At 37.0% G+C, this 72,089-nt stretch overlaps 3 protein-coding genes and 1 pseudogene across 7 annotated transcripts; 3 read left to right on the forward strand and 1 right to left on the reverse strand.

Moving 5' to 3' along the window:
* The first annotated feature begins 2,610 nt into the window (after positions 1-2,610).
* LOC113318877 (tRNA (guanine(37)-N1)-methyltransferase 1-like) lies at positions 2,611-9,262 on the forward strand. 5 transcript variants are annotated; one of them, XM_026567157.1, is made up of 10 exons: positions 2,611-3,535; positions 4,170-4,268; positions 4,433-4,552; positions 4,683-4,849; positions 5,297-5,367; positions 5,846-5,988; positions 6,294-6,405; positions 7,127-7,239; positions 7,318-7,457; positions 8,978-9,262. In XM_026567157.1, exons 1-9 carry the CDS (start codon positions 2,702-2,704, stop codon positions 7,450-7,452), a joined length of 1,794 nt encoding a protein of 597 aa, XP_026422942.1. In that variant the 5' UTR covers positions 2,611-2,701; the 3' UTR covers positions 7,453-7,457; positions 8,978-9,262. The 5 variants fall into 5 exon arrangements, with proteins under 5 accessions (XP_026422942.1, XP_026422941.1, XP_026422943.1 ...); XM_026567156.1 differs by lacking the exon at positions 8,978-9,262 and adding an exon at positions 8,564-8,844; XM_026567158.1 differs by lacking the exon at positions 8,978-9,262 and adding an exon at positions 7,535-7,992.
* A 206-nt stretch (positions 9,263-9,468) lies between these two features.
* LOC113317417 lies at positions 9,469-11,921 on the reverse strand (annotated as a pseudogene).
* Positions 11,922-23,152: 11,231 nt separating this feature from the next.
* On the forward strand, positions 23,153-35,092 carry LOC113315708. The gene is made up of 5 exons (XM_026563964.1): positions 23,153-23,986; positions 24,075-24,249; positions 24,493-24,589; positions 34,063-34,822; positions 34,946-35,092. Exons 1-5 carry the CDS (start codon positions 23,153-23,155, stop codon positions 35,090-35,092), a joined length of 2,013 nt encoding a protein of 670 aa, XP_026419749.1.
* Positions 35,093-35,116: 24 nt separating this feature from the next.
* On the forward strand, positions 35,117-36,649 carry LOC113315709 (ATP-dependent DNA helicase pfh1-like). Its single transcript, XM_026563965.1, has 2 exons — positions 35,117-35,274; positions 35,629-36,649. The coding sequence occupies exons 1-2, from the start codon at positions 35,117-35,119 to the stop codon at positions 36,647-36,649; spliced, it is 1,179 nt and encodes a 392-aa protein (XP_026419750.1).
* Positions 36,650-72,089: the final 35,440 nt, after the last annotated feature.

Below are 72,089 nucleotides of genomic sequence, written 5' to 3' on the forward strand. Positions count from 1 at the left end.
TAACTTGATTACTCCTTATTACTTGAATCTTTCTTTGCAATGTTCATCATAATGCTAAAGTCATACATGTCTCAGTAGATAAAATGGTAGATAACATGAGTAAATAGGATAGTCAGTCCTCACGTACCTTTGTTGATGAAATTTCTGCCGACGTCGTTGTTCTTCAGTCTTCAAGATCGATTGGTGAATTCTGATACTCAACTACCATGCTATATTCAGAGTCCAAGACTGACTCTGGTAGACTTTAAATCAAAATTAGTTTTGATCATTTAAATTTGACAACAAGCTTGGCATACCAAAACTTGTGATCAGTTTGACCGAGTGATGCTCTAACATTATCCCCTTACCTCCACATTCTCCGCCATCAAGCTCTGTCATCTTTACATTGATAAACTAACTAGAATTTTCCTTGTTTCAAGGTATTAAGATTTATAAAAATGGCCCAGACATTACTCATTTGTTGATGATTGTTTGCTCTTTTCTAAGGCTACTACTCTTGATTTCCAAAATATGAACGATTATCTCCATAAATATTTCATAGCCTCTGGACTAAAAATAAATTTCGATAAATTGGCATTTTATTTACCAAGGAAATTCGTACTCATGTGTTAAACCAATTATATTTTTTGTTTTTGAACATTCACACTCTTGACTTAGGTGGAAAGTATTTGGGTACCCCTATTTCTTTCCAGAAATCCAAAATCCAAATTCATATGGGTATTTTGCAATCTATTTATGCTAGGATTATCTCCTGGTATCATAAACTCATCTCTCAAGCTGTTAGGACATCCCTTGTCAAACATTTTGGTCAGGCTATCCCTATATGCCAGATGGTTTCCTTCCTTATTCCTAAAGCTCTTTGCAGGCAGATGGATTCCATTTATGTAAATTTCGATGGGGGAGACGTTAAATCCTAAAGATATGAAGTTTCATTTGTCTGGGTGGGATGTTCTATGTTCCCTCAAGTGTTAAGGAGGACTGGGTTTTAGTAAAGCTGAACTGAATAACCTTGTTATGCTTGCTATGAATGCCTGGAAACTGGTGGATGGCCCTTATTGTCTTATAAGTTATGTTTTTAAGGCTATATATTTCCCTAACTCTGACTTATTAAATGCTAAGTGCCCCTTTACCCGCTCTTGGACATGGGATATCTTTTCACCATTAAGAAGCTCATAGATAGTTGACGATGGTCAATTTATTGATCCTTGGTGTGATAATTGGATTCTCTTTTTAAGTTCTGCTAAACTCCATCCCGATGTTCCTCAAAATCCCAGTTTAAAAGTTTTTTACATTATTAACCAGGATTCTAGATCCTAGAACTTAACTAGATTAAATACTCACTTTGATAATGCTTATGTTGAGAAGATTGTCTCTATTCCCGTAAGCCAACCAAGCATTCCTGATAGGTGATACAAGGGCTTGAAAACTTTTAAAGAATGACAAATTTAGTTCTAAATATACATATTTGGGTCTCAGAGGTCCTAGATTTTCTCTAAATAACAATCTTTGGAAGTGCACTTGGAATATTAAAATTCATCACTACCAACTCTTTATATAAAAGATTTTAGGAATGTAATTTATACTAGAACTATCTTCAGGTTAGAATGCCCATGGACTCTGTAATTTGCCCTAGATGTATGATTTCTGATAAATCTGTTATGCATTCTTTGGTTATGTGCCCTTTTGCTAGTTCCATTTGAAATTCATCTCTCCTTTTATTGCCTACTTATTCCTTCTCTGCTTTATCTTATCATGATTGGCTTGTTAACATTGTTTCTACTTTATCTAACGAGAAAAGAAAAACCAATGTGTTGTTGTTGCTAGAGCCAGAGCAGTGCTTGTCCTCAAAATCCTTATTCTTCAACCTAGACCTTCCTGAATGTCATTAGTTATGTAAAATGGATGCCTCTTCCTCCTCCAGGTTGGGTAAAATGTAACACATATGATGCTTTTGATGACATTTTTTTGGCTAATGGTGCAGGGTATGTAATGATGGATTCCTCCAATAAGACTTCTTTTTGTGCTACTACTACTTTGAAGTTGATTCTCCCGAAGAAGCAAAAACCTATGCAATATGGGCCGTTTTGAAGAAGGTAGTGGAGTTACAACTTACTTATGCCATTGTGGAATGTGATGCTAAGGATCTGGTTTACCAATCTTTAATTAGCACGAAAGTTTGATGACAACCAATAGGCGAATGTTCTTCTCAAAAAAATTTACTCTTTTAGTTCCAGTCTTGTGGCTTGTAAGTTTGCTTTCGTTCCTAGAATTTGTAATGTCGTTGCCCACACCTTAACTCGATAGGCTAAGATAAATGCTTTATTTATGTTCTTATCTAGACTTCCAATATGGTTTCTGCCTACTGTCGAGGCAGACTGTTATAGTCTGTTTGGATAGCACATCAGAAGTCAATCTGGGTGTCGAATTTTAAAATGACTTCTAGAAATCGAAAATGTAACTTTTTGTGAAGCAAAATTGTTTTGCTTATGACTTCTACTTCTGGAGAAGCAGAAGGCAGATTTGTATCCAAACTCACCATTGGCCTTTTCTATTGCCTTCGTCTATAAAGAAAAAACAAACAAAAAACTGTTTCCACAGTCGCATCAAGACCTATGGTTAACTAGTCCGCTGTTCGCATGGCTAACCACACCAAAGAAATTTTTGGCGGGGATTTTCTCTGAACTAGTGTGGTCTTATCCCCATGGCTACGAAATTAGTTCTTCAATCTCATCCTCTTCCTGTTTTCCTTTTTTCTGCAAATCATTTCCTTCGAAAGCAATCACCACATAACTTATCACTTTTCACTTCATTCTCCACAGTTTCTTCTACTCAAACCCTAACCCTAACTCATAATATCATATATGGCCCATCTCTTCACAAAGGTACAAATCCATCTCAATATTCTGTTCAGGTTATCGACGAAGATGAAAGAGAAGTAATCAATAAGGAGAGTTTCTCCCGTGTTTTTGAGCTGTCCGCCCTTAGAGTTCCTGCAGAAGAATGTTTTCCCCTAGAAAATCGATTGAGAGGACATTTATTGAATTGGCCTCGCGTTTGTAACATTGCTAGGGTTCCTGGAGATGAAATGGAGGATGAATTCAAGAAGATATTACCAGAGAAAAATGACACGGGCGAAGATGAGGAAGAGAAAAAGAGATTAGATTCATTAGATCGCCGTTTATATGGTAAAGCTGATGATGATGGTGAGGAATTGAGTCCAGTTTTGTATAGAGATAACATCATGAAGTCGTTCAATTCTCGTGGTTATGTCAATTTCAGGAATGTTGCCAAGATTTCAAGACCAAAGAAGAACACTAATAAGAGGAGAAATGAGGGAGAAGGTTCTGACAGGGAGAAGAGAATTGGTAAGAATGATTTTGCAGTGGTAGAAGTTGTTGGAAATGAGAATGACGATTTTAGTGGATTGCTTGGTGAGGATTTTAAAGGGGGAAGATGGAGAGGCTCAACAAGATTGCTGCTGTTGGATGAAAACCTTGCTAATAAAAATGTCGAAGAGCTCCCTGAAGCCATCAAGGTGGCTTTTTCAACACTTTGATTATTTGTGAGTTGATTCCATTGTTTTGTCTCTAATATGCATTCTTGTATGGTTTTAGTATGTTTCCCCGTTAAACTAAAAATTTTAGGATTAACAAGAACTGCAATGACGTAAGGTATAACGTCAATAAATCCAGTTGATTGCATGACTCGGGCCAAAGAGTAAACCTTTTATTGTTGTACTAGTCATGTTACTCATGCTGCAATGAGGGACAGAGTGATGCTATAATTCTGACCTTACCTCGTAGTCTGATTTACCTGTCTCTGGTGTTTGGTGTTTACCATACACAGTGAAAAACTAATACATGCCCCTAAACATGCAGCTTTCCACTTCACAAAGTTTGTGTATAGACCACAAATAGTCTAACCAGCTGTTCTCATAAAGCATAGCCTAACATCTAAGCATGGAAGAATGAGAAGTATCAGAAATGGGAAGATGGGCAAAAGATATGTAGGATCCAACTCCAACATAATGTATCAAAAAAAACTCACAACTCATGGAGAGGAAATTTTCCATAACGTGGAGTCTTGTTTTTCTTTTTTCTTTCCTCCAGTTATATGTGTTCCCATACTTACTGTCATGCTGTAACTTAACAATCTAATATGTGCTTTAGGCCATGATAACAGGAGAACTCGCACAGAGCAGGAAAACAATACCCGAGCTTGTACAGTGCAAGCTGACATTGTTTTATAATTATTGGCAAATGAACGAGGTATTCGACATTCTGCTAATTACACCCTATTTTTTTGGGTATGCTTTCTTTCTAGGTTTTCCTTACTAGTACAAGTACTTAATTGTATCTCATTTGACCTTTTTAGTTTTTACGCTTTTGCTGTTCTCGAAGTTTGACTAACTTTTGAATGATTCTCCTTGCAGATATTAGAGGCCTTGCTTCCTAAGGGTGCAATTGTTCCTTCAGCTTTCGAGACAATTGGACATATTGCTCACCTGAACTTGAGAGATGAGCACCTTCCTTACAAGAAACTTATTGCGCAGGTTTCAGTCTACGACTATATTTTTTTTGTTTGGGGGCACAATATGGCTATGTTAACTTGCTCTATTGGTGTTTTACAAGGTTCTTTTATAACCCTTCTTATAAGTAATAACAAATGCTAACCTGTTTCAGGTAGTGTTGGATAAAAATAAGCCAAAAATACGAACAGTTGTTAATAAGGTTGAAAGCATTCAAAACGAGTACAGAACAATGCAGCTCGAAGTTCTCGCTAGAAATAATTCCCTTGTAGCTACTGTCACGGAGAATGGAATTCGTTTTCACGTAGATTTAGCAGCAGTGTAAGTCCTTCTATACCTAAAGTTGATAGAAAATCCATATGTAACTCATTTAACTAACATTAAGCAACCACATGCTGGGTGCATCTCATGTAATGCGCGTCTATATATCACGTGTTGATGTTTATAGGTGTACTTTCATATTACATCATTACTATTAACATTATCATTATCCGAGTTTCTTTACTTCAAAATCTGCATATGACTTATGTTGTTAAAAACATTTTGGTCTTCGATGAAGAGGAATGTATATATGTATATCAATCTTCTCTGTATCCAATGGTAATTGGTTTGTCGAGTGTATACCCGTAGTATTTTTCTGAATCCTGAAACCAACCTCAGTAGAAAAACTGAAGAACAGAAGAAGTGATTGTAATATTGTCTTCTGGTTGTATATCGTACCCTCCTCTTGTATAATACTAGCAAGGAATTCATGTTTCTTTTAAGCAGATATTGGAATTCAAAGCTAGCCACTGAAAGGCAAAGGCTGATTAACCGCTTTACTAGCAGTGATATTGTTTGTATGTTCTTTTCTCTTTAAATTTTGTTGCTCATTATTGTTCTACCTTTTTTGTGCTAAGTTTCAGTTTGGTGTTTACCCTCTTAGCTAAACTAATCTGTGGCGTTCTTAGTTATATGGACCACCACTGGTATCTTTCTCATCTTGGCATGTATACCACAATTTCTGTTTTTGTAATGATACACTCCTAACATTTTCAGCATATTATTTTATTCCTCACTTAAACACATCTATCAAATATGCGAACTTCAATCTTAATGTAGGATCTACCCTATCCTGATTTGTCTTCGAAGTTGATCAATTAGGAAATACTACCTCCGTTTCTGGAAAAGTGTTACTTTCACTTTTTCATTTTAGCCTAAAAATAGGCCAAATTGAAAAAGTGAAAGTAACACTTTTCCAGAAACGAGGGAGTATTTCTTTTCGTTGACATTGAGTAGCTAGCCTGACAAACGAGTTATTCTCTTAACAATGGACAGGTGATGTTTTCTCTGGTGTTGGTCCAATAGCTTTAGCTGCGGCAAAGAAAGTAAAACATGTCTATGCTAATGATTTAAACCCTGCTGCTGTGGAATATCTGGAAAGAAATTGTGTTCTCAACAAACTTGAGAGAAAGATTAAGGTACCGGCATGATCACAACTTAAATCAAGTCCAGTGAGTTATTTGTTTTGTCGGCATTAGCAATACAGTATTCATATTTTATCAAATTCTCGAGACATTTCAGGCATGGAATTAAAAAATTCAATGCGAATATTTTCTTGCATATATGTCTGTTCTATCGTTTATTCGTTTGTATCGTTTCCTGCTTGTGCTGGTGCCTAGGCAGTCCTGCACAAACACACAAAATCAGATACACTAGACTACATTACATGGAGTTGATTTTTCAGTCTTAACAGAAGTGTAACTAATATTTTAATAAATCTCAGGTTTCTAACATGGACGGTAGGAGGTTCATCGTTGCAATGTTTAACAGCCATAAAGCAAAATCCATCACACAAGTAGTTATGAATTTGCCGAATGATGCAGTGGAGTATCTTGGTCAGTTGGTTTCAAGACCTATCATGCTTCTACATTTATTCATTATAAAGTCTGTTTGGTTAAGGCAGTGTTTTGTAGTTGATTTTATGTATACTTGGTCCCGTTATCTTATATTGATGAAACTGACTAGTGACAAGTTGGCAACAGCAACTTTGTCTTGTAGCTTCCCTTTTACCAACTAACCTACTGTAATATAGGTCCTCGGCCACTTTTCCTCGTACACTTCCAGTTCAAGAATTTTGATGCGTTAGCACCAACACTATCATAAGCGTTCATCTCCTAGCTCTACCATGGTAGTACAGGTCCCCTTATATAAGATATATTTTGGCAGTGCTTGTAGATATCAATGCCTGCCTCGAGTATAAATATCCTGAACGGTCAGCTGTATATTCTCATGATGTCTGAGGAGCAGACAGGGCGCTGGACGGCGTAGAACGAGAGGTCGTATTATATTTCTGTTTTTGCTGAAATAGAGTGGTCGAGCAGAGCCAGAATATGTTTGATAGAGTGTATATGTTGCTTGAATCCCTATCTATTAAATCCTTAAAAACTATAGGTTTCTGTCTCAAGCATGGGTGGCTAGGAGGTCCTCATTTGATCCTTGTGGCATCAAGATGTCATCATGAGTTGGGACAAATTCGGCTCCGAAAGTTTAAAGGATCCTTATTGTTCTCTCTCCTGCTCATGTGTTTTGGTGAAAAACTCTCTTTTTTGCCTGCAGATGTATTTAGGGGCATATTCATAGAGCGACCTAAGGAGATGATTTCACCAATGCCCATGATCCATGTTTATGGATTCTCCAATGCATCAGATCCTGAGTTTGACTTTCACCAGGTCTATATTATATTAACATACTGCTTCAGTTTCCACCCTGCCAAGTGCGTACAACTTGTAAATTTTTTATTATTGCAGAGGATTAGGATCTCGCTGAAGGAGGTTGCAGTTGAGGTAGAAATACATAGGGTCCGGCATGTTGCACCTGGGAAATGGATGTTGTGTGCTTCATTTGTTCTCCCAGAGATTGTAGCATTTGCAAGTCTAAGTTAATACAGGTAAGACATGCTACTTTGGTGTGTTAATTCACTGTAAAATGCGAATGTATGAATTGATAATATTAAGGTTTTTCTAGGTTTATGAAGGTCTGGAGATACCTTTTCCACACATGAATACTTTGATGTTCTGCTTAGTGAGTCCATTGAGCTGTTTCTTTGACAATGTGAGAACACATAGAAATAGCTTATCTCCAGCACTTGATGTCGATATATCAATTGTTTAACTAACTTGATCAGGTTGGCTCTTAAATTGAAGTAATGACATGATAATACCCAATGGTAGATTAAGGAGTAATCACCTCAACTTTTATTTTCGGGATTTTTTTATATATATCATTAGACAACTTTTATATCATGATATAATTTCTAGAGCTTGTTCTAACATCATAGGGACCACATACACAGAGAAGTTCAGATCTTGTAAAACATCTCATACTTTTCTAGTGTTGGTCTTTATGCTTCTAGCTTAGGCCATGTTCTATGAGGGATTAGGAACTCCCTTAAAATAATCCATGTCGAGTTTAAAGATCTACATTAAGTGATTAGCGAATTTCAAGAAAAATGTAATTATTTTCGAGAACAACATGTATTTTTGTTTTTTTATTTAAAGAAAACTATTTTACAAATTAATGATGATATATAATCGAGAAACCAAACCCTGATAGGGAAATGGTTTAAAATCTCTAGATTTGGGGTGGGGAACTAAGGGTTTTGGGATATTCCTTACCCCATAAGATCTGATTTTTCCCTTAATTAAGGATGCGGCCATAAAGAGTAAAATGTGTTTGAATCATTCAACTGATATCTGTCTAGGACATCTTTATATGATGAATTCAGAGGATTCGCTATGTGATTACACAGACTTGGACCCACATTTCCTTGTTCTCGATATACTTGTAGACAAAGGTTTCATTTGATATCTCAGGACATACCCTTTTCATGCAAGTTATAAATTATATCAAATGCTCCAATATGGATACTTTGCACAAGTTGCGTTTGGAGTTTTTTTCTTCACTTTGTTGCTAAGCATAGTACAGTAAAACAGTAAAAGTTAAGTTATTCTGATTGCTTTGCCCTGCACTAACTCCAAGTGTTCATAATTCTAGGTGACATACAAGGAGTGTGACTCGGTTAATGCATAAAACAAAGTACTTAGTTGAGTTATTTCAGTTCTCAAATGAAGATTTGGTGCTGATAGATTCGTTACGGAAGGGTAGATAACTCGGTCTGTAAGATCTTAATCCATTTCACTTTGTGGAGGCTGAAAATTTGTTGGAAGATATTGACGTTATTACCAGACTTGCCAAATCTGTGTGGACCATCAAAATAATCTGTCTGGTCACCAACTAGGCAAAGATATAGTAATACGGATAGCATATATATACAGGCAAGCAATTATAGCAATTCTGCTAATATGCACCAATACTATTGATGATAGCACTGACTCTTTCCATGCTATTAATATATTAGAGGGAGAGAACTTTATTCACTAAAGTGTTTTTTTTCTTCTTTTCTTTCAGGATTGAACATTACTACACCCCACAAACAAAATTGGAGAGTGAAACAAAATGGACAATTGTACCTCTCGAGGAGTCTCAACTCTCAACTTTAGAAATTGTGTTCTTCTTCCTTACAAATTCATATTTGCCATTCTATAGTACAATATAAAATCTTTAAGGTAATATAATTTGAAGAAAACCTAAACATTGTAGTACAATATAATTTAAGGTCATCTTGTTTGCAGACTCCATGTGAATTAGTTCGAGCCAGTTTAATCTTATTAGGATCTGCAACAATTGAATAAACTGTATTTTCTTTTTCAACTTGAAATATCTGTATATAGTCGCTGCTTGTGCTTTTATCTGATGCAGGTACTTCACTTTTGATGCAATCAGAATTTGGATATTGCGTTCTCTCTACTTCAGAGTTTAGAAGAATTTGTATATTGCAATTCCCCGTGTCTCTGAGAAATGAAAGCAAACAAAAGTAAACAAAAAGAAAGAAAAGTGAATTTGGTAAACGCACTAGTACTCTGTAGATTTTACTCCTTAAACATTACAAGTACTTCATCATCCATCAATTTTGTGAATTTGCTTGCTCAGAAACAGAGATGTCTTAAGAAAAAGTTTTCCCCTTCATACAACCACCGGAAAGGGAAATATTGTACAAGATAAAGAACAAGAATAGATCAACAACAACCTCGAATAAAGTTAACAAGGAGAGGAAAACACTGTTACAACCAAGTATCATGTTTTCATTGCGGGTCTAACCAGCCCTAAGCCAGAACCACTACCCAAATGCTTAAAATCAGTAGCTTGCAAATTATCATCATGTCCAGCAAACCCAGTTCCTCCTCTCCCTAGTCGCACCAGATTCTTTTCCTTGCATCCCTTGTTACAAGACAAACAGACTTTGTCAACAGCCATAAACCTATCTGCACACTTGCTGCAAAACACATGCCCACATGTGTTGAGGGCCACAAGTGTCAATGTATTAGTTAGCGTAACTTTGCAACTAGGGCAGACGTATGTGTTATCCAGCGCATGGGATTTCTTTTCCTTATTTTTCTCTTCAGTAAAATGGACAGGAAAAAGGGTTTTCAACTTAAGCTTCTCTTTGCCTTCCGGACACACAGTACAGGTGGAGGGTGCATCCACTTTAACAGGAGCTTCGGGTGTTGCAGAGGGTAGCCAAAAGGCTTTCATGTCACGGAGAGCTTCTTCTTCATATGATGTCACTTTTACACTATTTGCCCCATGGAAGCCATTCTTGTCTCGATTCAAATTTTTGTCACTCTACTGAGGAACTGCGCCGTGATTTTGTTGATCAAAAGCATCAATCTCCCTTGCTTTCTGCAGCTGCATCTTCTCCTTGTCCTCTTCTTTCTCTTGCTTCTGTTGAGTTGCATGGGCAGCCAGCTTCCTACCAAATGCATAGCATGTAACGGTCAGGTTTACAGTCAACTGAATGTATATCTATGAAAAAAAAACAAATATAAATAAACTACTGCATGGAACAGTTCTCACTGAAGAAACATATCATTTTGTTATAAAGAATTAAAGAACCATGGACAATAAGTGTGAGTTGCCAGAACTTCATGCTATCAGATATTTGTATAATAACTAATATTTAAATCAATTTCATAAATTGCCATGAAAAAGAAATGGCGAGTTAAAATGTGGATACGAGGTTTTATTCATCCTGCAATATTCCTAATCCCTGTTACTATCAAAGTGCTCTTTAAGTACAAGAATGGCTTTCACATTAGTGCACACACACTTTGCTATAAAAAATACAAGAGTTCCAACTTCTTTTTCTAAAATGTATCTAAAATCTGGAGTCTAATTACTATAATCCCACTTGAGCAAAAGAGGAACTTGCAGCAGGAGTCTGGTAACATAGAGAATGAGAACGGATTCACAAAAAGCTACACACATGACACTGTATAATATGGTCAGGCAAACTGAAACAACTAAGCTTTTTCCTCCCTCTTAATCCATAATTATTTTAATCAGTGCTGATAAAATCACCAGAACGTCCTATTGAAACTTTAGTCAGCTAAAGGTCCATATCACATCTATCTCCAATTAACTTATTCTGTAAACATATAATTATTTGATTCACATTTGCAACAATTATCTGAGTTACAAGATTCCTGAAAACCACAAACCACTGAAAACCACAAACCAGACCAGTTAATTGGTATGCAGATAACTCAAGTATGTTACACATGCATGCTTTAAATACCTATAAGCCCCTCAATAATTTTCCTACAGATGAACAAAACTAAATACTCATGGAAACTCAAAGCTCTTAACACACTGCTATGAGTACGTGTATTAACCTTAAAATACCCATCTATCACATTAAAAATCTTCCTTATGGTTAATCTCATCACTCCCCACATAATTTACAGATTCATACAAACAAAAAACCCTTCAATTCACTAAAATTTCACTAAATCCCCACTGTTTTTCCGATTAAATATAGCAAAATTTTCCAAATGTAAGCAAACAACCAAAATCATAAAACCCCTCAAATCTATTATTATCTATAAGCAATCAACCCTAAATAATTCAGTGATATTCCAGATGGGAGAAAGATGAAGACTAACCTTTGAATGTCTTTCTTTTGAGACAATAAGCACTCGAGAATACAGTCTTTGCAAAATACATGACCTTTTTGGCAACAAAGAGGATCAATGAAAGGCTTCAAGCAAAGGCAACAAGAATCAAAGGGCTTGATTGAATCCTTTCCAAGTCTTTCTCTCTGGGTTCCATATCCGAGCTTTTTCTTCTCATCATATGTGAAGAAAGCAAGATCATTGTTGTTCTTCGAATGTCGCTGAGGCATGGCTACTCAAAATTCACAAACCCTAGCTTGCGAATCGAATTTAGTCTTATCTGCACCAAATAGATGGTCGGTGAACTTCTATTTTCGGTTATACCCTCGGCCTCGACAGGTAGAAGAAGAGGTTGTCTATTCAAAACAAGAACGATTTTTTGGGGAGCATGTTTTTTTTTTTTAGGACCATCATTTTATGCTGGGTAAAGACATTAGAAATAAATTTAGGTCACCCCTTATTTGGATATTTATATTAATATCTAAATTACCCTCCTGATTAATTTTGGGTGATGATTAGTTAGTGTTAATAATAGTTAGTGTAATGATTAGTGAGATGATTAAGTTAAAGATAATTAGTGAGATTAAAAAATCAGATGGTTTTTTTTAAAGAAGTAGAATTATTGAGAGAGTAAAGTTAGAGAAGATGAAGAAGGAAAACATGAAAAACGATGGGTTTTACCAACCACAATTGGAGGAAGGGTATTTGGGTACCCAGGTATGCTTCAAACTTAGATAATGTTGGTTGAATTGCTCCAAACTTTCAAAAAAAATGAAAATTTTTATGTAGATTTGAGTCGGTTCGGTTACCATATGTCAAGAACATGTAACCGAACACACCTGAAAGTGTAGTTCGGTTACGTTTTCCAAACACGCAGGTTACCGAACTCGCTCGTTAATGGAGGTTTTGGTGTTACAGTGTAATGTTCGGTTACCTAGGATAAAATGGTAGGTAACCGAACTTTGAACTTAACAATTTATTTGGGTACATCTTGTGTGTTCGGTTAGTTCGCAAACTTCAACGCAACCAAGTTCCCAACCGAACTGCAGGTTAAAAGTAACCTAGTGTTAGAAGTTCGGTTGAAGTTTGCGAATCAACCGAACTGGGCTTATATATGCATATATGCAATTAGGCAAACGTTCGGTTACTACGAAAGTTCGGTGATATCCTTATTTTGCGAAGGAACCGAACTTATGGACTTTTGTTGTTCTAATACAAGGAGTTCGGTTAAAAGTATTTTTTACGAATCAACCGAACTCTATTGGCTAAGTTCGGTTACTTTGTAGTTTTAAAATTTTTTGCGAAAAAAACCGAACTCTATTGGCTAAGTTCGGTTAATTTGGAACTCAAGATAGTGGCCACAACAACACAGTTCGGTTAGACTGGATTTGTTTTTTTTTTCGGTTCTAAGGGTGGAGTTCGGTTACTTTGTAGTTTTAATTTTTTTTGCGAAACAACCGAACAAAGAGTTCGGTGACTTAGTTTTAAATCCAATAGCACCGAACTGTTCTTCGTCTTCATTTTCAAGAAGTTCGGTTAGTAAAACCCTATTTTTGGAAAATCGGCCTAACCGAACATGGCTCTGTAACTCCTACTAAAACCCTATTTTGATGATTTCTATTCGATTGAAGCAATCAAAATTAAATTAAAGTGAAGGGTTTGTTGGAAAATACCTCAGGAGTTGTCCCATGGCATAATCAGGCTGCGACTGGCGTCTTTTATACTCGATAAAATTATCATGTAACAGAACTTAATTGTGATTGCATTGATGTTGTTACATTTCTTAAATAGGCGGTGGTGGTGGTGGTGGTAATCGGTGGTTGGCGGTGGTGATAACCGGAGGTGGTGGTGGTGGTAATCGGCGGTGGTGGGCGGTGGTGGTGTTAATCGGTGGTTGTGATAATCGTAGGTGGTGGTGGTGGTGGTGGTAATCGGCGGTGGTGGGCGGTGATGGTGGGAGGAGGTGGTGGTTATTAGGTTGGTTTTAAATTAAATTAGGTTAAGGGTAGGTTAGTCATCTCAACGTTTTAGGAGACCCCTTATCACTATAGGGAAGGTGGCCTAATAAAACCATGGTCCCCAAAAAATCGTTCTAAAACAAACACTCGAACCGGGAACATAGGTTTGGGCCTGAAATCCGAAGTTGAGTTTGGGCCTGAAATCTAACATATCATAGTGAGTCAGTGAGCCTAGAGGTGAGCATGGTTTGGATAAGATCAGTTTTAGCTTCATCCGCATCTGATCCAATACGATAGTGTGCATTCACATCCAATTCACCATCCAATAAATTTACATCGATGGATGTGGACGGCTCAATAGATTTCGTTTAAAAATAATATTTGAAATAGAAAGAGAAAAAACAAACAAAAATGACTTGAAATCCGCGTAAAACCAACTCAACAACAACATATACATATAACAAATGCCGTGGGAAACACCCAAAGAAAACAAATCTTAACAACAAGCGTCGGTTTGTCATATAAAAAAAAATTGATGTCTAAAAAGACCATAAAGCCTATATACATTATCATATTTTTAAATGAGTCGGTAGAACCTCTATACAAGAATATTCTTGGCAACACGAAAACATATTCTTATATATAGAGAGATACATCTTAAAAATATCAACAAAGAAAGGAATACATGCCTAGGTAATATAAATACTAATAATATCCGAGGGAGGATCCATGAACAATCTTATATGTACACTATCCGTACAAGATGGAACCAATTAGTTTTTAGAGTCCAAATGAAAATGAATTTGAACCTAATATTTTGATGAAATGTTCCTATTATTAAACTCTAGATTTCTACAAAAAATGAGCACAATTCGATATGGATAACACCACCATCTACCACTTTGAAAATCAAACGTTAAAAGTTAATAGTCGAATCTAAAATTGGTAGATGGTAAGGTTTGGTAAGTTAACAGTCGAAACTAAAATTAGTTTTACCATCAAAATATTAAGTTCAAATTCATTGTCATTTGGACTCTGAAGAAAAATTGATTCAATCTTGTATGGTCATACACTATTTTCACAAATATGTTTGGCATTGCTACAACTCTCATAAACACTTTTAAGACAACTTTGTTTGCTAATTCACTTTGTGTTCGAGGTTAATGGTTTAATTCTTGAGTGTTAATGAACACCACTTATGCTTGTAAGTTTAAAAGGCATACTTTCTAATACGAACTATCATTGTACGTGGGTCCAGACTCCAGAACCCTATGCCACAATGTATATTCTTTTGGGTAATTTCAAGGCGACTTCACATGCTTACATGAATTCCTAACAAAAATTTCATCCACAACTGTGAAAGTGTTTGCTTTATCTTAAGTTATCTTAGCCTGAGTTCAAAGCTACGTAAAGCCTTGAAAATCTATGAATAGAGAGACTCATGCAACATGATTTCTCAATACCCGACAGTTCTGTATCCTGGTTGCTTGCTAAAAGTCGTTCTCTATGACCTAGGTTCTTCTTGAACTGTTTTTTAGGTTACGACTTAAAGACTTCACTTAGGGATTCGCAAAGCTCGATCAGGTTATCTTTTACCTGATAGTTCATATATACGAATCTTGTTCTTATTGATTTTCGAGGTTCTTGCAATCTCAGACCAGCAACTAGATAGATAGAAATTACAAAGTTCTCTTCGTCTCATACTTTGTGATTTCTCAAAATAGATATCTAAACTCTCACTTGATTTGTTTGGATTGTTCTTGAGAGGTAGTTAATAATCCAGGCTTCTCAGCTAACTGGGTGTAAGTGTTCCGGATTCGTGAGGTTTGTTGGAATTTGTCTACTGCAAACATATTTCCAAACCTTGATTAAAAAATCAAAGGCGAATGAAATAAGCTTATCTGTTAAAGACAGATTGGTATCAAAAGTCTTCACATTGGCTGAAGAAACTCTTAGGATGGAAAGGATGTCAGCTAAGGGAATCAATTGCGTAGATTCTTGCAAGGTTTAAGAGACGTAAGGAGCAAGACTGCAGCTGAACTTCTTGGAGGGTGAATTTGGTCTCAACTACATTCCAGTCCGAAGTCTGATAGTAGGCGAGTGTCCGTAGCGGCTTAATACAGTTTGGTGTTCAAATCTGAATGAGGTCCCGGGGTTTTTCTGCAGTTGCAGTGTTCCTCGTTAACAAAACTTATGGCTACTTGCGTGTTTTCTTTTTCCACATGATATTGTTTTATATTTATAATAGGAATAACACAAGTAGTACGTAGTCAATATAGATATTTAAGTCCTTATTAACTATGATCAATAATGAGACTTGTTTGTCATAATTCAGACCCTCTTGATTTGGATACGACTAGATTGATCTTGGATATCGATTTGTGAGATCGTCCAAGAACTCTTCGAAAAGGAGAGGGTACCAAGTACACCACCAACTTTTTTATCCGGAAATTTGTATGGACAAAACCTAATGCAATTGTAAGTAGACCAACTTAATATGATCCTTGACGATATGCATATAGAGTTTATATCTCCATCTCTTCTCAATCATAAATTCTAGACAATTGAGTACGCGAACCTAATTGTTAAGAAGAGTACTTAAAAGATCTCAAAAAATCAATATACAAGGTCAATCTAGTCGTATCCAATATATTCAGATTCGAATTCTTCTAAGTACGAAACTTGTTATATATCTTTCAAGATACGAATTCTATAAGGAACGAGTCTCGTAACTGATCTTAATTATACAGACGTATCTATTAGAATTGAGTACGTACTACTTATGTAAATCGTATTATAAAGATAACCAATATAATGCGGAAAACGAAAAACACAAGACAACCAGATGTTTTGCTAACGAGGAAAACGCAACTGCAGAAAAACCCTGGGACCTCGTCCATATTTGAACACCAAACTGTATTAAGACGCTACAGACACTAGCATACTGTCAGACTTCGGACTGGAATGTGGTTGAGATCGAATCCACCCTCCAAGGATTCAATTATAGTCGTGTTCATTAGGTCTCTTGAATCTCGCAAGGATCTATGCAATCGATTCCTTTAGCTGACGTCCTTTACAACATAAGAGTTGCTTTAACCGAAGTGAAGATTTTCTATACCAATCTGCCTCTAGCAGATAAACCTATTTGATTTCCCTTTAGATCAAAGATCAAGGCTTGGAAATCTGTTTGCAATAGACAAAGCTAGCAAACCTCACAAATCCGGAATATTTACACCAAGTTAACTGAGAAGCCTAGATTTTTAACCACCTCTCAAGAAAACTCGTGAACTAATCAATTAAGAATAGTTTCAGATATATATATCTTGAGGAATCACAAAGTCTGAGACAAATAAAACTTTGTGATTTCTATCTAGCTTGCCTGAAAGAGTGTCAATACCCAAAAATCGCTCCTAGGTAAAACAATGTACTGTCAAAGTACTTTGTTTAGGTTCGAAAATCAAAAACATACAAAACGAGCCTAAACCAAGAAGCTGGCCGTTCACGTTTTGCGTGGGTTACAAAGAGAGAAAATTGGTTGATCTTAGGGGAGGGAAAGCAAAGAAAGTTGAGGAAATCAATGGTGATTGAATTGGGTGTGAGGTTATTGAACTATGGAAGAAGAAGAGCTTGGGAATGATAAGCTTGTTATGTCTTCTGAATAAACAAAGTTGTTTATTTATAGTTGTAAGGAACACTCACTATTTCCTCGTAAGTAATGGAGATTTTGGAGTGATGGAGAAATGGGAATAGTGAAGACAATGGTATGGTTACACCATAAGTTTCTGGTAACCCGTAAACCACAACTTTATTACTTAGCCACTTCCTTTAACTGCTTACCACTACTTGTAACTTCCTTATCATGGGATGTTTCCATGCCGAACGTTGCTATAAACCACCAGACAAATACCCATAAATAATTCCCCCATTTAACATGTTTTGATTTCTCGTATGAATTAGTAGAGTTATATATTTATTTCTAGTCTTGTCTAGATTGTCACGATACTTGACTGAGTAATAGCCTAAGCTAGCCAGTCGGCGTAGCTTGAAGAGACAACTCGATCCAAGGGTATGTGTGACCAACGAGTTTTCCATAAGATGGCATTGTAAATAACTAACTATAATAATACACCAAGATACGCAAGCTAATGACTAGTCTTAGGCGCGACCTAGTCGACAGCTAACCGAGTCGGCATGTACATGGGTGCTTATGAAGTTTTTGGATATGTTGGTTCATGATCGTGGCCACGAACTTTGGTGGGACGAATCATGACCATGGACATAGCTTGGTCGGGAAACTAGGTAATCGTGGCCATGAACATAGTAGGCCGAGAAATAAGAGGGCCATGACTAGCTAGGCTAGGCTAGGCTAGGCCGGCTAGCAAGGAAACTATGGCTAGTTAGGGGCTTGGCCAACTACCAAGGAGGCCATGGTTGAGAGGTAAGGTGCCCAGCTAGGCTGGTAGCCGCGGGCCAGGCCGAACCGAGAGACAGATAGGCCGTAGTTGGGAGTTAAGGAGGTCGTGGCCTGGCTAGCTAGGAGGCAAGGAGGCCGTAGCCATATAGCTAGTGTAGGTCGAGACATGGCTAGGCCAGAAGGAAAAGAGGCCATGGAAATGGATAAACTAGGCCTGAAGTCAAGGAGGTCGTGGCCATATGGCTAAGCCAAAGACATGTCCAGGCCAACAGATAAGATAGTTGTGGCCAATGGCCAAGCTAGGGGGAAAAGAGGCCGTTGTCGTGATTAGGTCAGGCTAAGCCGGCTAACAAGGATACAGTGGCCATGGTTAGCCAGGCTAATAGACAAGCCAGTCCTGAAGACAGGGAGGCGTGGCCAGGATAGGTCAGGCCTGAAGACAAGGAGGCCTTGGCTTGGTTATCTAGTTGGCTATCTAGGAAGTTGGTGGCCACGGCCTGGATAGCAAGTTGGATAGCTAGGAAGTTGGTGGCCACGCCTGGCTAGCTAGTTGGATAGCTAAGAAGTTGGTGGCCGTGGCTAGGTTATGTGAGACCCAACCAGATTAGCCTGGCTATGGAGTGCGTCCATGTTGACATTAGCACTTCGTTTGTAGCATACATAACATATTCGAGGAATTCAGTCGTGGAAGTTCTACGACTCGAAGTAATATCCCAAATATTATGCTCTGGTAATTCAGAATAGCGTAGTAGCTTATTATGAATATTCATAATTGCAGCATCAGTGTAGACTGATCAGTGCATGACAATTCATATGGACGTGCATAAAATAATGAGAGTTCAGCTGGGTGAAGCTCTAAAATCTTGCAGGCATATTGAAGGCTAGTATGGCCATTAACAAGATACGCATTCTCAATTCTCTTGCGAAATATGATGTAGAAGTACGAATCTATAATTCTGATGCCGGGTCAGGAATTTATACATATTTATAAACATACATATATATATATATATATATATAATACCGAGAGTTCAGCTGGGTGGAGCTCTAGTATATATATAATTATAAATATGTCTCTAGTGTAGGATCAAAGGAGATTTTAAAAGTTTTGCCCTTGTCAAAAAACCCACCATCTGCAAAGAGATTACGAAAACCTTGTGTAGTTACCTAAAATATGAGAGAGGTTAGAAGTGGGATTCTAGGTTTCTGAAAGTGAGGTACGGGAGGTTGAGCACGAACAGTCTTCGCCTAAACCATGCACAGTGGCCGTTCAAAGGCTGCTTCAGTCATAGGGAAGAGATTTAGGGATGGTCTTAGGGAGGGAAGCAGATGAACAGAGAGATCAGAGAATTCTAGGTTTTGAAGAAGAATTGCTCTGAGAGGTTATGAGAAAGATCGTCCGTAGCTTGGAAAAATAGAGGACCTATTTATAGCTGAATTATCTAATCTCAGGTCTGTGAAGATAAGGATTGCTTTCCGTGCTGTGCGGAGCAATTCTCCCGTCTCTTCAGGAATAGGGATAAACTAGGTTGAGTTTATCTCATTATTCCATCGCCTTTACTCTCTTCTGCGGTGTGAAATAAGCCGGGTATTCCTCACACGTGTCATAGACCGCCAGACCAAAACCCTAATTGATATCCCCCCATTTGTGTGAAGCTGAGTCATCCTTTGTGATGATGTGTTGAGAGAGAAATATTCTCTTTAGCCGAGTTGGCCAAGATAGAGAGATATTCTCTGATTTGTGAGAATGACTAGGATGAGTCACGTGAAAAGGCATAGCGTGCAGAGTGTGAGAGGAGATGAGGCTGATCTCCCTCTCTCCATGGACGGTCACATATGTCATGTGAAGACCGTATTATTATTTGTGGGTCCCTTTGTTGAGTATGCGGAGCTCAAGAGAGCTTATCCATTTTTTTTTGATAGACATGTATAGTTTAGGCTCAATTTACTAGACGTGAGTGTGTTTGAGAGGCTGAGAAATAGGCTTGAGCACTAGGTAAGGCGTGTGCCTATCATGTGAATCTCCGAGGAGAGATTTGAATCTCTCCGACTATCACTTATTGAGCTGAAAAATGACTGTGGCGTGCTCAAAACAAATCAAGACTAGAGAAAATGACTGAACAACAAAAACAAGCGTTCAATGAAAGATGATGTCAAAATCGGAAGATAAGAATTGATGAGGCCAGTACAAGCTGTAAGTTTATTGATTCAATAATGCTCATCACATAACCATAAACACGGATTTTACAACATAAGCTTATTATAGATAGCTTTTTTACATCTTACTAATACCACTGATTGCATTCCCTTTACCTGCCTTTTGGCTCAGATGGTTTTTGATTGAAAATCAAATTCAAATCTCCATTTACTATATATATATTGTTTCATGAACATGATAAGATGTGAATCAGTGCCATACTAGCAATGTCCTATTTCATAAAGATTCTTGAAACACAGTAAGGTGCAATGTTAGGTTTCTCATCTAGATGTGACAATTGATTGAGATTGATATGAATCACCTCTACCTAGCACACACCTTCATTTCAGAGTATCTCAAGCCTTTCGTTCATCGATTTTCTTAAGCCATTTAACTTACATTATGTTGTTTTCTTTATGGGATGCAAGTTGTGTAAGGTTCGTATGTTCGTTTATACCGCCCTAACTTAGTACCATGACATGCACAGTAGATCCACCAAATAAGAATGAGCCTACGAAAACAACAAAGTTGAATTTGTCTGGACCAGACCTATATTCACTGCAAAATGCGTCAAACTGTAGCCTTTTCCTTGCAGCAACACGATTGCCCAGCTACGCACACTAGATATACACTGGCCTGTTTGGCTCAAGTTTCAGAATTTTTATGCTTATTATAGATAGCTTTTTTACATGTGCAGCAAGTGTTCAATTTTCTAACTCAGCTGAAGGATTCATTCCTCGCCGAACCCCAAGGTTTATTGGATGTGGAAACACAGCCGAATCTTTGGATCAAGGTAATGTTGCAGTTTTCAGATTTAGTTGCCAAATTTAGTTGGCTTAAAACCTTATTACATAACCATACGCAGGGATTTTACAACATAAGCTTATTATATATAAATTTTTTACATGTGCAGCAAGTGTCTAACTCAGCTGGAGTATTCATTCCTCGCCGAAGCCCAAGATTCATTGGACGCGGAAACACAGGAGAATCGTTGGATCAAGGTAATGCTGTAGTTAGCAGATTTGGTTGCTGAACTTAGTTGGCTGAAACCCTCCTGCATCGGATAGTAGTGGATTAATCTACTAAAGGCCAGTGAAACATAGGCATAGTCGTCTTACAAAACAGAATAAATACAAAAAGTGTTTTAGTTTGGTTGATGCATTCAATATCTCTAGGTACGGTGAAGGGGTTGGGCTATGACGTAAATAGGCCTCCTACCAAATGAATAACCCTCCAGATACACTTAAAATCAGGTATGGAGTGTGAATACACTAGGGAAAGCATACATCTGGATCGAGTAATTTCTAATTAAAAATAAGAAAAAAGAGATAATTTTTGGTACTAATAATGTAAATGTCTTGGTAAAATACTTGCATCAGAATAAAAATAGAGAATGCGGCTTTAAAAATATCTATGCATCCATCAAATATATATTAGTTGACAATGAATCTTCCATCGTTTGCAAGACACAATGTGGTTTAGTTCCACGGGATATAAACATCTCCAGTTTAGTTCTATGGGATCATCGTGGTTTCTTTGCACAACAATGTTACTCCTGCGACCCTGTCTATTCCTTTTCATAGTGTAAATATTGAGATGGATACATATCTACTTATTGGCTTGATTTAAAGTTATGCTTTAGTGAGCAGATTCACTAGATGGTCCCTGTCCCAACGTTGGTCAGCTTTGAATGGATGTCCCATTATTTCTTTCATTTCCCGTCTTTAACACTTTTCAAAGAATATACATTTGTTAATTACTCTCAATCCTTATATCTGATCAGATTTACATATATTGTTATGGAACTCTGTAGTTCAGAGACGAAACATATCTGAAGAACAAGAGAGGAAGCGTGTTCGAGAAAGAACCCGTCGGCTAAATATGACGGAAGACCAGAGGTCGATTGAATGAGAAAGGAACCGTGTTCGGCAAAGTGCCCGTCGGCAGAATATGACGGAGGGACATAGGTTGATTGAAAGGGAGTGTGATCGTAATCGATACTTAGCCGCCAAAGACAAGCTGAACCTTCCTTCATCAGGAGCAAGCAACACTTCACCAAACTTATTTGAACATGTTATGCACGAACATGTGCAGGAAGAAGTTGAGAGACTTATTGGTCGCATCTCAACAGTAGGAATGAATACCAGCGAAGGGTATATGGAGTTTGGGCCTGAACACAGAGGTAAGTTGTATGTACTTGAGTTTTTCTATTCTACCGGACATACAATTCAATAACTGCTCAAGTCATGCATAATTTCCTATCTGTGTAGCTCCCATACATACAACATTTGACGATATGCTCGAATTTCATGAGCAAATCAACAATACAAGAGACGATCTGGATGAGAGTCACCAAGAGGATATGCAAGAAGGTATATTTTTGACAAACTTTAAAACTCAAATATTTTTGCAGGGAATTATGAGTGTTACATGGTTTAGAAAACATAGTGCCGGTGGAGGTGGTATGTAGGGATTTGTTTTAGAATTCTTAGTAGTAATTCTTACTGCACGGTCTTATGATTATTGTAGCTCAACTGGAGAATCCTCAATCTAATCATCGAAACGGCAATGGAAGACATTCTGTAAGGTCGAGAGGTAAGACTTTACAGTTCTTAACAATTCCATATTCTTACTGCATGGTGTTAAACTGACGGTTCAATTAAATTAGTGTATATTGTTCAATTGAATCCAGTAATAGACTTAGGAATCTTCTGAGAGACTATGGGAACATGCCTACGACGAAGTATCCATTCTGGAATTAGCATTTATTGAATTGAATAAGATAGTTTATGTTTATTGTCTTTTTGATCTTTAAGTTAACCTATTATTAAATTTTTGTTTGGATCAGGCAACTAAATCGCCTATTATTCTTTTCTCTGCATGTATAGTGAACAACAGGAGAAGAAGGGGGACAAGTTTATCTAATATAGGATTTCATAACTGTTCAAGGGGATTCGTCGACTTACATTCACTTCCAGGCCTGCAGTTGAATAACACTAGCTCATGTATTGTGGAGCTAAGCTGTTTCCTCATGAGACTAATCAGTTCTGTTGTTTGAATGGAAAAGTCAGTCTACCGAATCTGCCGGTACCTCCAGAACTTATGTTGTTGTATAATGTACAATCAGAACTTGGATTTCATTTTAGGCATAATATTCGTGCATACAACCATGTTTTCTCCTTCACATCGATTGGGGTACGTATCGACCATAACACAGCTAATCTTAGAAAGGGAGTGTATACATATCGTGCTCAAGGTACCATGTATCACAAGATTGGGAGTCTCATACCCGAACCAAGTGATAGACCAAGGTTCCTTCAAATGTACATATACGATACTGAACATGAATTAGAGAACCGAATAAAAGAGCAACAGTTTGCTGCCAAGAATGACAAGGGAAAGGATCAGGATCAGGAGTCAACATCAATTGAAGAACCGCTTAACAGGGAAGTGCTTGCCATCTTGAAAGGAATGTTGGACAGATACAACCCGTATGTCCGTGTTATTTGTCAGATTGCACAAGGTAATGAATTGCATAATGTTCGTCTACATATAAAAGAGCAACCAACGTATCACCGTCAATATAACATGCCAACATCACCGCAAGTACCTGCTATCTTAGTTGGCGGAGAAGAACCGAGTGAAGTGCTTCCCAGGGACATCATCGTTGAAACAAATTCCGGGCAACTTCTGAATGTACCCGATATGACATGTTTCTACGATCCACTTCAATACCCATTGCTACTTCATTATGGGAGTTTTGGTTGGGATTTGACAATTTTCTCCAACAACACTAGAAGGATCAGTTGTCGAGCATATTATGCATATATGCTACAGGTAACGTTAATTTACTTTGAATTAGTAAATTCTCTGACCTAAGATTCTTTGACTGCATCTTACTAACTAATTGACCTGATGCCATTAGATTCGAGAAAATGATGACTCGATTCTGTTATGTGCTAGGAAACTGCTACAGCAATACGTGGTCGATAACTACGTGAAGATCTCAACAATGAAGTTGAAATGGGTTCGAGATAACCAAAGGACATTCCGAGATGATTGGTACTCTGGCGCTCTTGACGCCGCAGATGCAAATACGGGTAACAATAATTCAAAGGCTATGATTATATAAGTTAGACTGCAATAACCGAGTTCGCATTACAGAAGTCATCATGTGAAAATGTCATTTCTATGATTATATAGTTGAAGTTTTGAATTACCGAAACTGTCATTTCTATTGTGGATTAAAATTCCTTCGATTTCTGTTCCATAAGCAACTTATTTACAACTTCTCCTACATCATTAGACTATCCCTTTCTCTAATTCATGTGGTTTTGAATTAGACTATCCCTTTATCTTTCAGATTTCTCTAAATTTTGGTGGTTATTTGCAGGTGATATTGGACAGCGGGTTATTCTGCCTTCAAGATATGCATCAAAGGTATTATGACGCCATGGCATTGGTTCAAAAGTACGGAAAGCTAGATTTTTTTATAACCATGACATGTAATCCTAAGTGGGAGGAAATCCAGAAGAATTTAAAACCTGGGCAACATGCACATGACAGGCCAGATTTGACAGTGATGAAAAAGCGGGGGTCTAACAATACCACCTAATATTTAGCTTAGCAATCTGTATGGACTAACTCCGAAATACTTTGCTAGAGAATCAACTAGACAGTCAGACTCAATCTAGATAAAAGTATCTCAAGGAGTTAATATCTCTCTCTTGATTTGATTTTTACTCAAGCTAAAAACAATAGCGAGTCTTTATCAAATACAAGGAATACTTGGACGGTACCAAAGATCAATGTCCAAGGATCGATCAATATCAATCAACAACCAAAGGTTGGATTTCCAATTGATGATCACGAACGCACAACCTGTATTATTTCAATTATATAAAATATAATGCGGAAAAGAAATAACACAGACACTAGAAATTTTGTTAACGAGGAAACCGCAAATGCAGAAAAACCCCGGGACCTAGTCCAGATTGAATACACACTGTATTAAGCCGCTACAGACACTAGCCTACTCCAAGCTAACTTCACACTGGACTATAGTTGAACCCCAATCAGTCTCCCACCGATCCAAGGTACTGTTGTACTCCTACGCCTCTGATCCCAGCAGGATACTACGCACTTGATTCCCTTAGCTGATCTCACCCACAACCAAGAGTTGCTGCAACCCAAAATCACAGACTTGATAATAAACAGATCTGTCTCACAAAGAAAAGTCTATCAAAAGATAAATCTATCTCCCACAGATAAACCCTAGGTTTTGTTCCGTCTTAAGATATAAAATCAAGGTGAACAGGAACCAATTGATAATCCGGTCTTATATTCCCGAAGAACAACCTAGATTAATCAATCACCTCTCTACAATCCTTCTTGACTACACAAGCGGATTGTCGAGGAACCACAAACAGTGAGACGAAGATGTTTGTGACTTCTTTATCTTGCCTATCGGAGAACTCTCACGATCTCAAGTCAATCAATCGATTGTACTCGTACGATAGAAGATGCAAGATCAGATCACACAACTACGATAAAAGTAGTATTGTTCTGGCTTCACAATCCCAATGAAGTCTTTAAGTCATTAACCTGATTTTAGAGAAGAAAATCAAAGGTTAATGGAGATCGACTCTAGCGGGCGCACTAGTAGCACACAGACGTGTGGGGATTAGTTTTGCACAATGCTAGATGTCTCCTTTATATAGCCTTCAAATCAGGGTTTGGCCTTAGGTACAAAGCAATCCATATTCACCGTTAGATGAAAACCTGATTTAGATTCAAGCTAATATTTCTCAACCGTTATATCGAAAACTTAGCTCGTCACACACACTTGGGTAGACGTTTACTGGGTTTGTGAAAACCATGCCCAAACCTGTACGTGTATGTTGGTTCAACATAGTGATAGACACATTTTTGTGTCTAATTTGTCCTCAATGTTTTGTATTGTTAGTACTCAATTTCGTACTTATTATGGTGTTTTATGTTTTTGTAGATGTTTTTGGAAAAATAAGCTCTTGCGGCGAAATTGGCTCGAAAAGTGGTGTTTTACACCCCCGAAATGTGTTTAAGGCACCCCAGGATAGAGACTAAAAACACCCCAGAAAAATTACTTAAGGCACCCCAAAGGACATGTGTTATTCGGACTTCAGCAACGGATAAGAGGCGACCACTGGATAAGGGGTGACCTTCTTCACAAATTCAAAAAAATATTTTGGCGGGAAAATATTTCTTTTCACAGGCAGATTTTTCGATTGGATTTTGGAGGAGTTTTTGTGCGATTCGATCGCTGAAATTTCATGGGTAGATGTGATATGTCATAGAAAAGCTGGTATGGGTGTTTGTTTCGATCAAATTTGGCTGGATAACTTGGTTTAATCCAAACAGTGAGTTGGAGGATAAACACAAACTTACACGAGTTTAAACGTGTACTGCTCGTGATTGGAAGACTTAATCAATATTATGGAGCGTGAAGAAGGTATAAAAGGAAAGAAACACAGCTGAGAACGCGTGAAAATCATAAAACAGGGAAGAAAATCTTCCCGAAAATATTTTTTATCACCCGAGTAAAGAGAGGATTATCTCGAGTTATGGAGGAGATTTCTTGTGCTGTAGGTGTATAAAAAGGGTCCTGAGGTATCATAGAAGGGTTGTCGAGAGTCTGGGGGCTGAGGAGAGCCAGAGAAGAAGAAATTCGAGTTTTCCCAAACTCGGTTTCTGCTGCTGCTGCTGATGATGAACATGAAGAACACGAAGAACGGACCTGCAGGGACAGTCGTTTATTAACTGTCGTAGTTCACCTTCGGTTGCGGCAGTTCTTCAGTGACAGTGGAATAGTGACTACAACACCTAGGTTTTATCGTTTATTCTGTGACGCCTTTTGTGCGTCGCAGATTACAGTTTCACACCATTTTCTTTTTTTCTCTCCATTGTAAACACCATTTGAGCTATAAATAAATCTTTTGAGCGTGTTTTCATCATGATGAGCTAAACCCAACGCTGGGACGACGGAGGAAACCAAAATTCATCATGCGGTAAATTCATTTAATTCTTCATTTGACTATTTGCATTGAATTAAAATTAAAATAAAAAATTCTTAATTAATTGTCATTTCGTTTGATGGTTTATGCTTAGGATTAATTCTTTTGATATGCCATGCTTAAGATTTACAATTAATATTTTAAGAATCTACCTTAGGCAAAGAAATAGAGTCAAAATACTTGTTGAATGAGCTATAATGGTTTAGAATAAATAGGTGAATCGCATGAATTTGAATATTTGGTGGAATCCTAGTCCCAGTACCTCTCACCATTGTTAACATTATTTGTATATTTTTTTTATTAAATTTAAAAATCGAACCTTCACAAGTCTTAGACGAACTCTACTACTACAACAACTTTTGAAAATCAATCACATAGTAACCCAAAAGGTTAACCATATGAGCATTTCATATTAACCTTGTTCTTCTTCACCATAACTAGTTCAATTGACTCAAATGAACTAGTTAAAGAGTTGTTCAATTGCTATGAGATCTTATGTAACTACACAAGACACAATTGAAACAAAGATGATTCGATTCGATTGAATCGGCTCATGAACATTATAACCACGGTTTGCATAAAGCATTCCTTAGTAATTTAATGTTTCATGTTCAGAGCACATCTTTAGATCATAACCTCTTAAGTTCACAAACAAGTTCGCGGACTTAAGTTAATCGGTTGAGTTTTCCAAACTCAGCAGAAATTCTCGGAAAGAGAACTTCCGCCAGTTCGCGGACTTAGCACATAAACGAGTTTTGGAAAATCCAGCAGAAATTCTCGGTCGAGAACTTCCGACAGTTCGCGGACTGAGTCTGCGGACTGGGTTCGCGGACTTGGCAAACCAATTCCAAAATCCTCCCGATTTCTCTTGATCAACAAAGTTCGAAAACTTCGGTTCAAGGAATACATTATTATGTAATCTAAACTCTCATTTTAATCATTGAGACATTCTTAGAGGACGCTATGTATCCATTATTCACAGACCGATTCACGTCAGAGCAATTCTCAAAGTGATTAAAACTTTTCATGACTTTCGTCACTAGGTGAAGATAAACTTGATCAAAGCGAAACGCTTTACCAACACACGATTTCGAGATAAAAGATAAGCAATGAATGCGCAACTAAATCAAACCACAAAAGTGATCAATTTAATTGATTGTGCTCAACATAAGTAAACCTACGGATCTACGACTAAGATAACCACACGGAAATGACTACCTTAATCGTTCAAATACTCAACATAAGGAAAACCTTACGGAATATACGACTACATCAACCAATAGAACATGATTAGTATAGCCGTTCATATACTCAACACAAGAACTTGTGGAATATATGAAAAACTCAACTAGATTAATTACAAGAGAACCTATAATTAATCTAATTGAAATATACAACCATAATAATCACCGGAGCAATCAATTTAATTGTCAAAAAATTTTGCTCGACAAAAGAAGACTTTCAGAGCAAATAACTAAATAACCAATCAAGATGATTAATTTAGTTCAAGAATGCTCAACATAAAGTACCTTACGGAACAACCAACAAAGCTAATCACAAAGTAATCAACTTAGTTGTATCGTGCTCGACATAAGACACATTACAGAGCCTCACAGTAATACATAAGATAAGGATCAGTGATGATCATTACTGTGGAATACATACAAGGATTTATTCTATTTTTCCATCACTATTTGCATAACGACATAATAGACTTTATCCTTGTCACACAAAAGATTTTACCCTATTTTCCATCAAATAAATGACTGCATAGGTATAACTTTTGTATTTGTCAAAAGTCCATTCGTCCTTTCATAAATATGAATACCAATTTATGAACGACTTTACTTATGACAACATATGAGACCTTCAAGTTCACGGATGCAAACAATACATATCCCATAAACAATTGCAATATCACAAAATCATAAAAATTAATACTGCAATAAAAATCTTTGCCCTTAGAAGGTAGAATCAATCTTTTTCGCACGGATTTATACCAAGAGTGGTTACCAAAATCATATAAAAATATTTCCTTAACAAAGAAGAATATACAAAGTCATTGACGACTATGCACCATAGTTCACATGAGATGATTGTGAACACTCAAGAATATATAGAAATGTGAACTACTGCCCATTCTCGAACTTCCTTCTTTGTGATTCACCAACATCACTCTTGTAACAACCACAAAATAGCTTAGAATAGGATTTCTCCAAGAATCCCAGTGCCCAAGTCCAAGAGAATAGAACAAGTGCAACGAAACGGAGCCAACACTAAAAAACAAGAGACAGGACAAAGACCAATATTAACTCATCCAAATTCAACAATTCTCATCTCCATTTTGAATGAAGTTCAATAAGGAAGAGCATGCAAAAATAATGAGGTAAATCCTAGTTATGACGAAGAAGTTACGGCCAAAACAAGTTTACCCAATATCGACGTCAAGTATGCATACGGGTTTGCGAACTTAAACCCCTAGATTTTGATTTTGAATGCTGTTATGCATACTTGGTATGAGTACCATGTAGTCCAAACATCCCGAACTATTATTTTCAAACCTAAACATTTAAGAACCTTAAACACATATCAAGTTAGGTAGAAATGAACGATAAGCAAGATTATTATAAGTATTCTAAGCAAATAAAAGTACAAATCTTGCTCAAGTTTATAGACATACCTTTTTAGATAAATCCAATCGAATTCTACCGCCTTACCGAACATAATCTGTGTGCCCCAATTCTTGTGCTCCTCTCACCGTATACAAAGCAGGGAATTCTTTGGTGAGGATGCACTTCCAACACAATCAAGTTGCGTTGGGGTGAACAAAGTCTTGCTCACCACAAGTGACCTTTGGATTATCATGAAAGAGATCACTTTTAGAACCTTTCACATCCAAATCCATCTTCCTAAAGAACTCTTTAAGTTCCAGCATCATGGATATTGCTTTCTCCATAGTCATGGAACTTTCTGGGAGATCATTCCTTTTCACACTCAAACCATCATTGACTTTCTTTGGTATCCACTTTTGAGTGCGTTTATGAATGACCGCAACCTTCTTCCCATTACTCTCTTCAAGATTTTCCGGAAGAGAATTGGATTGACTATTCTTTTGCAAGTTAGTATTTCTCCAATTGGGAGCATCAGATCGTGTCTTCGTCTTTACGAAGTTATCCTTTTGATAACCATTACGATTGTGAAAAGGCTTCGTATGGCGTTTATAGGCAAATCTAGGATTATCGCAACACTGATTCCTTTGCCTAAAGGTTGGACGTTTACAACCCGTAATGTCAAGAGTGTTAGCCTTAACATATGATCCCGGTTTAACAACTTCTTTTGACACCCAAACAACAACTTAATTCCTTATACGAAAACGACATCTCCTTTCCAGGTGACCTTTGTTTCCACAATAATGACAAATATAAGGAACGTTCTTACTCGGATTCATGTGTGCTGGTTTTGGAGGTTGATATACTTTGCTCTTTTGAACCTTAACTGCCAGAGAAGGTATTTCACTTTTTCCATCAGTGGAAACCTTTTGTTGAGAAGAATCAATATCCTTGACAAATTTTACCTCTTTGCTAGTACTTGGAGCATCCATTCCCTTATAGCCCAATCCTCGTGTATCACGATGGTTTTACTTGCTCCTAGCATAGTGGTTAATTTGCTTGAACTAGTATTGAAATTTTTCAAGTCATCTTCCAACATCTTGATTTTATCAAGAGCAACAGCTAAATCAGCCTCAAGTCGTTTTTCTCGAGCGCTTTCTCTGTCGTCAAAACTTGTTTGCTGGGAGTTAAACCTTGCTTCAGACTCTGCAAATTTCTCTTCCAACAAAAAGTACTTTTGATAAAGATTATCACATTCAAGTGACTTCATACGTAGGTTTTCCTCAGAATCCTTGAGGATTGTTTCGCAAGAACGATTCGAAAAATAAACACCTGCATAACATCTTCTCAATTTCTTGTTTTCTCGACAGAGAGGAATCAGAAGAGGTGAGACATGAGAAGTTGTAATCTTCTTCATTTTCCGTGAATCCAAAAACTTAATATACTGTGAGACTTCCTCATCAACATCTCTATCAATATCTGAATCACCTTCATCAGAAAGTTCATCCAACTGTTCTTCTAGGAGAGTTTCCCAATCAACAATTTTTACATCAAGAGAATGTTTAGATATTGACTTAGATGTGAAAGTTCTCTCAGGTGAATCCAAGCTTTTAGAATCATCTGGTAATTTCTGAACTGGTACGTTATTAGAGATAGACTCGTCCATAATCAGATCGCTACAAGCACAGACTTATAAGGTCTTTAACGTGTTTGCCTGTTCTGATACCAATTGAAAAAGCGGGGGTCTAACAACACCACCCAATATTTCGCTTAGCAATCTGTATGGACTAACTCCGAAATACTTTGCTAGAGAATCAACTAGACAGTCAGACTCAATCTAGATAAAAGTATCTCAAGGAGTTCATATCTCTCTCTTGATTTGATTTTTACTCAAGCTAAAAACAATAGCGAGTCTTTATCAAATACAAGGAATACTTGGACGGTACCAAAGACCAATGTCCAAGGATCAATCAATATCAATCAACAACCAAAGGTTGGATTACCAATTGATGATCACGAATGTACAACCTGTATTATTTCAATTATATAAAATATAAGTGGAAAATAAATAACACAGACACCAGAAATTTTGTTAACGAGGAAACCGCAAATGCAGAAAAACCTCGGGACCTAGTCCAGATTGAATACACATTGTATTAAGACGCTACAGACACTAGCCTACTCCAAGCTAACTTCGGACTGGACTATAGTTGAACCCCAATCAGTCTCCCACCGATCCAAGGTACAGTTGTACTCCTACGCCTATGATCCCAGTAGGATACTACGCACTTGATTCCCTTAGATGATCTCACCCACAACCAAGAGTTGCTGCAACCCAAAATCACAGACTTGATAATAAACAGATCTGTCTCACACTGAAAAGTCTATCAAAGGATAACTCTGTCTCCCACAGATAAACCCTAGGTTTTGTTCCGTCTTAAGATATAAAATCAAGGTGAACATGAACCAATTGATAATCCGGTCTTATATTCCCGAAGAACAACCTATATTAATCAATCACCTCTCTACAATCCTTCCTGACTACACAAGCGGATTGTCGAGGAATCACAAACAGTAAGACGAAGATGTTTGTGACTTCTTTATCTTGCCTATCGGAGAACTCTCACGATCTCAAGTCAATCAATCGATTGTACTCGTACGATAGAAGATGCAAGATCAGATCACACAACTACAATAAAAGTAGTATCGGTCTGGCTTCACAATCCCAATGAAGTCTTTAAGTCGTTAACCTGATTTTAGAGAAGAAAATCAAAGGCTAATGGAGATCGACTCTAGCGGGCGCACTAGTAGCACACAGACGTGTGGGGATTAGTTTTGCACAATGCTAGATGTCTCCTTTATATAGCCTTCAAATCAAGGTTTTGCCTTAGGTACAAAGCAATCCATATTCACCGTTAGATGAAAACCTGATTTAGATTCAAGTTAATATTTCTCAACCGTTAGATCGAAAACTTAGCTTGTCACACACACTTGGATAGACGTTTACTGGGTTTTTGAAAACCATTCCCAAACGTGTACATGTATGTTGGTTCAACATAGTAACCCAAAAGGTTAACCATATGAGAATTTCATATTAACCTTGTTCTTCTTAACCATAACTAGTTCAATTGACTCAAATGAACTAGTTACAGAGTTTTTCAATTGCTATGAGATCTTATGTAACTACACAAGACACAATTGAAACAAAGATGATTCGATTCGATTGAATCGGCTCATGAACATTATAGCCACGGTTTGCATAAAGCATTCCTTAGTAATTTAATGTTTTATGTTCAGAGCACATCTTTAGATCATAACCTTTTAAGTTCACAAACAAGTTCGTGGACTTAGGTTAATCGGTTGAGTTTTCCAAACTCAGCAGAAATTCTCGGAAAGAGAAATTCCGCCAGTTCGCGGACTGAGTTCGCTGACTTAGCACACAAACGAGTTTTGGAAAATCCAGCATAAATTCTCGGTCGAGAACTTCCGACAGTTCGCGGACTGAGTCTGCGGACTGGGTTCGCCGACTTGGCAAGCCAATTCCACAATCCTCCCGATTTCTCTTGATCAACAAAGTTCGAAAACTTCGGTTCAAGGAATACATGGTTATGTAATCTAAACTCTCATTTCAATCATTGAGACATTCTCAGAGGACTCTATGTAGCCGTTATTCACAGACCGATTCACGTCAGAGCAATTCTCAAAGTGATTGAAACTTTTCATGACTTTCGTCACTAGGTGAAGATAAACTTGATCAAAGCGAAACACTTTACCAACACACGATTTCGAGATAAAAGATAAGCAATAAATGCTCAGCTCGAAATGTCAAATGTGTATGATCTAGTTTATATAGCATACGACTTTTGTCTCATAAGAATTATGAGATAGAATAGACAGACTTTTGAGTGATAGATAAGTTCAAGTCTCCACATACCTTTTTGTTGATGAAGTTCCACGGTTCCTTGTATAGATCTTCTTCGTTGTATGATGAATCGTCATGAAGTCCTTGATCTCAACTACACTTTTCTATCCTAGTCCGAGACTTAGCTATGTAGGCTAGAAATCAAGACTCATAGTTTTGATCAATAACATTGACAAACATGCTTGAGATAGCAACGCATGCGAGGTTGACCTAGCTATGCTCTAACAAGTGAGAGTGTTTCATTCTAAGTTTGAAGAACTAAAGAAAGATTTGTTTACTAAGGGGGTTCTGGGAAAGGTTGTTGCACATGTTCATGTTATTGAGTTTCAGAAACGAGGTCTACCACATTCTTATCATTCTCGATGAAAGAGACAAGCTACGTAGCCCAGACTATGATACAGTTGTTCGAGCAGAAATACCCGATCCGAATGTTGAACCAGAGCTGTACGAGGCTGTCCTGAAACACATGATACATATGCCATGTTCATTATCGACTGATAGTGTTTGTAAGAAGAATGAGAAGTGTAAGAAAAAATTTCCGAAGAATTTTGCACCAGCAACTCTAGAAGGTGAGGATTCGTATCCAGTCTATAGAAGGCGAGATGATGGTAGAGAAGTTACACTCCACAATGGGAAAGTGGTGAATAACAGTTGGGTCGTACCGTATAATCCATGGCTTTTAATGAAGTACGACTGCCATATCAATGTGGATATCTGCTCAAGTGTGAAATCTGTGAAATATTTGTACAAATATGTTTGGAAAGGGTTAGATTGTGTATGCATGGAGGTTTCGAGCGAGAAAGGTGTCGAAGATGAGATCAAGCAGTATGTAGATGCCCGTTGGATCTGCCTGCAAGACGCACTCTGGAGAATATACAAGTATCATATGAATAAGATTTCTCCACCTATAGTCTCATTACAAATACACCTCAAGGATCAACAAAAGATTTTACTTTCAGAAGGGCGGACTGTGCGAGATGTGCTGCAGCGAGAGAAGGCATCCCGTACAAAGCTTACTGAGTATTTTAAGAAAAATGCAGAAGATGAGTTTGCAAGAACCCTTTTATACAAGGAATTTCCGGACCATTATGTATAAAATCAGTCATTAAGGCAGCGATAGAAGGTGGCGTAACAACATAGTCATTGGAAGAGTTAATGCTGTTACAACTCGCACTGACAATTACTATTTGAGACTTCTGCTGAATAATGTTAGGGTCCCAACTTTTTTGAGGACCTGCTAAAGGTAGGTTCTGTTACCTTTTCGACGTACAGAGAAGTGGTGCAACATCTTAGTTTGATAGAAAGTGATATTGCCATGCGTGATACACTTCTTGAAGCAACACAAGTGCAGATGCTTTAGTCTTTGAGAAGGATTTTTTGCACGATGTTAGCCTTATGGAACCCAACCGGAGTTCGCGAGTTATGGGATGAATTTCTTCCACAACTGATTGAAGATCACCTCCGCTCCATCACAGAACAAGGTGTCATTAATCTTATGTTGCGGGAACTTAGTTCTAATCTTGGTCCAGATTTGATGAAGAAGTATGAGCTCTCAACCATCACTGAAGACGTAGGAACTTCAGGAACAAATGATTTGGTCATGGAATAAAATTTATTCCTATTCCTCCATAAGATTTGTCGGCTATCGACCAGCTAAACAATGACCAAAGGCATGTGTTTGACATGTAAAATTCCTTGCAACATATACTCATATTGTAATCTCAATTTTACTGAGCTATACTCGCCACGAATCATTCATTTTGAGTTTGTAGCAATCAACAAAGTGGTGGTAGTGTGTTCAGTTGACAAATAACATATAAAGCTTAGGTTAAACACTTATCTTAGTATTTTGTTGTATATGGGTTGATTTGTAATTGCATATTAACTCTTAATCAGGGTGGTGAACTCTGTTTCTCAGCGCGAAAGTTCTATATTCTTTATTGATGGTCCGGGTGGTTCAGGGAAAACTTTCCTGTATCGGGCGATACTGGCCTATCTAAGAACTGAAGGACATATTGCAATTGCAACGGCGACATCAGGAATCGCTGCAACCATGATTCCAGGTGGACGAACCGCTCATTATAGGTTCAAGATACCCGTACCAGCTGACTCAACATCTACATGCAATATACCTGTGGACACTGATTTAGCAGATCTCATTCGGAAGGCCAGCTTGATTATTTGGGACGAAGCAACAATGGATAACCGATATACATTTGAAGCTTTAGATCAGACATTAAGAGATGTAACTAAGGTTGAGCTACCATTTGGAGGTAAGATTTTGGTTTTGGGTGGTGATTTCCGTCAAGTGTTGCCTGTAATTGAACGTGGCACACGAGCACAGGCAGTAAGTGCATGCTTAACCAATGAAAAATTCTGGAAGCACGTCAAGGTAATTCATCTCAAAGAAAACATACGTTCAAGGTTGGATCCCGGCTCCTCAGAATTCTTGCTTCGCATTGGAGATGGAGTTGAGCCTTATGTTATGGTAGAGATGGTGAAACTTGCAGATGATACTGTGTTGGAATGGGATGGAGAGAAGGATGTTAGGAGATTGATTGACGAGGCTTTTCCAAGACTTGAAGAGAATGAATTTGACAAAGTTTATATGAGTCGGAGGGCCTTGATAACTCTAAAGAATGACGTTGTCGAAAAGCTCAATCAGAAAGTTGTTGAAATCTTCCCGGGAGCCGAGGTAGTGTATCACTCTTTTGACACGATAACAGATGACCCCAAGAATTTGTGGACAAAATATTTTCTCAATACTATTGTTCCAGGTGGATTACCTCCTCACAAGCTTATACTGAAGATAGGTTCTCCAATTATTCTCTCGAGAAACCTTGATCCAAAGTGTGGCCTTTGCAATGGAACAAGGTTATTGTGTCGAAGACTATTCACAAACTTCATCGATGCATAAATTGTTACAGGTAATTGCTCAGGGATGAGAGTGTTGATTCTGAGGATACTCATGAAGACTCCAAAAGAGTCGAAATTTCCTTTTAAGCTTACACGAAAGCAGTTTCCAGTTCGTGCAAGTTTTGCTCTTACGATAAACAAGTCTCAAGGGCAGACCATACCACATGTTGGTGTTTACCTACAAGAACATGTGTTTAGCCATGGACAGTTGTATATTGCTTTGTCCCGGGGAGTCTCAAGAACCACAATAAAAGTATTAGTTAAGACCGGGGCTCTTCCAGATGTTATAGGAACGTGTACCAGAAATGTTGTTTTTCAAGATGTCCTAAAATTATGTGATAGTGCTGGTTGATGTATTTAGGATTTATTTAATCCTAAATGAAATAAATATAATATTTACTGCTGGTATCTTGCTGATAAATATTTTATTATAACATCATATTTTTGCGAACATGGAATAACGTATGTAAGAGCTTGTTGTTTTCCGACGTCCAACGCATGTGCACTCCACTTGATAAGCAATATTGTGTTCACTTAAACACTTAAGAATTTAATCAAGATGCACATACACAAAGTGTTTTAGTGATCAATGATATCTTAGAGGTGTTTATGGAGGTGTAGATGGTTCGTGTATCTTGATCTTTTTTTTCATTCATTGACCTAATTATGTTTCTCAGAGGAAAGTTAGGTCAATAGAGGATGACTCTAGCTATCAACTAGGACAAAAAAGTGTCGGGGATTAATTTTCTAGTTGAAAGAGTCTTTCTATTATAGATGTTCAAGACTGATAGTTGCTTAGAATTCAATCTCAAATAACTCGAGATTCAAGCAAATACTTTTTCTATTTAGATGAAACTCTAATTAGAGTTTCAAGTAAGTATGTGAGAAATTTGTCTTGAAATCACATAAAAGAATATACATAGTGGTTCGGGTACCTGCACCGGTTATAATGATAGTTCTTAGAAAATATGCCTTTGAACTAATAAGCAATATTGTGTTCACTTAAACACTTAAGAATTTAATCAAGATGCACATACACAAAGTGCTTTAGTGATCAACAATATCTTAGAGGTATTTATGAGAGTCATATCAATACTAAACATATTTAAAAAAGGGGATTTTGCGTTTCCCCCCCAAAATAAATGGCTATTTTGCATTTTCCCCTCTTTAAATTATTAATTGGTGAAACCCCCTTTAAAGTGGATGTGCCGTAACTGGCCAGTTATTTTCTACACGTGCAGTGCACCTGTGTGAAACTAAATGATGACAACCCAAGTAGAGATAGTTACCTTACATGTGGCACCTTCTGAGCCTATCTTTCACATCAAAAATAATAATAATAATAATAAATAAAAAAAACCATCGCCACCGTACCTCACTCCTATAATTTTACTCCGTCATCGGATTCTACATTGCTGAAACCTTAAACAATCACTCCCAATTTTTCACAATACTCAAACGCCCTTCAAGCAATCACCATATCTCTATCCAAATCAAAGCATATCCAAAGAAGGTTTTCCTGCTGGATTATATAGTGACGCCATTAATGGAGAGTTCAAAAGGTTGTTGTGGTTAGTAACCATGGTGAAAATCTTAATTCAAGAGCTTATATATCATGTGATAACTCATCATATGCACTATCCCATCAATAAACTCATCATCAATTAGTAAATTCGATGAGCAAATGTTGTTGTTTCCCATATCAATTTTATAGTAGATCCCCTGAGAACATCAAATAAAATGTATCAAAATCCATGCCCGCATCAATTTTATTGTTGCTGCTGTTATGGGTGGTGATGTTGGATTGAATTTATCTCTGAAATCAAATTAGGGCTTAGTTTTGTTTTCCCTGGAGAATTAGTTGCAGAGAAATATTGGCGAAGATGAAGGAGATGACGAAGAAGAAAGAGATCTAATATCTGTCCGTTCATCTATTTCAGTTGTTTGCAACCGCAAGATCAAATTGTTATTCTTCAAACACGTGTAACTAATTTTGGATTTTCCATTATATTATTTTATTATAGTCATACGTGCACTACACGTGCATGATTTAACTCCCAGTTACGGCGCATCCACATTAAAGGGGGTTTCACCAATTAGTAATTAAAAACGGGGGAAATACAAAATAGCCATTTATTTTGGAGGGGAAACGCAAAATCCCCCTTTTAAAAAATAAGTCTTTGAGCATCAACTAAAATTTATTGGGACTGTTGGTGAGACGGTTTGTGAACCATTAGGAAGTTCATGAATCCCGGACACTACGGTTCATGAACCGTTTAGCGGCTCATGAACTCATATGTCAACGGTTCGTGAACTGGGTTCGCCAACCATTGGTCTTTTACCAATTTCAGATCACCACAGTTCGTCACCCGGGTTGGCAAACTGTCCCATTTTGAACTTTACGGTTTGCGAACTGGTTCGCCAACCTTCCTGTATTCCAGATACTCATATATTCATGATTTGCGAGATGGTTCGCCAACCTACCCTGAGTCTAAATTACCATAATTCTTATTTTCCTCTTTGATGTTTGAAACCTTCCCAGATGCCATAAATATGAATATCATTGCTTGGGCAATTTTTAAATGATACGCAAACATTAATTCTTGAACATAAGTTGTTTCAAACTAAGATTGATTGGACCAATGAACATCTATTGCTTGAATCATATTTCGAGATGTTTAACAAGACAAGCTTGACTTGAAATTTTTTCTTTGAAATAAATCTCTTAGATGTCTAAGACATAGTCTCATGCAGATAAAATGGTAAAGCTTGTGAGTAAATAGAATGGTCCAGTCTTCACATAGCTTGTGAAGTTCTCTGAATATCTTCGCCGATCTTTAGTTTTCGAGGGTTATTCGGTAAGGTATGATACTCAACTACCAATTTCTACATCTAGTACGGGACTTGACTTAGTAGACTAGAAATCAAGATATAGTTTTGTTCAACTAACATTAACAACAAGCTTGAGATAGAAAAACTCATGGGTTCGACGAAGCAGTGCTCTAACATTCTTCTACACGATCAGGTTCACAGACTTTTAGTTTAACATATCAATTGTGGAAGAGATAAGAGAAAAACTCTGCATACGTATTGTCCAAGGGGCTTAACTTATATGTACTTGCAATTGTATTGGGTTTTTTCCATAATGGTTGCAGAACGAAAGAATAGGTGGTGTACTTGGTACGCTAACCTTTTTAGTAATCCTCATATATCCAGAAGCTGGTTAAAGCTATTGTCGACAATTGTTTTTATCCCAAAAAAAAAGATATTCTAATTTGAAGTAGAGATAATAGTGGTCACCCTACTTTTAAGAGTACCTACAATTATTTATGTTAAAATTTTTTTTGGGAGCTTGATGAAAATAAAAAATGGACTAAACTGTGACATTTGTTTATCCTTTTACATATTTAACATTTTTATGGCTGCTTTAAACTCAGGTCAGAGCTAACTTGTATCAAAGATGACTGACTATATTTACAAAAATATCTTATTTATTGTTCAAACCAAGAAACTATTGAACATCTTTTTATTCAGTGTCCTTGGACGATTAAAATTCGATAAATGGGCTCAACAACAATAACAATGGTCTCTATTAAGAAATCATGTCAACCTTAACTGAAGTCTCAACAATGTTAGCATGTTCCCTTCAAAGAATAAGTCTTTTAAGGCTTGATTTCCTCTTTCATCACGTGGGAAACCTGGAATGCTAGGAAGTCTGACATTTTTAGGAATGTTACGCCTCATTCCTTATCTTTGATTACTATGATAATAAACAAAGCAGTGGAATGCCATATTCATATTTCTCATAATATGAGTTCAACTCGATGTAAGCAAATGATTATTGTAACATGAGATGTCCAACTATTGATTATAATAAGTTAAAAACAGTGGTGCAGCTAATCATCTTGGTTTAATTTGCATAAATTGATAGTATTCTCAGGGATGAAAAATGGGACTTCATTGGAGATTATATATGTAAAATACATTTACAAAAAATGGCAACAACATGACTGAACTTCGAGTAATCAAGGATGGCCCATCTAGCTCACAAATTAGACAGAAAGAAGCCATGGTGGAGAGTGATTCCACATATATTACTAATGTTTGTAAAAGTCCAGTTCTTTTTCTTTCTTTTTTAACCAATATCTTAGGTGATATCTAATTCCTTGATACGTCATATGGAGTCTGTTCTCTTTGTACCATAGGCATACAAAAAATAATACAAATGTTGATATTTTGGCTTTAAAAGCAGATAATGAAAATTTATCTGAAGAGTGAATTAATACACCCCCCACATTCCTTGGTGTCTGTTTTGTTGAATGATTGTTTGTTTTTGTAAAATGGTAATATGATTATTATTTTTGAGAGTCGTTGTTGTAAATAGGATTCGATTCAGACTTGTGAAGGAAATGGAATTTTTAGATTAAAAAAATATATATATATATATATAAATATTAACAATGGGTGAGAGGTATTGGGACTAAGGATTTGGCTGAATTCACTACACAAGGTTCATTCATATATTATTTGACAAATAAAACTCAATAAAATTAACATAGACTCTGATTTTGCCAAGATAGATTCTTAAAACATTGATTGTAAGTCCTAAGCATGATGTATCAAAACAACTAAGCTAAGCATACATCATCAAATTAAATAACAACCAATTAATTCAAATCATATTTCAATTTTAGATTAATGCAAAAGTCATAAAAAAGAATAAAATAAATTACCCCAAGGATGAAATTCAGCCTCCTCCGTCGTCCCAGTGTTGGGTTTTAGCTCCTCATGATGAAAACACGCTCAAAATATATTTTTATAGCTCAAATGGTGTTTACAATGGAGAGAAAAGGAGAAAATGGTGTAAAACTGTAATCTGCGACGCACAAAAAGCGTCACAGAATGAACGATAAAACACAAGTGCTTCTGATGTTTAGACTGCACTGCGACCCACGACTGTGCGTCTTAGACACTGTTGACAAACCACTGTCCTTGCGAGTCTGTTCTTCGTGTTCTTCATCATCAGCAGCAGCAGAAACAGAGTTTCATCAACTCTTGATTTCTGCTTCTCTGGACCTTCTCTCGACCCCAAACTCTCGACACCTCTTCTATGAGTCCCCAACACTCTATATATACTCCACAGGATCAAGAAGTCTCGCTATAACTCGAGATAATTCTCTCTTAACTCGGTTTGATGAAAAAATATTCTGGGAATATTTTCTTCCCTGATTTAGCTTCTCACGCGTAGATTTCCATCCTGGTCACTCTAGAAATGTTTACACACGACCCGCAATGTTGCTAGAGCCCTCATGCATGAGCAGAACACGCTCAAATCTTCTCCAATCTCGTGTCCAACCCGTGTTTCTCTGTTTTGCATTCCGTGAATTATCCAGCTAATTCTGGCCAAATTTGATCGAACCAAAATCCCAAAATGTGTTTGCTAGGACATATCACAACTTCCTACCAAAAATCAGCCATTGAATCGCCCTAGAACACGTTCAAAAATTCCAACAAAACATCTGCCAGTTGATAGTATTTTTTCCCGCCAATATTTGGTTTTTGAATTTGGGAAGAAGATGTCCTCCCCCCCTAACCAGAACTGGGGTGCGAATAGCAGCTGCCTTTGGGGTGACCTAGGGTGCCCCTTAGTAATTGAGGTGCCCCTTATCCAACGGTGAGAGTCCGAATAACACGTGTCCTCCGGGGCTTTTACCAACTTTTCGAGCCGAATTTTCCAAAAAATGTTTATTTTCCAAAGGTGCCTACAAACACATAAAACACCAAAATTAGTACAAAATCGAGTGCCAACAATATATAGTATTGAGATCAAATTAAACACAAAAATGTGTCTATCAAATACCCCCAAACTTATTATTTGCTAGTCCTCGAGCAAAATTTATTTTTGAAAAGATAAAAAGACTACACTTAGCACGTGCAGCAGGCCGTTAAACCGCTAGGTGGCCCTAGCGGCGGAGTGTTGTCTCCGGAGGGTTTACCAGAGGTGTACCCACAAAACCTTTACTCCTAATTGGTCACAAGTATCCAAAGAGCTATGAGGACATACATATTCTCAACCTATCTCCAAGTAAGTAGAATGCCAGAGAAATTAAAGGTGTCAGCTCTAAAGCTGACTGAAGAAAAGGGGAGACACATCCACACCACTGCTAGATAAAGAGATATCCGCTACACAGCTAGATAAACATTGTAAGATGCGTCCGCTGCTTTACAGCTGGATAAGATTAGGAGAGAGATAAAAATGAGAGGGACATCTGCTACACAGCTGGACTAATTACGTGTGATGAGTTAAACCAGTGCTAGAAAGATTTTTGCCAGATTGAAAGCAGACTAACAAAGCAACCAAAATGCATCTTTCTTCGACTCTCTCACAGTGCTCAGTAGAAACAACGCTTCTTCGGTCTTCAACTGTTGATGATAAACTCTCGAACCTCATAGAACCTTGACAATTAACTCTTCTCTTCGATTTCTTGCTTGACTTATAAATTTCTTCTTCCCTATGGCCTTATTGAACAAAAAACGTAATGATGTTTCATTTTTTTTTTTTTCATTTTTTTTTTTTTTTTTTTTTTTGAAAACAAAAAATTACAAGACAAAAATTTACATGGCCATGAGAGAAGGACTTTCAAAACTTGGATCTTCGCAACTTGTGATGTCTTGGTATCATGGATTCTAACAACTTATATCATTTGCTCTTATAACTTCAACTTTGATTTTTGAATTATTCTCTTCTATTGTTGCTTCTAAACCTAAAACGTCTTCAACTTTCTTCATAGATTTTGATGTCGCTCCGCTTGTTGATGATGATAAGTTTCTACTGAGAGAGAGTCGCAATCCAGTAACTAAGACTACATTGTGAGGTTGCTTTGTCTTTCTGGCATTTCCCTGACCTACTTGCCTTTCCATCATGTATGGTTAGGTCCATCACGGTTACCCTCTAAAAGGAACAAGTTCTCTCCTGAATTTCAAGGATCTCAATGTCTTTTTCTCTAATGTCTCAATAAGTTGTTATCTCTAGCATTCCAATTTCTATCTTTTCGGTGAGAAACAGTATGTAAACTTAGCTAACCGGATACCATGTGACGCTAGAAGTTTCAAAAGTGCAACTAAAAAGTTTCTCCCCCCCCAAACTTAAATCTAACATTGTCCTCAATGTTCTAAAGATAAAATTAAAAGCATATGAACAAGGAGAAACTGTTACCATTTGAAGCAAAAGAGTTAAGGAAAGATATTACCGTGTCGCATGAGATTGGGTTACCTCCCAAGAAGTGCTAAGTTTAAAGTCTTCAGCCAGACATCGGAAGGAATTAGTCACCTCATAGAATCAAAAAGTAACAGCCGAAATAACTGTGGGTCTTCAAAACCAAAAGAGCTGACCAAAGGAAACTACAATAACCCAAGAAAGTGAACAAGGATAGCATGCCCTTATCTAGTTTCCTGATTAAGATATTTATATCTAATTGTGGTTCAGGTTCTAAGAAAGGGTCTAAATAAAAATTTTCATTGGTTGCGTTTCTTCATAGGTGGGATCCGAATCATTAGGTCCTAGAGTCTGGAAAAACTCAAATATGATCTTAGAAGCGCACAATAATAACCTAAATAACTGAGGATCCTCTAAGTCAATAAGATTTGACTTACAAAATTGACCACAATGAGAGTAGTGGTCACTCTTAAGCAAATGTGTCGATTCTAATTTCCTAAAGCATTTAGGTTTAGTCTCACAACTTAATATTCGACACATTTGAAATATAAACGTTCCCACATTTGGAAGAAAACTATTTGGTGGGAAAACAAAGTCAATCTGGGTATCATAGCCTGGGAAACCACATCAACCAGAGGATGGGTTTCTAACGACTGAACTTCTTCCTGGACATCATTAGGTTCGGGAAAACGAGTATGAAGGTAATCTTGTAAAATGGTCGAGGCAGTATGTCAAGTCCAAGAGGGATCTTTAAGAGTAAAGCACAAGGATGATAATCACCCCCAAACTTAGATTTTGGGTATCTCTAGATAGACTAGCTACAATTTCCTTAATTTCTAGATCATTAATCCTGAAAATGTCAATTGCTCTTCGTTATACTCAAGGACATCCTCTCACTCATTTAACTCTACGAGTTCATTTCTTCGTCTAAGACTATTGTTTCTAAGTCGCTAGACTCTAAAACAATTTTCGGAATAAACCCGTTCCTCTAAACCACTATCGGCTTCGTAATCAAAAGGAAAAACTACATCGTCTAAAACGGTGGTATCCCTAATCAAATCCTCGTCCTTTTGAATAGGTGAATAATCATAAAAATTATTTGGATTTGAACTAGAAATAATATAATCATTATAAAGCTCAATTGGATTAATAGATTCCTGATCACTATGCCTACATTTCAGATTCTTCATTACTACTATCCTCATCATAATAGTACAAAGATGATTGAACCTTATCTAAATAAGTAGTGTCTTTTATTCTAACCTCGTCCTCTAAATTAGGCAAATATTCACTATTGATATCAAGGGTAGAATTAGAAACCCTATTTTGGAAATTTAGATTATTTCGAGCAGCATTAGCCAACTGTTCATTTTCTGCCTCTAGACGTGCCTGAATTTCACTGAGCATAACACTTATACGTTTACCACTCTCGTTTATCATCTCAGAATATCGTGTACACTCTTCTTTTGAACTATTCATTGCAACTAAACGTTTATACGTCCTTTCAATCCGTGTTTGGGTCTCTTCTAGAGATGGAACAGGTTCAGAAATATCATAATCAGGACTAGTTTCCAAAAACGAGTAACCAGTACTACATTGTTCCTGATTTTCTTGCTCGTAAGACCAATTCGCGTGTGGATAGTAATTGGGCTCACCATGGTATGAAACATAACCTTGAAAAGGTTGGCGTTCCCAACTACTATTCCCACCATGGTCATAAAAATTATGATGTCCATATTCAAATTCAGATCGATACTCATTGTATTGGCTTCTGTCATACCAGTTCGACATTCTTAATTGCAAGGGAATTCTACACAATCACAAACAAGGCTGACTCGACCAAATCAAACCTACTGATTTCTAGCAAACAAAAAGCATGATGGCTCCACTTAGATTGTTTCTAGACCAGCTTCTAATCATTCGAAAGGGAATTCGTTACAATTTAAGCAAACCCCTCTGGAATCAATCCGAGTCAAAGTAAGTTGAATTGAGGAGAGGGAAGCTCAGTGGAGCTTTGATACCCAAGGCCTCACCGCTATCACAAGGCGGCGCAGTCACGCATTCAACTCACAGAAACCATCATGAACTTCGAAGTATGCTAAAAGAGTAACCAATATTTTTCGAACGACTTTCCTACTAAGCTCGTTACCCTATAGGTCTCGTTCTAGTCAAAATTTTAAGCTTAGGTTCGCGTTTGGTTTCGTTTTCCTAAAGCGGGCAAGAAGGGAGCGGTGATGAAATCCGAACCCTTATCTTGTATTGGCCAGGCCTTGCCCTTTACTAGGAATTTAAAAACAGTCCAAATTCGTCCTCAATCAATGAATCACCTTAAGGAATACAATAACTCGCTTACAGAAGATTCGCGAGTGTTTCGATGGAGTTACCTCCCGTACCAGACGGGGGATGAACCGTTGAAGTCGACTCGGGCCACGACTCCTATGTCATGTACGAACCCAATGGCCGAGACGATATTGTAATCGTCGTCCTTCCCTGCAAACAGTTTATATTGATTTTTTTTTTATATAACCCTTCTGTAGGGTTTAAAATTAAAATAAATTGTCCAAAGTCCAGTCCAATGAAAAGAAATACAAAAAATAATAATAATAATTACAAAAATAAATAAATGGAAACTCTCTTAAAAAAAAAAAATAAAAAAATAAATAATTCTCTCTCTCTTTTTTTTTCTCTCTTTTTTCCTTATTTTTTTGCTTTGTCTTTTTTCCTTCTCTTTTAGCTTTAAGCTTTGATTCCAAGGTCTTTAGTATCCAACTTCAAACCTGTAATACAAAGACACAACCAAAGAGACGTAAAAAGAACAAATGGAATAATAAAAAATAATAAAAACCTAAAAATTCTACCTAAGCACAAATCCGCGTCGGCGGCGCCAAAATGATTATTATTTTTGAGAGTCGTTGTTGTAAATAGGATTCGTTTCAGACTTGTGAAGGAAATGGAATTTTTAGATTAAAAAAAAATATATATACAAAAATATTAACAATGGGTGAGAGGTACTGGGACTAAGGATTTGGCTGAATTCACTACACAAGGTTCATTCATATATTCTTTGACAAATAAAACTCAATAAAATTAACATAGACTCTGATTTTGCCAAGATAGATTCTTAAAACATTGATTGTAAGTCCTAAGCATGATGTATCAAAACAACTAAGCTAAGCATACATCATCAAATTAAATAACAACCAATTAATTCAAATCATATTTCAATTTTAGATTAATGCAAAAGTCATAAAAAGGAATAAAATAAATTACCCCAAGGATGAAATTCAGCCTCCTCCGTCGTCCCAGTGTTGGGTTTTAGCTCCTCATGATGAAAACACGCTCAAAATATATTTTTATAGCTCAAATGGTGTTTACAATGGAGAGAAAAGGAGAAAATGGTGTAAAACTGTAATCTGCGACGCACAAAAAGCGTCACAGAATGAACGATAAAACACAAGTGCTTCTGATGTTTAGACTGCACTGCGACCCACGACTGTGCGTCTTAGACACTGTTGACAAACCACTGTCCTTGCGAGTCTGTTCTTCGTGTTCTTCATCATCAGCAGCAGCAGAAACAGAGTTTCATCAACTCTTGATTTCTGCTTCTCTGGACCTTCTCTCGACCCCAAACTCTCGACACCTCTTCTATGAGTCCCCAACACTCTATATATACTCCACACGATCAAGAAGTCTCGCTATAACTCGAGATAATTCTCTCTTAACTCGGTTTGATGAAAAAATATTCTGGGAATATTTTCTTCCCTGATTTAGCTTCTCACGCGACTCTAGAAATGTTTACACACGACCCACAATGTTGCTAGAGCCCTCATGCATGAGCAAAACACGCTCAAATCTTCTCCAATCCCGTGTCCAACCCGTGTTTCCCTGTTTTGCATTCCGTGAATTATCCATCTAATTCTGGCCAAATTTGATCGAACCAAAAGCCCAAAACGTGTTTGCTAGGACATATCACAACTTCCTACCAAAAATCAGCCATTGAATCGCCCTAGAACACGTTCAAAAATTCCAACAAAACATCTGCCAGTTGATAGTATTTTTTCCCGCCAATTTTTGGTTTTTGAATTTGGGAAGAAGATGTCCTCCCCCTAACCAAAACCGGGGTGCGAATAGAAGCTGCCTTTGGGGTGACCTGGGGTGCCCCTTAGTAATTGAGGTGCCCCTTATCCGACGGTGAGAGTCCGAATAACACGTGTTCTTCGGGGCTTTTACCAACTTTTCGAGCCGAATTTTCCAAAAAATATTTATTTTCCAAAGGTGCCTACAAACACATAAAACACCAAAATTAGTACAAACTCGAGTGCCAACAATATATAGTATTGAGATCAAACTAAACACAAAAATGTGTCTATCATAATATAAAGTTCGATCTCTGAGATTTGTGAAGATTTGTTTTAGACCTAAATTCCGATTTAAACTAGTAAATAAATAAAAGATGATAACAATATCAAGAGAAATTGGAACTCAGGATTCCGTCATTAATCATATTCAAGTGATACATGACTCTGTTTCTTTGCGAAAAAATATATTTTTAAAACATTAATTGTAAATCATAAGCATGGCACATCAAAAGATCTAAGTCTAAGCATACACCATCAGACAAAATCACAACTAATTAATGAAACTCATAGATCATAAAATTAATGCAAAAAGTAAAAACAAAAATTGAATATAATTACAATTCAATTGTAAAGTATGGCTTCGTTCATTTTTCTCGTGGTTGGGCTCATCTCATCATGCAAAGTGAATGGTGTCAGCGGCAAAAGGTAGAGTTTATGAAGACTTTTACCAAAAACTAGGCACATAAGAGGGTGAGAAGGGGGTCTACAAGATTGCTCGGTTGCGGGAAAAGAAAACTCGAGACCTTATCCGGGTCAAGTGCATTAAGGATGTGGACGGTCGCGTTTTAGTAGAAGACGCCGAGATAAAGACACGATGAAAGGATTACTTCGATAATCTTTTCAATGCTGATGACGGTAACCCTCCAGTCAATCTGGTGGGATCCAGTGAACGTGTAGACCCGCAAGAGGAGGACATCCCCATCAACCTCGAAAGTGAGGTAAAAGAGGCCCTAAAAGGAACTAAACGAGAGAAGTCATAGGGACCTGATACCATCCCGATTGAGGTGTGGAAGTGTTTGGGAGATGAGGGGATTACTTGGTTGACCAAGCTCTTCAATAGTATCTGCCGGTCAAACTGGATGCCTAATGAGTGGCGAAGAAGTGTCACCTTGCCGATCTATAAGAATAAAGGGGATATCCAGAATTGTATTAATTACAGGGGCATCAAACTTATGAGCCACAGAATGAAACTCTGGGAAAGTATCATCGATCGTCGGCTCAGAGGGAAATCTAGCGTTACGAAGAATCAATTTGGGTTTATGCCAGGGAGATCTACCACTGAAGCGATTTTCTTGGTTAGACAACCAATGGAGCGCTACCGGGAACAAATGTGAAACCTGCATATGGTATTCATTGACCTTGAGAATGCATATGACAAAGTCCCACGAGAGGTAATGTGGTGGGCACTCGAACAAAAGATGGTATCACCTAAATATGTATCACTAATCAAGGATATGTATGAGGGAGCGGTCACAGGGGTCAGGACGTGCGACGGTGTCTCGAACGACTTTCCTATCAAGATCGGACTACACCAAGGGTCGGCCTTGAGTCCATACTTATTTGCGCTAGTATTGGACCAAGTCACCAAGGATATACAGGGGGGGATCCTTGGTGTATGCTCTTCACAGACGATGCGGCACTTATTGGGAGTCAAAACATGAGGTAGAGGGTAAGATTGAGTGGTGGCGCCAGACTTTGGAAGCTAAGGGCTCCAGACTCAGTAGAACCAAGACTGAGTATCTGAGGTGTGACTTTGACGAAACCGGGACGGATGATGGAGAACTATTGCTAGACGGACAGATCGTACCAAGAAAAAAATACTTTCGATACCTGGGATCTATGATCCAGAGTGATGGGGACATATGCGACGACATTCGACATAGAACCCATTCGGGGTGGGCAAGATGGAGACTGACGACGTGAGTCCTGTGTGATCGTAAGGTCTCAGATAAACTGAAAGGAAAGTTCTACAAAATGACAATCCGACCCGCGATGCTGTATGGAGCAGAATGTTGGGCGACTAGAAAACCACACATCAGAGAGCTCCATGCGATGGAAATGAGGATGCTAAGGTGGGCATGTGGGCATACAAGACACGATAAAATCATAAATGAGTTTGTCTGTGCTAAACTTGGGGTAGCACCAATGGAGGATATACTCTCACAACACCGGTTATGTTGGTTCGGGCATCTCCAACGAAGACCACCTGATACCCAGGTTCGCTTAGGACGTATCACACGGGCGGAAGGTATAATGAAGCGTAGAGGACGGCCAAAACTGACCTTGGATGAATTGATTATATGGGATTTGACAGACCGAGGCTTGGAGAGAGAGGTGGCGCTTGACAGAACTGCGTGGAAAACAACAATCCATGTGAAAGAGGTATGTACACGAGGTACGTGAGTTGTCCCTATTACTTTTGAATCTCTCCTTTTTTAGTAGGATTGTCCAAAAGTAACACTACCCAACACTGTTGAACGTTAAGGCCGTCGTTATCGATGCATCAGGCGTTTTGCCCTTCTGGGTGGCTTAAGGTATGTCTGGATTTCAGTCCAGGTGTATGCTCGCCTTCGTCCAGGGTCACACTCTTTCGGTGGCTATACCTTCAACATGCGAACATGTAAAACCATTCTACGGCGGGTCGGCAAGTGTCCCTTTCTCTGCCCTTTGTACATGGATAAAGTGGATATGTCGCTTTAATGGTCGCGAATGCGTAAACCCAACTAGAGTAGTGTATCCACTCCCTGTTCATCACAAACACGACATAGAATGTGTTAAGGATTACTCTTACCAATGGGTAAGTTGTGTCTAGGCCTGCAGGCATCCGGCGTAAAAACTTCGCCGCATCTTTGGAGAGAAGATCTTTACGGGATATTATCTCCGCCCGACCCGATACTTGTTATTAGAAAAAGGGCTCTGGTTTCTGGTTTCTGGGCTTAGCTCATCATGCTCAAAATACTCTCAAAAGATAAATGCATAGATCAAAAGTGTTTGAAAAAGAACAAAATATAAGAAAAATAATATAACAGCGTCGCAAATGAACTATTACATAAAAAATAAGACTATGCGGAAAACAACAGTTTTCTGCTGTAGAATACGCCGCGGTTCTCTGCAATTGTTTTGTCCTGTGGTCTGTTCTTCATCTTCAGATGCAGAAAAATTCTCTGCAACTAGTTTTCTTCGATTCTAAACTCCCTAATCACTCTTTAACCCCCCTGTGACTCGACACTAGCTTATTTATACACCACATGCTAAGTTCTCTCGAAAAAATAAATTTTTTTCTTTTACGCGTCTCCCTGTTATACTATAAACTCTCTGTACATGATGGGTACCAATCCTATGAGAGTTATCTTCTCCCTAATCCTAAATACTTTCCAGTTTAAAATCTAGAAGTCCGAAAACACTATTTCTTCACTGTTTTAGCCTAGATAACAAGAAATCATCCTTTGTTTTACGTTTCTAAACAAATTATCAATCATGTTACTCCAAGTCCAGATCCTTTAAAAATATCCTTAAAAATATCTTCTAAATTCTCACAGAGAATTATGTAGATGAACAACGTTTTTTCCGCCAAATTGGTGAAGAAGGGGTTACTTGAATCCAAAATGTGGGTGCCCTTATCAACTAGGGTGCCCATATCCAAAGTGAGGGTTTCTTTAGTAAATTTTATGGGCGCCTTTATCACTTTCTGAGCCAATTTTTCGACAAAAACTTATTTCTCAAAAACACCTAGAAACACAATAAGTATAAAATTGAGTACTAACAACATAGATAATTGAAAAATGTTAAGACACAAAACTTCGAATAATCATTTTCCCCTGTTTGAACTACGTACATTTCCCTTTTTTCGATTTCAAAAGAATTACCAACCCTATTTTGATGTATAAGGTTACTAACAATCCATATCCAAGACAAAATCAGAGAAAATCGCGTGAGATTTATGCCCAGAATAATATGCAGATGAACAACCATTTTTCAGTTGTAGTTATCTAAAATCGGTGAGAGGATAAAGTGGGATTCTAGGGTTTCTGAAAGTGAGTTACGGGAGATTGAGAACGAAGAGTCTTCGCCTAAACCACACACAATGTTCGTTCAAAGGCTGCTTCAGTCACATGAGAGATTAGAGATGGTCTTAGGGAGGGAAGCAGATGAAGATAGAGGTCAGAGAGTTCTAAGTTTTGAAGAAGAATTGGTCTGAGAGGTTATGAGAAAGATCGTCTTAGCTTGGAGAAATAGAGGACCTATTTATAGCTGAATTCTCTAATCTTAGGTTGGTAAAGATAAGATTGCTTTTCGTGCGGTGCGGAGCAATTCTCCCGTCTCTTCAGGAATCGGTAGATATAAACTAGGTTGAGTTTATCTCATTATTCCATCGCCTTTACTCTCTTCTACGGTGAGAAATAAGCTGGGTATTTCTCACACGTGTCGTAGACCGCCAGACCAAAAATCTAATTGCTATCCCCCCATTTGTGTGAAGCTAAGTCAACCTTTGTGATGATGTGTTGAGAGAGATAAATATTCTCTTGAGCCGAGTTGACCAAGATAGAGAGATATTCTCTAATTTGTGAGAATGACTAGGATGAGTCACGTGAAAAGGCATGTGATGCCTCAGAGTTCGTTTGGAGAGTCTGAAAGGAGACTTGATTCCTACACGAGGCTCGTGCCTGGGGAATATTCAAAGATATCACGAGAGATTTGAATCTCTCCGAGAGATGGAAATCTCTTCGAGATTTTGAGGAGAGATGAGAATCTCTTGGGGATTTTGCAGAAAGATGTGAATCTCTTCGAGATTTTGAGGAAAGATGTGAATCTCTCGGAGATTTTGCAGAGAGATGTGAATCTCTCCTGGATTTTGAGTAGAGATGAGAATCTTTCGGAGATTTTCAGAGAGATGTGAATCTCTCATGGATTTTGAGGAGAGATGAGAATCTCACCGAGATTTTGCAGAGAGATGTGAATCTCTCCGAGATTTTGCAGAGAGATCCAAATCTCTTTGTGGTCAGCTGGGACTCGTCCTGAAGAGAGAGAAAGGGCTTTGTACGCCCGACTAATGTCTCTGCGATACTTTGGCTCACTTGCCTTTGACCAGCGTTTCTTGCAGAGATGTGTCAGAAATCAATTGTGTCCGTATTTATGGGGCTGACATGACCAGTGTATCTCGGAAGGATGTTCTAGGAGTCTGTCGAACGGGCCCAGAGACAGAATAACCAGCGTATCTCGCGGGGATGTCCTAGGAATTATTTTGAAGACTCGGTAAGTCGAGTCAGAGCCTAGAGTAGACATGACCAGTGTATCTCGCGATGATGTACCAGGGGAAAGGCACTTTCCCTTTACTTGAAGCCCAACCAGTTTCATGTGAGTGTAAGCCATGTACCAAAATAGAATAAAAGAAACTATTGTGCATCCATAATCGAACTGGTACGCAAAATATCTATAGCGTTATAGTTTGTTTGTAGGGTATATTAATTATATTTCCTTCCTTTTCAAACCCAACAAATATATCTTTATTCAACAATAAACATGTCCCTACTTTTTTATAACCTTATCCATTTAATATTACATTACCTTAATACCCTCACCCATGTAATATTTTCTTTATTTCAAAATGGAACAAATTTCTTCCTCTACCACTTCACCACCACCACTAGCACCACCACCACCAACATTCAACTACCATTCCACCACCACCGTTCAACAACCACCACCTACCAACTGCCACCACCACCAATATTCCACCACCACTCCTTCACCACCACCATTACACCACCAATAGTCCTCCACCACCATTAGTCCGTCGCCGCCACCACCACTAGTCCGCCGCCGCCACCGCCACCACCGTCGTCGTCGCCGCCACCACTGGTTCAGATATTTTTGTATCAACAACAGTAGTTGATCCATTTCAGTTGGATCAACAGTGGATGTTTATCCATTTCATTTGGATCAACAGTGGATGTTTATCCATGATGATGGATCAACAGTAAGTGGCATAAAAATGAAATTGATACATTTCACAGTAAAAGTTTATCTATTGCAGTTGGACCAACAATAGAAATTTATCCATTGCAGTTGGATCAACAATAAAAGTTTATCCGTTGCAGTTGGATCAACAGTATAAGTTTATCCATTTTAGTTGGATCAACAATGGATGTTTATCCATGCTGATGGAAAAATGCTACCATTTCATCAGCTGCAGTTTCAGATCCACCAACAAAACCATCAACCACCATTAATAATCCATAGCAGCAACCACCGCCACCGTCGCCGCTGACATTGTCGGTTCAGATAATTTTGTATCAACAACAGTAGTTTATCCATTTCGGTTGGATCAACAGTGGATGTTTATCCATGATGATGGATCAACATTAAGTGGCATAAAACTGAAATTGATACATTTCAGTTGGATCAACAGTAGAAGTTTATCCATTGCAGTTGGATCAACAGTACAAGTTTATCCATTTTAGTTGGATCAACAGTGGATGTTTATCCATGCTGATGGAAAAATGCTACCATTTCACCAGCTGCAGTTTCAGATCCACCAACAAAACCATCAACCACCATTTATAATCCATATCAGCAACCGTCACTGTTTTCTATGAAGCTTCAACACCAATTCGAACCACCACCACCGTCGCCACCAGAACCACCACCATCGCTACCATTATCATCCTTACTTTTCTCTTCATAATTCTATATTCCCTGTAATTCCTACACATTCATCTATTCATTTTAATCACAATTAATCCATTAGAAGCATCAGCAACTTCAGATTCGAACACACCCATTACTTCTCAGCAACAACAAGTTCATTATCTCCAACATATCCTATTGATTCACACACCATAACCATTTCAAAATCAATTTTATCGCAGCAGCTCTCAGATCCCCATTTCTTAATCGAATCGAACCACCAAATCGTTCGCAAACGTTGCTCAAAACTTGATTTCGAAACCTAAAAAAATCAGATCTCGTTTTCTTTGGGTATGATTTTTAAAAATCGATTGTAGAAGAAGAAGAAGGTTTCATATGTTGCTGATACATCTCGATTGTCGGCGGCGAAGGTAGGAGAATTTGCAGAGGTGGTGACGATGGAGATGCTGGTGGTGGTGGTGGAGCAATGGAGGGTTCGCTGCTAAATGAAGAAGAAGAAGAAGTAAGTAGGGATAAACCTAGATAAAAATAATAGATAAGAGGGCAAATTTGGAAGAAATAAAAATCTTATTGGATCCCTGATGGACTTAGTGATGAAGAGGGACATATTTATTGTGTGATAAGGATATTTGTATAGACCATCAAAAGTAGTGACAAATATTCAATTACCACTTGTTTGTATCTCTTATATGAAATATGATTTACTCACACTTCTATTCTCACACTCCGCGTACCATTTTTTTCCTTTTATAAAAATCAAATAGTAACTGATTTAAAATTAATATTTCATTGATATGTTTCTCTTACAAAACTCTACATATTTATCAAAAATGGATATATTCCGAAATATCAAAATGCTAATATTCACACTTGCGACTTTTATTGCCCCTATTGAATTTAAAATGTGGGATAATATCTTAATCCATTGAACTTAGAAAAGGGTACAAAAATGAGTCTTGTCATTAATGGAGATTACGTTAAATTTCAACTTGTCTCTCCGGTTGGGTAAAAGGACACGATTTTCTAGACTAAATAAACGATGGGAGGTCTCGAAACAAAACCCATTTGGTTTGACTTCGTTCCTTGATCCCTATAGCGAAAGGCAATACAGTCATGAAGACATTCATCCTGTTCTTATCCTAAAGGAAATTAATACTCATTTCCAGCTAGTAAGTTCTGATCAAGTAAATGACACGATTTACTCTATCCAATAAACGACGAGATATAAAGAATCTCACAACAAAACTCGTTTGGTTTGACTTCATCTCTCGTAACAAAAAGAGAATACATTACGTAATGTTCTTATCCTAAAACAAAACAATCAATACAATTTTCTAGTTAGTAAGTTCATGTGATGTTTGCTATGTAAGTGCTCACGACGTGTACGTGAATCCAACACCTCCAGCTTATGATATGACTACCATACTGCCACAATCCTTTCATCAGTTCATGTCTATCTTGTAAGTTGTGAAGTGCGACTCTATGGGGGTTACTAGGAAGAAGACATTAGATTACTCCGTCGGGATGGCTTTTTTGTTTTTTTTTGATGCCCTTTCTTAATATTTTAATTACCTAATTGAATTTTGTGTTAGAGAAAAGAGAAATGAATCCCACCAAATCTTGATCTGGTCTCCTAAAAGTTAATACCTTCTGTCACGATTTTCTCATAGGAGGATTGTTTAATTCTTCTTCGCATGTCCCTTTTCTGGTATGTAACCCACTAACACATCCAAGCGTTCCTACTTGATTGTAAAAAAAGAGTTCCCACTCGGCGAAATAAAGAAAAACATAAAAAGTAAATTAAGCTCAACAAGAAAAATAATGCTAAAATGGAGGGTATTTAACATTCCCATTTTATTTAATTACATTGATAATCACAATTACATGATTAACATGGTTACATGACCGACTCGTTACATAATTTTCATCAATCTTTAGTAAGTCAAACAGATAACATCAATAAACCAAATACTTAGCAAAGCAGTTACATAACCGATTTTGACAGAGAGCTCTAACCATTCCTTTCAGATTCCAAGGTTTGATAAGATATAGTAACATTAACATGACAAATTTCAATGATCTTAGATGAAAATGAACGCATCCAAATCAATATAGTCGATTCCGGATTTAAGTCTGTCTCGGTCGGGACCAGGACACTGAAATAATTTTATCTCGGGGAGATTCTTTGTGAAGTCTCGGAATAACTAGCGGAACTTCGTTTTCGAATTTTATCTCTATAGTATGTATATCAAACATCTTTCACACATTGCACCTGTTAAGCTGTATACAGATATAATGAAATACCACCAACTTTAAAAAAAGGAAACAAGTTTTCATTCAAAATATTATAAAACGCAAGATCCGCACAAATTTCAAACTGGAAACACAAGAGAAATAAACTTTGACCGAGATTTTCGGCCAATTCCAACCGAGTTAACCGAGATTTTCGGCCAAATTACGTCTCGACGAATTCAAAGCGAAACCAGAATTTCCGACAAGATCTTCGCCACCTCGGCCGAGATTGACTGCATTGATCCAAACCACTTGACAACTCCACAATCAGTAGAGGTGTGTGATCCAAAGATCCAACCATTTCTCAATGATTTTTTTCATAAAAGTAGTAACACGAGTAACAAAGATGATTGGAATCGTTTATCTCGGGTAGAAATTGGCTGAAATCGATCGAAGTCTTCAACGGAATCCGTCTCATGTAACTATCATCTGTTGGTGTCTTTGAAGTAAATGTTGTTGCTGGTGTCTTTGATGGAAATCATGTTGCCGATGTTGCAAAAGTTCTTTGATATTGCTGCGAACTTGATTCTCTCCACAAAATAGATTGTAAAACTAGTTGATGGGAACTATCAGAAATTGTGAAGTCATAATATTGTACATGAAATATGAGACATAAATCAAAGAAGATAAAAACAAGTTAGGGTTAGAATCTACAAAAAAACAGATTCAGAACCAAAATCATAAAAAGCAACTAAAATTAAAGAAGGTAAAGAAGAACTAGCAAAGGTTGTTGATGTGTTAAGATTCTTTTGCTCAGATCTTCTCCAGATAATCCAATATGAGGAAGAAAAATCTCAAACGATGCTAGAGTTTCAATTGGTATGATGAGACTGATGAGAGAGGAGAGTACGAATAAAATTTTAGAGTACGATGGACCAAGTTTTAGTATTTTGTTGCACTGTTTTGAAAGTCACTTATAATGGGGTATCCAGTAAGGAATAATAGTGATTCCAATGATATATGGATATATATACACATGGAAACTTAGAAAAACTTTAAGTTACTGGGAAAACTGAAATTGGCGTACGCAAATTTAAAAAAAATTAGGTCCTTCCTTAAAGGGTCAACACCCTATAGAAAAAATTGCACTACATTTTTTTTTGAAAAACTATTGCACTACATTATCTGAGTATATGAACCTTTAAAAAAAGAGAGATTATATATATATAAAGAGCATAAACTAACCACTGATGCATGTTGATGCGCATAAGCTAGGTGCCCTTGAGATATATGTATCGATTGGTACTACACAAGAAAACACATACCAATGTTTTTCAGATTTGGTAACCATAAATGCCTTTCAAGAATCAAAGGTAGTCCTAGGTACTAAGAAATTAAGGAGTATGTTCTACCCAAGAGCTGTTCAACAATAACTCTCGCATAACGGGATCGATTCCAAATTTTAGCTTGGTTAGATGATTTATTCAAAATCATTCCTCGCATGGTCTTAATAAAATCCTTGCACAAATGTATGAGAAAATAATCTTGTATTAGTGCAGGCTCAAAAATAGCAGGGACCCGGTTTCAAGGGGAGTAGAGCCATGTCTCAGGGCAGTGGGAGCAAGCCAAACTTAGTTTGACCACAAAAGTTGTTGAAAAACATCCTTCAGATGGTCTTAGTCAATTCTTATGCAAATTTATGAGCAAACCAAACCAACAATAGCGCAGGCTCAAAAATAGTAAGGAACCCGAATTGGAGCAGTGAGAACAAGCTGTAACAAGGCCCCAGTTTCAAGGTAATAGAACCATATCTAAAGGAAGTGAGAACGATCTACCCACGATAAGAAGGCCCAAGTTCCACGACAGTAGGATCATATACTCATGCCAATAATAGCTCGTCATACGAGTGAAACAACACAAAAATCGTTTCATAAAGAAGTTTCGTTTGAGCAAGAGCTAGAGGGAAAGAGAAAAATAACAATAATAAGTTGCATACTTAATAAGCTTTCTTGGAACTGGTGCTTGGAGCTGAGGCGAACAAAAATCATTTGTTAGAAAGCCTTTCGGGAAAATAGGATAAAAATATTTGCATGAAGAAGCTTTGTTGGAAGCCGATCGAAAAGAAAAAAAATAATAAGTCGTTTGGATGAAGAAACTTTACCGGAAATGGAACAACATGAGATAAAAAATGAACCAATTTATGAAGAAGCTATGGACGGAGTTGGAGGAAAAAATAAATAAATATGTATATGTACATATATACACAAACCACATTTCCCCAATCGCTTTAAATCCCCAAACGACTGTTATGCAACTCATGCAAGGAACTTCCCAAACTTCATCTATTACGACCTATTATTTTCTCTTTTGATCACCGTGGACAAGAAATTAGCTCATATTCTGACGAAAGCATGAAAAGTATGGAGACATCTTAATGGGAGCTTTAAAGCAATAACAAAAATTCGAATGGGAAACAAAATCTCACCTTCAGTACTTTTTGGGGATCCACCAACCAATACCCCAGTAACACCAGAACAACAAGAACTATCTCAATAGACTGGTCCAGCTAGGATAGGGATTGGATCAAAATAAACACAGATAAATTTTCCAGGAGACACCCGAGAATTGCAGGTGCAAGTTTCATTTGCAGGGATTCAGAGGCACGAATTGTGATGACACTCAACATCCGAGAATAACCACTAATTTAACAGACGAAACTTGGGTCACGCTAATGGCATCCACAACCGCGACAAAAAACATTGGTTTAAAGTTCTTTTTGAGATAGATTCTGAAAAATCTCATGCGCTTAATAAATTCTTTTGCTGAACCACGATGTATACATCATGAACTTGCTGAAATAAAGCAGAGAATGTGCTAAATGCCATATTGTGCTATCCATATATTACTAAATGACTCTATGTGTACCATATACCCACGTATAATAATTCTCCAGTTTTTAATAAAATCCATTTTTCCCATAAGAAGCGAAGATGGAAACAAAAAAAAAATGTAGCATGATATATTAAAGGAAAAAAAAATCAATATCAATTATATTATATACGAAGGTTTCTATGAACAAGTAAAATAGACTGCAACTACCTCATCAACGTTATTGACTGACTCCAAAGATTGCAACCATCTATTGTTAGAAAATATGAGAAACCCAGTGCGTTAGCAATCATCTCTTAACTCGTACACATAACCTAGATAATATAAGTTACCTCAGATGGTTACAATACATAATGTGTGATTCAGTAATACCTACTCGATACTATATCTTAATAATATCAACGAAGTTTTTATATCCAGATAACCATGTAGCTTTCATGTGGTTTGTAGATGGCGTCATGTTAGTTTTAAGGGGATTTTAATAAAGTGTCACACTTACAATTTCATATTTAAGAAAGTGCCACCGTTTTTTTCAAAATTAATTTAATGCCACTAGTTTGACCTTTTTCGTCCCGTTATTTTGAGAAAACGTTTAAAATCCGTTAGTGTATATGTGGCAGTTATTCAGCCTAGTAAAAGACATTTACACCCTCAAATCGTCATACTATAGCTGAGTTGAATTGAGTCATCTTAATGAGTTATTACCGAGTTAGCTAAATCAGAACTCAAACTTGCAACCAAATTCAAGAACAATAAAAAATTGGTACTCGATCTTTTGGTATGAGCTGAAAGTGCTTTACTACTGTTATATGTGATTAGTGATGCAGATCGACAGAATTGGTGGTGTTGGTTACTGCAAAAGGGTTACTGACGAGAGAAAATTGGTTATGGAGTTTTCACAAACAGATGATGTGCAGAGATGATCAAGAGGTGCATTCCTCCTGTTACATTCAACAACTAACACTTTTTATAACTTTTGTCACCTGGAAATTGAGTTTAACAACAACCCGTCTATGATAATACTAAGATGAATCTATACTCACTCGATTTATTCGCATTCAATTCATCCGAAACTCTATTAATTCCATTGATAAGATCCCAATTTCACTACCGATTTAAAAAAATCTTCTTTTGCTTCCTCAACAGTAGAAGATGTAATTGAATCTCCATCTACATCCTCTTCACAGTACACCACCCAATATGTTAGAGCATAGCTCGGTTGAACCCACCAAGTGTTGGTATGTCAAGTTTGGTTGTCATATTTTAGTGAACCAAAAATCATTTAAGAGTTGCTTGATTAAATATACTAGAGTCAACTTCGTATAGGTTAGCTTGAAAGTATTAGGATATGAGACATTACAAGTATTGTGAAGACTTGCACAAGTGAAGAAGTAAAGAGCTACAATCACAACATCATCCTTCCACTTGAGGTTAGTGATATTTGACTTGAACTGTTTCATTCCCTAACTTATCTTTCAAGTCGTGCATATTGAAAACAAAACTGCGAATCATGAACACTCTAGATAGACATAGTATTAAAGAATACAATACGAGGTTTATTGCTTAACCATTAAACTTTGTAGATAAGACATCGACATAATCGTTTGAATGCTATTGTGATTATGTATGGGTATGAGGTGAGGATTTCATCCTAGGAAACAATGTTTTACATGTTTTTTAAGGAAGTAAGTTCATGAACTTAATTTGTGAATCGAAAAGGAAATCTCCAGGCATTATTGGGATTGTTATTCATTGCATATCTTATGAACAACCAATATGTGTGATTAGTACAACCGCTCATGACTTGTTTGTGTTCTTGGTAAAACTATTCAGATAAGGCCTGACTTATGTATTGGTATGACTTTTATTAGTGAAACCGATCTTAAGTAATCAACTGATGGTATGATCGAGTTTGTGTAGTTTGTAAGACCTAACTCTGGGTAAAGGGGAACTGATCCTAGTAAGAGGTGCAACACATCACAAAGGGGAATCAATCTTTGTATGAGGTGCAGCAAGGTTTATAGCAGAAAGGGGAACCGATCCTACGGACATGTGCAAAACGTTTTTAGGCAAAGGGGAACCGATCCTATGGACATGTGCAACACATATAAGTTAGATACCATATATATGCGGGAACCGATCCTAGTACCTAGTCAACCGAATTTTGGGAATCTAGTGTGACTATGCACAGTACTCACATGGAGGTAGAACCGAAACTTGTTTTGGTAGAACCGTTAAACCCATGATTTGTGATTGAGAGTTCTTGATCAATCACATAGCTCTTGAAAGTCAGATGAACCAATTCTAAACTTGTTTGGAAGCGTGGTAAATCGGTTTCAAGTGGGTAAGTATGAAAGATAACTTACAAAGTAAGGATGTCGACACACTTTGAACACGTCATTAATGCGTATCCTTTATTGTTCAAATATATTCCTTAACAACTAAAAGGAAGAAATCCCAGGATCGAAATTAAATAAGTTAAGAATCTTTTAATTAAGGTTTTTAATTATATATATGGAAAATAAGAATTAGTAATGTGCATTTACTAGTTAAAGATTTTCCAAGGAGATTTTCGATCAATATTTTTGGACAGAGCATTCTCAGGAATTATGAAAACCGAATTTGGAAATTATTATTGAATATCTTGAGAATATTTTCGGTTTTGGAAATTCCTTGGTGTCCAAACTTCCTTGTCGATAAATATTTGAAGTTTGCATTTCTAGTAAACTAATCATTCGTGACAGTAAACTTCCTCTGTTGTATTGTTACTGGTGGAGCCGCCTATTCGGAGAGGAGAGTAACCTAATTAGGCGAAATCTCTTACGGCCGCTTAGTTTAAAGTATTCTTTGGGATTGAGAAGCTCTATTAGTACCGTTGGTGGGAAACTATATAATTACGGTTTATCTTTTGTTTTCGATTGATTTGATTGACTAACGATGGTTGAACTTTGATTGCACCTAGTTTGTTTATGATTGAGAATCTTCTCTTCTGATATAAGATTCACTCAAACTAGTTCAAAGTTTCGACATGGATCTTTAGACTGTTGTTAGTTCTAAATACGATCTTGTGATAATCCATTGTTAACAGACTTTGTTCTGTGTGTGATTGATCATAAGAGATTCAATTAGTTGTGTGCAGGTGTTTATTGAAGATCTAGAAGATTTGAAGACAAAGAAGAGACAAAAGATTTATGACTTGGTTATATAAATCTTTGGTGTGCACAATACTTGTTTTGGTAAAAAGAGGATCCAACTATGATCGGTTTATCCTTGTGGTATATTGGATTGATTAGTTGAGTAGATCGACATCAATACGGTTCTTTGTGATTAAAAGTATTGATTGCAAAATCTTATGATTACCTTGGGTAACTGAACATAAGATAGATCTAAGGACCTGACGAAGGAGTTCATTGAGATACACATAAGAGCCTTTGTCCGACTCATATAACTTGGTTGAAGAGAGTTGATACCAAACAGGTTTGTTGTTCCTTTACTGTTTGGAATACGAACCAAAGGAATTGTTCCAAGTACGTGACTTATTCATAAGTTGGAGGCGTGGGAATACAAACGGAACTAGGTGAACTATAGGTTTAGTTGCTTGGTCTCAACTATAAGAAGTTGGTTTATTTTGTATAGCGGCTTAATCCTAAGAGTATTCAATTCTGGACAAGGTCCCGGGGTTTTTCTGCATTTGCGGTTTTCCTCGTTAACAAAATCTTGTTGTGTCGTTTACTTTTATTTTCCGCATTATAATTGTTTATTATAATTAAAGTAAATTACACAAACGTTAATTCCTATTTACTTGATAAGCAATCCTATTAGGTTTGGTAAAGTCCGAACCTTTGTATCAAGTAAACATACTTCGTTGTTGTATTGTCTCGATCTCGTATCCATAGACGATCACACGAAGTGTGAACCGATTAGTTGTATTGTCTCGACTCAGTCCATAGACAATCACTTTCGTAGAAAGGACTTATAGGAAGGAAAAGTTTTAGTTTGAGGTATATTTGGGTACCCTCGCCTTTTCAATTGGTATCAGAGCAGGCAAACACGAAAAGATCTAACAATTTGTGTTTGGTGCGATCCATCCTATAAGAAATGAGTGAAAATAAGAAAAGCAAAGCTAAACTTATGAAGAACTCAGTTAACGTATGTGAAGATAATGAGAAAAACGTCTCAGAGAAGGTCAATGGAAATTGGTCTCGAAAGTCTTTTCGAAAATCAAAGAAAAAGTCTATGACTAATGACTCGGTTGCATATCAGGTCACTGATCATAAAAGAATGAGTTCGAAAATCAAGAAACCTGTTTCGGATCCGACTCCAATCCTTAGTGAAAAATCGTCTGAAAAGAGATTTGATTCGCTAGTCTTCCCAAGTTCTGAATTTAGTAAGATGATGGAGAGATTCTTCAAACATGTCGAAAACTTTTCAGAAAATGGAAAACCCATTGACAGTATAGATGATGTCATAGAACTTGTTGTTCAAATGAATGTAAGAATTTGTGAAGGAAAGAGAGATACACTCAGTCTTCAAAACAATCTGATTGATTGTGAGGAACAAAATTTGGGCTTGTGCAATAAAGTTCATCAGCAGGCTACAGAGTGTGAAATTCTTACTCATTCGCTGGAGCATACACAAATAAGAAATAAGGTTCTTATTGAAGATATTCTTACAAGAACTTTTCAGAAGGTATATCTAGACAAGTGTTTAGAAAATTATTTCCAACAAGGAATGGATACCTTAAAAGTACATATAGAATGTCTTGAACAAGAGACATTAGCAATTTGTCGAATGACAAATCTTGATCAGACGGGTTCTAGTTCAAAGAACATTCCATCCTGGGCTCAGGGTATAATTGAAGATATTGTATCTCGCAATTTTCCTAATCAAGAGGATGGGTTCAAAACCCAAGAAAAGGAATACGGTAATATACCTAAAGAAAAAGAGGAAGTATCTTCGCAAAAGGTACTTGATGATGTAGATCCTGATCCTAATGCTTAATCGCATTATAATGTGCATCCTTATCTTTCCCAATCTTCGGATATAAGGAAACACATATACCTGGGCCATGAGAATCCTTCTAATATCTCTTATTCAACATAGAGAGAATACACAATCTACCATAAGTATGCTTATTATCCTTATGTGTAGAAAGGTTGTCTTACAACAACTCGTGTAAAAAGGATTTGTGTAGTTATCTGAAGTATCTCGTGATACGGATCTTGAAGATAATCTCTTTCTTTTTGGAGAAAAGTGTGTAACACATTAGATGCGAAAATATTTTCAAATCTGATCAGTATTATTTATTTAAGGCTGATATCTATGTTTGGTATGTGTTAAAGGTATTTCAAGTATTTGTACTCAGCGTGTCTGAAGACTTGTACTAAAGGATGTATTCTCAAACCAGATCTCAAGCAAAAATTCTGAAAGCCTTGAGTGGAATGACTTCTAAGGAAACAGTTTATCTTGATGATACCTTCAAGAAATCTGGTTGTGAAAATACAGAAATAAAAAGGAAGATGTTACTAATCTTCTTGTCCAAAACAGTTTGGATGCTAAGATTGATATTATCAATCTACGTCAAGTCCTCCTCAGTACTATTGAAACTCATCATAGACAGGAAACTATACTAAGAACTGTTATCCGTAACCAAAAAAAACTGATTAAACTTGGAATCAGTAATAGGGAGTATGCTCGAAATATTAATCGAAAGGTTAATGCTTTGGTCTGTGAACATAATCAAGGTACTGTGTGCAGAATCTGTGATATCAGTCGAGATGTTGTTAATGAAGATCCTGAAAAATTTGAGGAATTTGAAGATGATCTTTGAAAAAGTTGAATGAGTTTAAACTCTTGTTCGAAGAAAATAAACTGCAATTTTTGATTTCTTTCATTGATTGTATTAAGTCTATTATGAATAAAAACTATTATGAATAAAGTTATTTGATTTATAATTTTTCTTGTGATAGTTTTTGATTTACATAACCTGTGCTTGAATGCTTTATTTATTGCTATGTATATTTATGAGATGTTTGATTTCGGTTTTATTACCTTGATATTCGATCTCATATTATGTTGTGAACCCTTATGGTTTGGGTTACTTTTTGATTTAGCAGGATTAAGTTCTAGCCCATGTTGGTTGGCTTTATTAAAGGATCATGAAGGGTTCTAATAGAAACAATATGTGAAAAAGTCACAATATGTTGAATCGGTTTTGGTTTAGCATAAAAGCATATGTGTTTCGTGGGTTTTCAACTTTTGCTTGCAATAGTTAAAAACCGGTTTTCAACCTTTCTCTGGTAAAGGTTGGTTGTTGTTATTCTTTTGTTTTGCATAAGGATGACAACATAATGGTATTTAGATATCAATTCTCCCTGGAAGAAGAAGATGCGAACATATTGGAGAAGTGGATGCGAAATTGAGGTAACAATTTTGTTAGTTAATTGTTTTCCTGTTTAAGAAAAGCCTAATTTTATTGCTTATATCTTTTTGCTTTTGCTTAAAAAAAATCGGTATAATTGATGTTTTATTCCATTATCTGTGTATGGATGTGTGTGTGATTCAATTGGTTACGGTTAAGAAAAACTATTGTTATCTTACTTTGTTGTGTGGTATCAATTGTTTAGGCTTACAAAATTTTCGATGCAATTGCAGTACTTTAATGTTTATGTTGTTTCAATTGCTTCCGGTTGAGGTGAATAATTATGCAAGTTGATTTGTTTTGATTTGTATGAATTATTTATGGCCTCACAAAAGAATATGTTTACGGGATGAATTGTTTAGTCCAATTGATTCTGGATAAGAGAAACTTAGTTAATTCTGATCTTAGTTAGACTTATCAAAGTGGAGGTTTCGGTTATTCAAGTCTAATCGAATGCATTAACAAGAAATGCTAGTTAACTAACCTAGTATTTAGCTTGTTTAAAACTTAAAGGTCTAAGTTATATGGATAACTAGAACCTGATGATAAAAATAGAGTTATCTTTATTTTGGTCTTATCGAATGAAGCGATTGTATTTGTACAATCGGTTTAGCAAAGGAGCTAATGTGATAGTTGGGAAAATTTCTTCGGGCAATTATTTCCATGATAACATATCAAAACATAATTACTTTGTAGTTTCGGTTTTGATATTGGTTATCAAAAATGATGTGTGGAACCCTCGTGCTTGACTCAACAGGTTGCAAGTTGAGATTTGTAAGATCCTTTTTGTGTTGTCCTTTATTTTTTCATTTCTTTGTCATTTTGTGACAAAAAGGGGGAGAAATATATGGAGTACACAAGTGATGCTAGTGTCAATTTTATATTGATTGGTGTCACTAGGGAAGAAGGACATTGGTGCTTGAACGTTTATCTAACGAAAGAGGAAAAACATAGACTAAGGGGGAGTAACATATCATATAATTTGGTATAACAAAGACGTGAGGATTGAAAATATACCTATCTCACCTTTAGGGGGAGTATGAGCTTTGTTATTATAATGTCAACAACGACATTTTTAAGGATTGAATGTATACAGGTTATGTGATGTTGAATTCGGGAATCAAGCGTATGTGTAATGAATTCTTGTAATTTGTTTATCCATATGATGTAAGAGTTTTGTCACTAAAATTGACAAAGGGGGAGATTGTTAGAGCATAGATCGGTTGAGCCCACCAAGCGTTGGTATGTCAAGTTTGGTTGTCATATTTTAGTGAACCAAAACTCATTTAAGAGTCGCTTGATTAAATATACTAGAGTCAACTTCGTATAGGTTAGCTTGAAAGTATTAGGATATGAGACATTACAAGTATTGTGAAGACTTGAAGAAGTGAATAAGTAAGGAGCTACAACCACAACATCATCCTTACACTTGAGGTTAGTGATATTTGACTTGAACTGTTTCATTCCCTAACGTATCTTTCAAGTCGTGCATATTGAAAACAAAACTGCGAAACATGAACACTCTAGATAAACATAGTATTAAGGAATACAATACGAGGTTTATTGCTTAACCATTAAATTTTGTAGATAAGACATCGACATAATCGTGTGAATGATATTGTGATTATGTATGGGTATGATGTGAGGATTTCATCATAGGAAACAATGTTTTACATGTGTTTTAAGGAAGTAAGTTCATGAACTTAGTTTGTGAATCGAAAAGGAAATCGCCAGGCGTTATGGGGATTGTTATTCATTGCATATCTTATGAACAACCAATATGTGCGATTAGTACAACCTCTCATGACTTGTTTGTGTTCTTGGTAAAACTATTCACATAAGGCCTGACTTATGTATTGGTATGACTTTTATTAGTGAAACCGATCTTAAGTAATCACCTGATGGTATGATCGAGTTTGTGTAGTGATAGACACATTTTTGTGTCTAAGTTGTCCTCAATTTTCTCTATGTTGGTACTCGATTTCGTACTTATTATGGTGTTTTGTGTGTTTGTAGGTATTTTTGGGAAATAAACATTTTTGGAAAAATCGGTTCGAAAAATTATGCGGAGCACCCCCCGGAGGACATTTGCTATGCAGACTCTCACTTTGGTTAAAGGACACCTCAATTACTAAGGGGCACCCACAGGACACTCCAAGACAACTACAATTCACACCCCTACTCTGGATAGAGGGCGACCTTTTCTTCCCCATGGATTGGGTAGATTTTGGCGGGAAAACTGAGTTCAAAATTCAGTTTTTTCAGCGTGATTCACAGGCGAGATTTGAAGAGATTCAAGGGAGGATTTTTGTTCGGATGGTCCTGCTAGAGCATGAGAGAGATGGTATGTATATTTTGATCGGTCAGAATTGACTGTATAATCGTGTTGGAGGAAACATAGGTGTAGAGAGTTCACGGCTTGCTGGAAATTTCTGGATTTGGTTTTGCATGAGATTTTATCGGACTTGGTTGTCGAGTTGGATTTGATTAAGCCTGTTTCAATAAAACAAGATTGGTAGGTCCGTCAGATTCAAAAGAATAGGGGTCGTTACACAGTTTTGAAGAAATCAGGGAAGTATTCATTCCCGAGAGATATTTTTGCGATCTCTTTTATCTTTGGAAGGTTACCGTGTGTCTGAGGAAGTTGTACACAATTTAGAATATGCTGGAAACGTTTTGGGAGTATGTGTGCCTCAACATACGTGTGAAGAAGCTGAGAATAGAAACTATTCCTCGTGTCTTGCAGCAGAGAATAATCCTCGATTAAAAGAAGATTTTGGGGAGTTATGGTGAGATATCTTGGTCTTGCTGGGTATATAAAAGGTTCTGAAGGTGAACATAAGGGATATGGAGTGATAGGGGCGCGGACAGAGAGTTGAGGATGGAGAAAAATCAAGTTGCAGAGATAAGACCATAGAAGATAGTCGTATTTCAACAGTACCAGCGACACTTCATAGTTATCGTTCTCTGTAACAGTTTGGTTTGTAACAAATATAATTGTTACAAACCCGGTTTTTATTAATTTTCTCCTATTTTCATTATTGTGAACACCTTTTTGAGCAATGAAAAACTCCTTTGAGTGTGTTTCTACCATGCGGAGCTAGAACCCATCTCTGGGACGACGGAGGAAGACGAATTTCATACATGGATAAAATTATTTAATTCTTTTTAAGACTTTTGCATTGATTTTAATTGAAATATGATTTGAATTAATTGGTTGTCATTTAATTTGATGAGGTATGCTTAGCTTAAATGTTTTGATACATCATTCTTAGGATTTACAACCAACTTGGCAAAACCAGAGTCCATGTTAATTTTATCTATTGAGCTTCCATGTTAATTTTATCTATTGAGCTTTATTTGTTGAGAATAAATAAATTGAACCCTATGTTATGAATTCGACGAAATCCTAGTCCCAGTAACTCTCTTCATCTTGTGACAAATATTTTGTACATATTTTCTTCTTTTTAGTATTTTTTATTTGTAAGCCTAGAATCAATCTCAATAAAGTCTGAGTGAACGACAACCTTTTCACCACTATCTAAAATTTGATCATGTAGTTTGCAAGACCTAACTTTGGGTAAAGGGGAACCGATCCTAGTAAGAGGTGCAACACATCACAAAGGGGAATCGATCCTTGTATGAGGTGCATCAAGGTTTATAGCAGAAAGGGGAACCGATCCTATGGACATGTGCAACAGGTTTTTAGGCAAAGGGGAACCGATCCTATGGACATGTTCAACACATATAAGTTAGATACCATATATATGTGGGGAACCGATCCTAGTACCTAGTCAACCAAATTCCGGGAAGCTAGTGTGACTATGCATAGTATTCACATGGAGGTAGAACCGAAACTTGTTTTGGTAGAACCGTTAAACCCATGATTTGTGATTGAGAGTTCTTCATCAATCACATAGCTCTTCAAAGTCAGATGAACCAATTATAAACTTGTTTGGAAGTGTGGTAAATCGGTTTCAAGTGTGTAAGTATGAAAGAGGACTTGAAAAGTAAAGATGCCGACACACTTTGAACACGTGCATTAATGCGTATCTTTTATTGTTCAAAGATATTCCTTAACAACTAAAAGGAAGAAAATCCCAGGATCGAAATTAAATAAGTTAAGAATCTTTTAATTAAGGTTTTTAATTATATACATGGAAAATAAGAATTAGTAATGTGCATTTACTAGTTAAAGATTTTCCAAGGAGATTTTCGATCAATATTTTTGGACAGAGCATTCTCAGGAATTATGAAAACCGAATTTGGAAATTATTATTGAATATCTTGAGAATATTTTCGGTTTTGGAAATTCCTTGGTGTTCAAACTTCCTTGTCTATAAATACTTGAAGTTTGCATTTCTAGAAAACTAATCCTTCGTGAAAGTAAACTTCCTCTGTTGTACTGATACTGGTGGAGTCGCCTATTCGGAGAGGAGAGTAACCTAATTAGGCGAAATATCTTACGGCCGCTCAGTTTAAAGTCTTCTTTAGGATTGAGAAGCTCTATTAGTACCGTTGATGGGAAACTAGATGATTGCGGTTTATCTTTTGTTTTCGATTGATTTGATTGACTAACGATGGTTGAACTTTGATTGCACCTAGTTTGTTTATGCTTGAGAATCTTCTCTTCTGATATAAGATTCACTCAAACTAGTTCAAAGTTTCGACAGGGATATTTAGACTGTTGTTAGTTCTAAAGACGATCTTGTGATAATCCATTGTTAACAGACTCCATTATGTGTGTGATTGATCACAAGAGATTCAAGTAGTTGTGTGCAGATGTTTATTGAAGATCTAAGAAGATTTGAAGACAAAGAAGAGATAGAAGATTTATGACTTGGTTATATAAATCTTTGGTGTGCACAATACTTATTTTGGTAAAAAGAGGATCCAACTATAATCGGTTTATCCTTGTGGTAGATTGGATTGATTAGTTGAGTAGATAGGCATCAATACGGTTCTTTGTGATTAAAAGTATTGATTGCAAAATCTTACGATTACCTTGGGTAATTGAACATAAGATAGATCTAAGGACCTGACGAAGGAGCTTATTGAGATAAACAGAAGAGCCTTTGTCCGACTCATATCACTTGGTTGAAGAGAGTTGATACCAAACAGATTTGTTGTTCCTTTACTGTTTGGAATACGAACCAAAGGAATTGTTCTATGTACGTGACTTATTCATAAGTTGGAGACGTGAGAATACAGACTGAACTAGGTGAACTATAGGTTTAGTTGCTTGGTCTCAACTATACGAAGTTGGTTTATTTTGTATAGCGGCTTAATCCTAAGAGTATTCAATTCTGGACAAGGTCCCGGGGTTTTCTGCATTTGCGGATTTCCTCGTTAACAAAATCTTGTTGTGTCATTTACTTTTATTTTCCTCATTATAATTGTTTTATTATAATTAAAGTAAATTACACAAACGTTAATTCCTATTTACTTGATAAGCAATCCTATTATGTTTGGTTAAGGCCGAACCTCTGTATCAAGTAAACATACTTCGTTGTTATATTGTCTCGATCTCGTATTCATAGAAGATCACAGGAAGTGTGAACCGATTAGTTGTATTGTCTCGACTAAGTCCATAGACAATCACTTTCGGAGAAAGGACTTGTAGGAAGGAAAAGTTTTAGCTTGAGGTATATTTGGGTACCCTCGCCTTTTCACAGTCTATATTCCAGAACCATCACCACAACCCTAACCCTACCTTGAACTGATTCTTATTCTTGTTGTTTCCGGGTTTTGTTTTAAAAATTAGGTTTTGGTGGTTATGATTTTGCATTTAAGAACTCGTACCAAACAACTCAAACTTAATAACAGTTTCAAATCAATTTAAGAAATGTAGGTTTTGTTAAGAAATCGATACAGTGGGAGGGGTCTTTCATGGAAA

This window comes from Papaver somniferum, chromosome 10 (assembly GCF_003573695.1).
Source record: "Papaver somniferum cultivar HN1 chromosome 10, ASM357369v1, whole genome shotgun sequence".
Classification (NCBI taxonomy): Eukaryota; Viridiplantae; Streptophyta; class Magnoliopsida; order Ranunculales; family Papaveraceae; genus Papaver; species Papaver somniferum.

Bases quoted from the DNA above. Each gene is read 5' to 3' on its own strand.
- LOC113318877 (XM_026567157.1), top strand. From the start codon at position 2,702: ATGGCTACGAAATTAGTTCTTCAATCTCATCCTCTTCCTGTTTTCCTT. The intron at 4,850-5,296 runs GTAAGTCCTTCT...TCTTTTAAGCAG, and splicing joins CACGTAGATTTAGCAGCAGT to ATATTGGAATTCAAAGCTAG. The intron at 5,989-6,293 runs GTACCGGCATGA...AATAAATCTCAG, and splicing joins AACTTGAGAGAAAGATTAAG to GTTTCTAACATGGACGGTAG.
- LOC113315708 (XM_026563964.1), top strand. From the start codon at position 23,153: ATGTATTGTGGAGCTAAGCTGTTTCCTCATGAGACTAATCAGTTCTGT. The intron at 24,250-24,492 runs GTAACAATAATT...GTTTTGAATTAG, and splicing joins CGCCGCAGATGCAAATACGG to ACTATCCCTTTATCTTTCAG. The intron at 24,590-34,062 runs GTATTATGACGC...ATTGAGTTTCAG, and splicing joins CTTCAAGATATGCATCAAAG to AAACGAGGTCTACCACATTC.
- LOC113315709 (XM_026563965.1), top strand. From the start codon at position 35,117: ATGTTAGCCTTATGGAACCCAACCGGAGTTCGCGAGTTATGGGATGAA. The intron at 35,275-35,628 runs GTATGAGCTCTC...ACTCTTAATCAG, and splicing joins GGTCCAGATTTGATGAAGAA to GGTGGTGAACTCTGTTTCTC.